Here is a 72,089-nt window from a genome sequence, read left to right as displayed (position 1 = left end):
CTATTACTTCCACTGTTCTGTTTTCACATGGACATACTGTGAAATCAATTTCACTAAGACTTTTGTTGAAGATGATCATTTGGGACAAATCATGAGGTTGGATTAAAATATTGTTTTATTGTAAAGCAAAATAACAACGAAAAAAATTCACATGTGGAAATACCATGGATTAATATAAAAAGGGTAAGAAAACTTGATTGTAAAAAAAAAAATGGAATGAAACTCCAAAATGCCTTATTTTCTACAAGGAAAAAATTCAGAAATTATTTCATAGGAATTTGGAGAGAAAAATAATGAAATGTCAACACTACCCATGAAAAAGACATACTAAAATCATCCATCTTTCCCTTGATGCAAGACAACAGAGAAGAAAGGTGTATGTTAGGGTACTGGTCTGGAATATGGGAGATTTCTATTCAAATTCCCAAATGGACAGAGATTTCTGGTTAGACTGTGGGCTTTCTGTGTCTCAGTCGCCAAAGATGTGAAACGCAGCAGTAAAACACACCAGCTATTCCCTGACACAGTTACTATGATAATAAGGTGGCATATAAATTCCTTGGATATATGCCAGTTCCTTCTAGCCGCACTCACCTGCTCCCAACAGCAAAATGTTTACTGACAATAATTACAAGCTGAGATTACAAAGATGCCTAGGGGATTTGGATGCCCAAGGGAACTAGCAGCGCTGAAGTTCTCCGCCTATGGATTTTACTGAAACACTGATTGATTGATTTCTGCCCCCACCCCGGCAGCCTTTCAGGTGCACACATGCAGAATGGCAAGAAGATTTACAGAGATAAAATCTTCATGTTGGCTAGGCAGAGAATCCCATTGTGCTGGAGACAGTGCAAGCAGACAGTAAATAAGAGCATCCACTTCAAAAAAAAACCACCCACATTATTGAGGTTCTGGTACACATCTTTAAGCAGGGACAATTCCCCACCAGCACTAAGAGGAAAATTTGCAATTTAGAAGCAATTGAAGAGTCACAGAAATCCCAACAGCCTGTTCACAGAGCCTTCCTCTGCAACTAAGAAAGTAACTTCTTCCTGCTCCTTTCCAAAAATCAAATCTCAATCAAAATTCTCCATGCAGAAAAACACCTTTCTCTATTATCACCTTCCTAGTGTAGTATCTTCTCCTCCCGCACAAACAGCATTGTTGGTGTTGGTTTTGTAGCTGGTAAATAAATCATCTGTTGTCAAACGAGATAAGGTTTTCTACCAGGTGGAGGTAGGGAGAGTTTTCCAATGAAGAGCAGCAGTGTGGGCTGGCAGTGACTCACAGCACTGTCCTTTGCTAGAATAAAGGTTTCCTTCAGGAATAACAGCATCAAACTAGTGATGCCCAGAGGTCTGGTGCAGAAAGTTTTGCTGTTTCCTTTTTTCATTCTGTATTTTCATTGTGACCCTTTAGCCCTCCTTCCCCAAAGACAATGGCTGTAGACAGAGCAGAATCTAGAAGAAAAATCCTTCCTGGCGAGAGGTGAAGGGAGGGATGCTGAGAGGGAGAGAGGGACCAGCAGCACATTCCCAGCTGAGACAGATTTTTCAGTTTTCACATGCACGGATCCTGGCTCAAATCTTCGGCAATAGCCCAGGCTTTCGCTGCCTCAGGGACTCACTTCCTACCAGTCCTAAAAGAAACGAGGGAGACAGTACCTCTCAGAGAATGAGAGGGCTCCAGGTTTATAAACCAATTTGTCTGCAGACAGCTTTCATTGCTCTTCCATCACAGACCATCCTACTCAAGATGACCTGGATGCTGCAACAGGTGTAATTAACCCTGTGCCCTTCGTATGGGCACGAGCCAGTCACACTGTTCACAAAGGTCTTTGTCAAAGGCATGAAGGCTGATGGGCATTGTGTGCTCTGTTCAGACGCACATATGCTTTCACTCTCCTTTTGCACTGTGACTATTCCAATTTAATGAAGAGGGAAAGGGCTCTCCCACAATGGGAGATACCTTTAATCCAATTTTTCTATTTCCTATTCTTTCATTATTGCTGTGGAGTTGGGAAGCTTCTTGCTGCAGTTACAGTCTTCTGATTCTGTAGGCAAGCAAGCCTTCTCCAGGATAGCAAGTGAAAAAAATAAATCAAGTGCTGCTTTGACAAAAGAATGGGGGGAGAGGGAGAGGGCTGGAAAGAGCTAGATTGCCCTCCCCCCAGTCTTGTCTCCTATTTTGCATCTCCTCCCTCCAAGCCAGACCTCAGGAAAGGCTTGTGTTAACCATCTCTCCTCTGCTTTTCTTGCAGAGCACAAAATAGCTGCTAGGAAAGAGAACAAAACCCTCCCCCTTCTATGTAGGAGCAATTTGCTTATGCTTCCCAGACTCTCAGACAGCAGGAAAGGGATGAGATCTTCTCTTTGTTCCTTATTGCTTGGGACATTTGCATAAAAAGAGACGCTTTGTTATTTAAACACTCATCTGCTCTCACTGCTTATTCTCATTTTGAAGTTAATCCTCTATTAGCTGTGTGTCAATCACTCTGCTAAAGGGATGGCCTGGAGGTTAGACTCTGCAGTACAAGAGCAGATGTTTGAGGCTCCATGTGCAACGAGGATCTGCAAGCTTGAAGTTCCCCTTTTTCAACAGGTGTGTTTGAAGCCTGGGAGCAATATTGATATCACTACTATTGTGCCAGAGCTAAGAAGGCTGGTGTGGAGGTAACCAAACCTCTCCATTTTCTCGCTGGGAGAGCATAGGGTGATTGCCCATCTCCAACAGCTACACTGAATAGCTCCAGAGCAAAGTGCACCCAAAGCACGCCAGACACACAGCGCAGGACACTGCACCCATGAGTTGGGAGCGTGTCTTTCATCACCTCAATGACCTTGTCCAGACTGGGAACAAGCAAGGAGCATTACTGGCTAGATCTAAAGAGGTCTTCTCCAGTACAGGCAAGAAACATTCTTCTCTCATGTAAACATAAAGAGGAGCAACTCCTCTGAAATCAGTGGCATGAAGTCAGTGAGTGACACAAATCAGACCCCTCGAGTGCTGATGGAAGCAGCAGAAGTTTCTAAATTACCTTTTTAAACCCTAGTAAATATTTATTCTGTATTTCATTTCACATAGGAACACTAAATAAACTTGGTTTTCAATATACAGCAGAAAGACTCAGACCTACTACAAGAAGATGAAATGGCTTTCTTATTGTATCCAGGATTCCTTTGTTCAAGTAAGGAAGGAATAGAAAACTCAATTAAATGCATTAATAATTACAGGGTAGTTAAATGTCAATTGGTCATTAAAATATGGAGTGCAATAAAAGCCTAAATAATTTCTGAATTATAAACATAAGTGTACGCATTAGAATGAATAAAGTATTTTCGGTTAAAAGGTGGCAATTTTCTTATGGGAAAGTGCCCTTATTTTATATTTTTCTGTTTTTTTCTTTTTGTTAGGATTTCTATACACTTTCATCAAAATCATTTTCAGTATCTTGGTTTCAGATCAATATTATTATACCGTGTTTGGCACATATTATTTCTGAAAACAAAAACTATTAAAGTAGCATTTGTTTTGCTCAAAATTTTGCAGAAATTTTCACTAGAATCTAATTCTGTAAATTCAGAATAAGTTTAAAGTTCTTCATAAAATTGTTGCCCTTCTTTTGACTAGTGCTACTTACACTATATTTTATGGCATCTAAAAATCCCATTCTCTAGACCACTGTCAGGATGGAGTTTCAATTATCATCCCAGAGAAGAGTGGATTGTTTTTAAAAGCAGTGCATGACATCGTGGACAATTTCATCTGACATGAAACCATCGTCCCTGTAACTTTGGAGTCATGGATAGCAAGAACCTCCAGGATGGGGCCTGCAGAAGTATAGAAAGAAGGGGATTATAATGACTGATGGTTATTCACCAATGCTTTCCTTTCCAATTCTACTATTCACAGAGGGGCTTTTGGAGAAACGGGGGGGGAAAAAAAAAAAAAAAAAAAAATCAAAAAGACCAACAACCACAGACTTGTTGGCCTTCTAGGTGATTTTTTTAGGACAGGAGAAAATTGCCAACGTGGAATTGACCTCTTCTACCTATCTGCAAGCAAGTGCAATATGGGAAATACCAATACAACACAACACCCCTATATCCACGTCTCACTTTGTAGAGGACACTTTTCCTCATAGAGGAGGTACTTGTCTGGTCTAAGTCTTCAGTTAACCTCACAGAGTACCCCATCCTTGAGCTGGATTTGAACAAGATGGAGTTGGAACAGCGTTTTAGTAGCACCAGTCCATGAAGAAATCCTGTCCATTCCCTTCCATTTTTGTATTTTATGTATAATCTTCTGCTGCATCTTAGTGAATTTGTCATTTGTGAGGCTTTATCCCCATTTTCAGGTAGGGTATACATAACATCCTATCAGAAAGGGTTAATAGAGCAAAAGAATACATAAAGGACTTGGCAAAAGCTACACAACTTGTTGTGATTTCTGTTTCACTATCAGCTGATCTAACCACTAGCATTCACTGCCTCTGAAATACCAAACAAACCATGAAATTAAAAATCCCCTGTGCCCTACCCTTAGTATACTGAAGAAATCAAAGGATCCCCACAGGGCCTTAATTCCTTACTGATAAAGGGAAATGGCTTTTATTCAAAAATTCTTTTTGAAGGAAAAATCCTGTATTTGGCATGAGGGGGGAAAAAAAGGGATAGCATAGCTGTTGTGATTTAGCTAAAAATATACCGACAAGGTACAAGCTTGGCATTGCTTCTTCAAAAGTTAAATATTTTTGTCCCAGGGAAAAAAAAAAAAAAAAAAAAGTCTAAGAACATCTTGATCTCAAGGGTAGTTCTAAATTATTTTGGAATCCAAGAGTCACATAATGGCAGTAAATTTCCAGTTCTGGGAAGTGTCTAAAATGGAAACTTGAAATATGACTAAATTTCCCATCACCTGACCCCAGGCAGTCCAGACACAGTCCTTCTTTTTGACAGCATGGCTTATCCACTTTTAGCAGCCATGCCTGCTTCCACGTTCAATCTGGTCCAGTAATAAAGAACACATTTCTGCCTTCACACAGTGTCTGTTTCCCTGCAGCAGACCCAGGTAGTGATGCTGGTAGCCAAGCCTGTCTAGATGTGGGGCTGCTTCTATTCACATTAAGTCAAACCTATGTCCTGGCTTTCACTGCACTGCAATAGGAATGTGGGCAGGATGCTCAGGGAAATAGAAATAACCTTTTAATACACAGAGAACTCTTCACTGGTAGCTTCTTGCATTAAAGGAAATGGAGAATTTTTTCATTAAAAGGATTAACACGGTAAATGATCCGAATATACTGTGGAAAGAGGCAATAAATGCACATCTCCAGCATTCATGTCCTGATGTACAAGTGAAATCAACTACCATCTGAATTTGCAAATGCCTCTGGCTGCTCTGTAAGCTCTACCTTCCACGCCACCACTAATGACTGACAGGCAGAATTTCATCTGGGTACACTATGCCTAACTTAACAGGAGCAATCTTGCTCCCGCGTCTGAATAAGAGGAGACACCTTAATTTCCTGAGCTCCGCAGCTATTCAGGGCTGCTGCACCACTTCGAGTCCTCAGTTTCATGAGTCTACATTGAAGGGGCTGGACTTGACACATCTGAATAACACACAGAAACCTGGGGTGGAAAAGGTTTCAAAAACATCAGATCAAGCTGATTTAATTGGGAGGGAAAGGGGGCACCACTAAGTTGAGAACATTTAGGTGCAGAAGCTCAGCTGTTAGCAACACAGTAAGCAAGGACAAAGCAAGCAAAATGATATAACTGATGTTTCACGGGAGTCAAGGAAAGTGGCATTATCATCATGCCCTGGGATAGCCCTTTCACAGCCCTGCTTTATGCATGTCTGTGGGATTTAGCATGTACATTTAACTGTTTTAAGAAGAGCTTTGGGATCTCCCAGGAAGGTTTTGTGCTACCAAAAGTCATTAAAAGAACTATTCAGCACATCCACACGTCATGGCATTACACAGCAAAATACCCAGCTGAACTACAGGGAAGAAATCTTAGTATGTTTTTTCATCATCATGGGTGCATACATACCACGCAAATTTGTTCTGAAGAGTAAGTTACACACAGACTTGGTCATTGTCTATTCCAACTATACTTCCTGCATCTGAGTTTAGGAGAACTATCATGTTGTCCACTTGACAAGACTCTGGTTTGCTTGGAAGTCAAGGTGTGATTGTGATGTGCTCATGACTGAAAAGCAAAAACATAAATCCCCTCCACTGACCAACTCAGCTAAGATGAAATCTGAACCAAGCCAAAATACAGGCACTCCACAGCACCACAAAGCTAAGGACAGTATTTACCTGCACACAAAGAATTAGTACTGAAACAAATAAAGAATGCTATTTTAGCTATGTAATGTTGAAATATTAATATTGTTGGCAGAGAGAATACATGAACCTATTATTTTGCAAAGTGTGGCTAAATATAGTGAAGGCAAACACTCAATAGTAACTAGAAAATCCAGTTCTTTCACTGTTAGTTCTGATGCCCATAGCCAGACACACAGACAGTTCTATAACCAAAGCAGATTTTCCATAAACAACATGTTAGGCAGTTTTTAAGTGTGGGGAAAATGTATTTTAAAAACCTAGATAATTTCATTTCCAACTATGAAGGCATATCTACTGAGCTGAGAACTAGGGGACATGTTTGGTTTCATCAGTGGAAGAGGTTTGACTCTAGGATCTACAGAGAGTACAATATGGCATAATTGTTCCGAATTAACTTCTTACCACTGTAATGTCGAGAGAGTTTGAATAGAGACCCCCAATCTAAACTAGTATAAAACAGAGTAGCTCCACATAACTGCCACCACTGGTACTATTTTCTGTGTACATCTTCCTGCCTGTATTGCTTGCACATAAAATTTTGCGTGAAGGGATCACTCTGCAGAGTATCCAAGAAATAAGACATATTTGTCACTCCATTCCCGTGTTTACTGTTACTCTAAATTCCTTTCAAGAAGGGAAAATATCAAATGCAGAATGAGGAAAAGTAGAAAGTCAAATCTCATCGTGCAGTCAATGAAGAATGCCTTGCTCAATGCAATGAAGCCTTAACAATTGCATAGAGTTTAATATTGCTCAGCATCTCCGCAAGTATAAATACTAACTTCATTGGATGCGCCCTTGAATTTAAAAAGAATTCATGAAAGAAGAGAATTAACCTAACAAGTGGACACAGCCTACCAGATTATCAGTGATTCAAGCCACATGCTTTATGCAGGCATTAAAGACTGCATAAATCAGACAATAAGATAACAACATTGTTTTCTTTCATGCCCTCGACTGCAGGCAAAGGACCAGGATTCAGTTCCCTCTTCTACCTAATGGTATTTGAATTCACATTTCTCAAGAACATGTCAAACCAACAAGCAAGCCACAAATTCCCCAGGGCTCTTGTTCACCAGATCCAGTATCCGAGCTGCCCAGATATGCAGGACTGCCCTAACACAGGGCAGAGCCACGCTCTTTCCCTTGCTGAATATTTAAGCATTGCACATGAAGTACAACTACTGAAGCAGGAGTTCATGCCTTCATTCACACACACAAACACCCTGCCTACAACCTGATCGGTAGGGAAGATTTCTGTGAATCAATTAAAGCAGGTTTGAACCATTCAGCCAGAGGAAAGGATTGAATCTAAGTCGTTCAAACCACAGGCAGGGGGCCTGTGATGAAAAACTGCGTTTTAAAGTAATCTTCCACAACCATAAATTCTTAAGTAATTGCATAATGATCAAAGATGCATTTCAGTTTTTCCTTTTTTTTTTTCTTTTCCTTTTCTTACAATGACAGTGAATAAAAGAGGATTTTGTCAAAAGTGGAATTTTGTAAATTTGCCTAAGCTTGTAAGAGTACACAGCTGTTTGGCCACAAGGATTTGGCATTTACTTCTCCAGAAGAAAGCTTGTTATGTTTATAGCCAGTTTCCTATACTTTTTTTTTTTAATTATTTACTGCTGACCACAGAGAGTACCCTGCATGGATGGACCTGCAGACTGTCTCTGTATAGTTATTTTGATCTCCTCATATCAGCAGCAAACATGATGGGTTGGGAAATACCAAGGAATTAATATTCACTTCACCTGGAAGATGGAGTTCATAGACCATGATCCTGCAACCTAATTGTAGGGTCATTTCTGCTGCTCGCCCTTAGTCAGGCTAGAGGCACATAAAGCAATGTGGGCTGGTTTTAAGTCTCAGTAAGCAACATAAAATGGCCATATGTGATTTTGAGAGGTACAAAGAGGATCGGTGGCTGCTGCTGTTTGAATGCAGGCCACCTATATCCCTCATTTTCCCCGTGACAGAGAGGTAAATGGAGTTCCTCCCTCCCTCACAGGGGGAAATAAAAAGCAGAAGATTACAGTTATTACAACCACCTCTTGTTTGAAACAAAGTTCAAAGGCTTGTCTTCTTTAATCAATCTTCCAGCAGACTAACAGGGCTGTAAATTTCACTTTCATGGAACCAAAGCACTAGGGCTAAATCAGAGTTTTTCCCTCTGTTCCCCTTCTCAAAGCAAAGCACAAGTGAAGGAGCTCGGATGAGAAAGTTAGCTGAACAGACAATATAAGACACACCACTTTCTCTGAGGAAAGCAAAAGGTAAGAGGTAATAAAACATCTTGGCTCCAATACCATATGCTGGCAAAGCACTTTCAGGAGTCAGATATAATGAATATTCAGCAATCTCTGGGTATTGTGGGATAGCAAAGTGCCTCTGTCAGGGGAGCCATTTCTGTGGCTGAGGTGAGAAAATTATAGATGTCCACTTAGCAGAGGTAGCCACAGACATGTTAACTCAGAGCACATAGATCTCCCTGGGTAGTAGCTGGCTGGAGATTATTAATGAGTCCATTAATGAGTCTGTTTCCACTGCAACAGAGTGGGGAACAAGCTTTTAGCATGTGTTGCAAGCTATTCTTGGAATTAAAAGTTCAAGCAAAAAAAAAAAAAAAGGGGGGGGGGAAAATAAAAGGAACATTCACAAACAAGAATAAGAGCAGATACTTGTCTAAATATATAGTGCTATTGAACAGCATCCACAAACTTGCATAGAAGTGTTGGGTTTGGTGGGGGTTTTTTTGTTTGTTTGGGCTTTTTCTTTTTTTTTTTTGGTCGGGGGGGGGGGTTTCCACAGAGCCAGTCACAGACAACAAAGAGCTCACAAATGCACAAACAGAAAGATAATTTCAGAAGCATTGCTAGCATGAAGCCATCTGAGATGTCTAATTTCTTTTACCATCTTTATAATAGTCCAGATATAATTTAGTCTAGGTTTCTTCCAGTCCAGATTCACTAACAATACCATGGACTTTAAATGGCCCCTCACACACCAAGAATAATGAATAGCACAAGACCTGTTCAAAGGGAACAGTTTGCAAACAATCTGGGCATCTGTGTGAAATTTAAAGGCATATTGTAACAATTTTGTATTTTCACTAAAGTTAAAAAAAGTTCTTACTTCTACAAATTTTAAGAAATAAATTCATTCTTTAGGTTGCCACGATTTAACTCTACACACCCATTTTATGCCCACTTTTGTTATGTACACAAGTGTCCCCTTCCTGCAAAAAGCGCTTATGTAGCTGTTGAATTCCCAGAAGTACAAGGTAATGGCTCATATGTGAATGACTGAAGAGAATCTGTGTTTATTAGTCTCTGATGAGCTGCAGAAGAACTTGATTAGAAAATAACAACTGTCACACAGTTTCTGGCTGAAGTTTCTAACTCAGTGTCCTGTCTCTGGCAGCCAAAGCAAACGAGACATACCTGATACCACAGAAAACCAAAACGTTCAGAACTCAACCACCTTCTCCCCCTCTACAGCATCACATCATTGCTATAAATTTCCTACCGTCCCGCTCTGTCCCTTACAGTTCCTTTGCATGGTGGCTGCATGGCAACCTTGCCTGTACTACTGCAAGGCTCCAAGTGTTGGTTCACTCTCTCCCATTTCTGGCTTGCTGTCTTGAGCTGCTGAAACCTGTGCTTTCCAGAGGGTGAACAAGCCCCTTGACTACTGCGACATGTCCTCTCTCGATGCTTGGCCTGATAGGTACAAGAGCAAAAATTACAGTTGTCTGATAGACATTCAGGTCTACAGTTCAGCACCCCATTTCTTCTGTCCTCTGCCCCGCTAGTTTGTGCAACCCTCTCATGAGGACTTTAGCCTTGTTTGTATTGCGCTGGTCCTTTTTTCTCCATCTTCCTTTCTTTTTGTGTAAATCAGCTCTTAACCCCATTTTCCCTGAAGGAGATATAAGAAAGCACAGTCATGCTCTGCTTTCCTAGAGAAGAAAGACATTCTCTGCATTACTCTCCTGTCAATTTTCAAGCATTGCACACCAACATACACCATCCTTCCATCAATTCATGCACATCCCCAGAGGCTGGGATATTTGTAGAGTTAAAGATAGCTATTATTAATAAGAAACTGGTCTCCCTTCCCCCTCACTGTATTCTCAGAGCGTCTCTGGAAACAGCTCAGTGCTGCAGAGAGACATGACTTCGGAAAGCAAAATGGATTAGGAGTTCTGTGTTAAATCAAGGATGGAGAGGAGGGACAGGGAGAGGATGGAGGCAGCTGCAGGATCCTCCTGGGACCACACAGAGGGATATCTGAGCTAGTGCTGCACCCAACCCCTGCAGCAGTGCCTCTGCAAAGCACTAGGTGAGTTCCACAATGCAGCAATCCAGCCTGCCAAGCCTCCTGCCCAACAGCTCCCTGCAGCACAGACATCTCCAAACCGAATGATGTGTCCACCATCATACAAACTAGATCTCACCAAGTCCTCTTAACATTGAATGGCTGAGAGGTAAGTACAGAAAGCTTTTCTGTGCTTATACATTTGCTGAGCTACAACACACTCTGAGAAAGAAGAGGTCTGAACTGCAGGCTCAACGTGCTGGACTGACACTAGACTTAGCCAATGCACTAGGGAAGGGTTCCCATGTCTTAAGCCTGGAAGTACCAGGGAAGTGCAAAGTGAGAGACTTTCTCCACCCCAGCACCACCTGCTTAGCACAGAGACTGTTCCACAGAAGCATCCTTGAGTGTGACATACTTCAGCATCGGCAACTGCCAGGATGCAGGTACAACCTTTTTTGTCTTACACACCAGAGGGTTAAACCCATCTGTGGAGAGTGAGGGGACAGTTTCAGTCATGTACAGGGGAACTCTGAAAGGACGCTGGTATACCTATTCATGCTGCCTGAGAGGTCTCCATTGCTACCACTACCTGGGCTAGCTATGTAGACCCACAAGATCTCAGGTAACGTCTACACAGCTTTGTTACACTGTCTTACCCACTACGAGGCTTGTGCTCTGGCAGCCAGTGAACCTTTGCTACAGTCCCATCATCTGCCATAGGGCAGAGGCACTTAGAAAGGCACCAAAACACCCAAGCTGGCACGCAGCCGTCCTGCTAGTGCAGCAGCATGGAGACTAGTACCAAACTGCTGCAAAATGTCTGACAGCTACAAAGATCCAAGCAAGTTAATTTAAAGCTGTCTGTGCTGCAGCACAGATATATCCAGAGATACAGCACCATAGGGAAATGGTGTGCAGCATTGACACCATCTAGGAGGACACTGAAGGGTGAAGTAGCTGTCCCATTTCTGTGCAGGACTGAGCCTCAAACACAAAATTCACACACTCAGTAAACAACTACATAGAGAGAAACAAAATGTGGGACTGCACGTTGCTGATTTATATGCAGCCTGCACATTAACAGCATCATCTCTGGGGCCCTTTTGGCCTACAAGATGGTTCTGGCTCAAATGCAACCTCTTTCGTCCAAACAGAGGAGGAGGGAGGAGAAAAAGAACCATCCATGGCCAAGCCAGGTTTTTACATATACAACTAAGGCAGGGAAATAAGGCCTATAAGAGCAACCAGTGCTGGCAATGTGTCAGAGGCTCCATCAAATCTTTAGTGGAAGCTCTTGTCATGGACAAAAAGGGAACATGCCAGTGAGAAGCTGTCAGGTCAACACCCTACATCCCTCTTTTAAAGTTATGAGGGATATTATGCACCCCCAAGCCCTACCAAGAGCAGGTATCCAACATGGTAACAGAAGTGAACAACAGCTCTCTCTATTCACTCGCTAAGACTCTGTTGCTTGTGAAATCAAACACTGTAGATCTAGGATGATGAAGAACAAAACAGAGCAGACAGTGTCCCAAATCCTCTACAAAGGTGTCTAGATACTCAGATGCCATGAATGTACTCTCAGTCATGGTGGAAAAACCTTCAAACATGGGAGTTTAGCAAGGTTTCCAAGGGAAATTTCACTAAACCTCTCTTCCATATGCACACCCCTATTCCTCTTCCTCAGAGCCATAATCTCAGGAGAAGACTGCAATGAGGTATACAAGAAAAATTTCTGTAAACCACTCGCTTCTTACCAGTCCTGCTGTGAGGCCATATCTACAGCAGTTTCAGTTCACACTTGAGGTTCAACTGACAGAACAACTTCCTCCAAAATCAATTCCATGAAGACAGTCCTGTGTCTCCAAACACAGTAAGCAAAAGCAGCAGCAATGGCCTGTATATGCTGTCCATAGAGTCAGGTTCAGTGGATGCGAGACCAGGAAGACAACTTCACCAGAAAAAGCAATAAGGTTTACAAACCCTTTATTCCCATTACATCTATTTCTTGGTTAAGCAGGGGGTTTGTCATCAAGTTTGAAGCTGTGCCACTCTTCAGCAGAATTTTGCTACAAATTCTAACATTTGTCAGCTACAAAAATCTGGTATTTCAGTAGCACTGAGGGAGCCCAGCTGCGTACCAACATCTCTGAAGTTGTTACCTGTAACCATAATGTTTCTTTACCTCTATGAAAAGCACCTCCATCACATGGAGCTGTCAAAAGCATTCTCCAGTTACCAGACTGGGCTTTGGGAGACCTGATGCTCCCAAAGAAGTGAAGTAGAAGACAGTATGTCTTCTATACCACAAGCATATTCCCTACCCTGGAAAAATATTGTGTGAAGAAGATAACTTCTGCCAAACTCTGCTGCATCTCTAGTCATACCAGCCGCTCTCTTAGCCATAGGCTCCAGGCCCCTATGCGGCTCCTTTAAACTATGTGAGTAATGTAAGGGGTTGTGTCAGACACTGCTGTGAAATACTGTGGAAGGCATTCAGCTGTGACAGCAACAGGAGCCGTACAAGTGGAAGACACAGAGCTAATTGAGTAGCCTTATGGGTATTTATGTTATCCATAAAGGCCCAGAAGCATTAGTGATGGTGTTAAATCAGGTCACAGCGCCAGGGAGAGCAGCATGAGGACTTTACTCCTTTCCAGGCGTCTAACACAAGTGAGCGATTGAATGAGTGCGTACGTGTGTCTGGCACTTCATGGGAAACTGAGCTTTAATGAGTTGGGAGAGAACTCTGTTCATCTTGCTGAATGGAGACATTCCCTTCCCTCCCCTCCATGCAGATCAATGTGACATCTGGATAGAAGTTATCCCTATTCCTTTTGACTACTCCATCAGGGCTGGTTACTGCCACACAGGCTCTCTGCAGCTCAGACAGCAGCTGCCTCCTAGTGAGGAAGCCCAAGAAGAGAATGAAACATAGAAGAATAAAACTCCTAGACAGCCTGTACAGCATTGTACATGCTGGCTCTGGTCAAGCCCTGTTTTCCAACGGTCTTTCTGCAATCTTACTAAGGCCTCTGCACAAGAAATACCTAATCAGCCTAGCGCTCAAGAGCAGAAGAGACAGCTGAGTGGAAGTATGAAATTTATAATATTGAGCAATGTAAAGAGGGAAATTGTTCATCATCTCTCCCAGCATACAAAGTGGCATCAAATGGACTAGTAAGTGGCATGTTCAAAGCAGACCAGAAGCTTTGCATAGCACTTTGTTAAGCTATGAAACTTCTTGCCACAGGAGTTTCAGGATGCCAAATGCTTACCAGGATTCAGAAAGCAGCTGGACAAGTTCAGGGGAAAAAATTCCCATCAAGACAAAGATATTATGTCTGATTTAAGCAACTGCTGAGCTGCAAACTGTTGGAAACCCTTGCCCTGTTCTTCCAGATCTCCCACAAGCATCCATTTCTGATACGGTTGGAGACCGGCATTTCATAGCTGGACCTTTCTCTGGCTCAGAACAACTACTGTAGGATCAGCCAAGGAACAGAAAGCACTAGAGCTCTGCAGGGGATGTGTCTCAGGACAGCTGCTGACGTTGTTCAAACAGGCCGGGAGAGCTTGCAGAGCTTTCAAACTGCGGTACCCATGGCTGGCCATTGGGCTGAGGCTCCATGGAGAACTAAACGTGTTAGAATTAAATGTGTAAGGGATGGTTAGAAATTTCCACGGAAGAAGAGTGTGAGCTAGATTTGCAAGATGAAGAGTACAGCTACATACTGATGGGAAGCATAGGAGGAACGATACCAGTTTAAGTTTTATTACCTTATTTGCTTTAAATACATTTTAAAACAGACACTGCTAAACTCAAGAATGTTTAAACAAAACTAAGTCGATTATGCTGTGATCAATAACTTACATTCCAAAAAAAAGAGTCACTTTTACAGCCAGCTGTGGCTCTTCCCAGAAAGGCTTACACTTCTTTGACAAAAGCAGTTTAAATTTGCACTGTGGTTTCAAAGGAGCCACATCCTGGCACAGATAAGCCTTAAATGTCTCTGATGTTTCCTCTCTACTCAGGGAGTTTCATATTGCCCAGCCCCTTCAAACACCCTCGGCTCACACTCCAGACGTGCCACCTGCAGCTCCAACACACAACTCTTGCCACTTGAAAGAAACACACCAAAAAGCCTCTTTCAAAGAAAACCCTCCAGGCGGCTGTGTTTGAAGAGGCAAAGACAAAAGCTTTAGCAACTAGCGCAGTCTTCAGAGGCTCTCCTGGGCACACAACTAAACGGCAGTTTTCCCCAGGGAACCCGTTTTTTCTCCCTTCTGCATCAGTTTCTGCAAAGGATGACTTTGTTGGCAGCTCAGCCAGGGTTCCTCAGCTCTGGCAAATGAAGCCCAAATGCACGTTCCCAGCTATGGGAGGTTCTGCTCCTCCTTGCTGCTCCGTAACAGGGCAGTGACCACAGGGCACTAAGCACTCGACTGAAGTCCAAGAGGGAAGACCCTCCCCTGAAAGCAATGTGATATCCAACAGTAGCTGTGGCTGAGGCTTGGGATCACTTCCACATAAGTTTATCTTTTTTTTCACTGAGTATGTCCAATCCTGACCTCTGCCAGCCTATAAATGGTTCCCAGAGCTAGTGTTGCTGCTGGATCCACATGACTCAATGAAGATGCTTATGCACCTGACCAGTGTCGGTCCAGGTGCAGTTTGTCAGTGTACAAACCATCCAGGTGTCCTACCTCTCATCTGTCATGCTTAAATCCCTTTAAACCTTCTCCCTCCCAGTGTTTCTGATCTACAGACAGCCTGCAAGCAAAGCACAGGCTCTTTAGGTGAGGTAACAGCATTGTGATGTTATTCCCTCTTTGGTGCAAATACCACTTCTTAATTTGAGTAATTAGGCTTTGAACAGACCACTTTTTCTCTCACAACCCCTGCTTGTACCACATTCCATCCTGTTTTGGCCCTAATTACAGAGAATAATAAATCCACCTAGATAGTGCTTTTCTGAAGAGCAATTTGGTTTGACTTTTCCCTGCACTAACGAGTTTGTTAATAGAGAGATTTTCCCTTTCCCTCCCCTCTTCTAATCTGTGTTTCCTTAAATAGCATCACACACATCGCTATCTTTCCCATGCCGCAGCAAGAGATGCCTCTCCCTGACCCATCTTCTCCCCTCCTCTGAGGGAGAGGCAGAGCACTGAACCTCCCAACCTTTTCCTTCTGTCAGAGATGGAAAGCAAGCATGATTAATAACTGTTTGTTAACTAGCACCAGGAGGATTACTCATCAGTTCACAAGTGTGGCAGACAGAAATGCTGGGCTACTACGAGCCTACCCACTCAGAACCAGTACTGGGGCTTGGAAAGCAGTCGAGTGCTGGGGAACTGGTTTAGCTGCTAGCCCAAAGAGGAAAAAACAGCACACGAATCATATCAAAATTTAGCTTTTTTGTTCACAAAAACAAAACTAAAGCTTCTTATTTATCTGCCAAATGAAATCTTTCACATAGCCTACAGTAAAAATGTTCCACCTCAGTCTCTCCTGAGAGAAGCAAAGGAGTTGAAGGGGTAGATGTTCTCAAAAGATTAACAGCTGCTGCCTGTCCTTTGTTCAATAAAACCCTTGCCAGAAAAGGGGAAATGCAGATTCATCTTTTTCCCCTCCATGTGGGGAAATAAGAACTGTATATTCACATATAAGCAAAATTTCTTAAAAACAAGGACTTTGTCAGTGGCTTTGTGAAAATCTCACCCCCAATTTTTGTCCCCAGCAAAATTAATCAGCATTTGCAGGGACAGACATTAAACTTGACAAGTTACTATTAACTTGTTAACAAGCTACTTGGCAGTGCTGGGTTAACAGTTGGACTTGATGATCTTAAAGGTCCTTTCCAACCAAAAACTATTCTACCATTCTGTGATTCTATTAACCTGAGTCTAAGAATCCCACTTCAAGGCACTGGAGGGAAATCACTACATAGGTGACTTTGCCTGCACTGTCTATACGAAATGGATACCAGACCCTGAAATTCCAGATTCCATTTTCTATATGAAAAATTAAGTATTTTGTATTTTTCAACTTAGAGTTGGAAGCTTTGTCAGAAACAATTCCATAAATGCAACCCAAATTCATAGATGGTTTCAGTTCCCCTCAGTCATAATATTTTCATGCCTGTTCTGGATCTGAAAACACGTCCACTGACCATGAGTGCACAGGGAGTCCCTAGGTATTTCTCTTAGTGGATCATTTACAGTATAAGTCTAACCTGAAGTAGCAACTTTGAGACAAGGAGAGAAGGTCCTTGTAGTGATGTGCGGGGTACAGAGAGATAATGATTCTTAGACTTCAGTTCCAACTTCACAATCTGCCTTTTTTCCCCCCTAAGCCCCTTATTTGACAAAACTATTTTCTCATATCTTTCTGCAGCCCATTTATTATCCTCTCTATTAATAAACCCTCCTTCCCTGATGAATCACTGCAATTTATCATTAAATTAGAAGATGAAATGGGTCTATTTTTTTTTTTTAAACAAGGAGATTAGCTACTATCAACAGGATATTTCTCCATTATAAAACTCCATCTTCCTCATCAAACACAGGAGTAGCATTGTTTAAAGCAGCCCTGAGGTGATCCAAGGTGGGAGGGACAACCAGAGAGATGACATGCTGCTATATAAATATATGGATCAATCTAAAAATGACTGTGAAAGAAAACACATGGCATTGTGAGCATGATTCACTCTGGAGTTTTCTAATAGTACAATTAAAAAAAAGTTTAACTTTTACACAGATGAAACTGCCAAGAACTGACACTACAAATCACAGTCTAGATAACAAAAAACACCTCTCCACACAAACATCAGAGATTAATCACACAACAAAAGGCCAGTCAGGAAAAGCATTCAACTAAATACAAAGCAACTTTCTGCTGGAAACCCATGTCAGCCTCTCATAACCTTTTTGTATCATACAGGTCCCAAGAGCTGTCCCTTATGAGACCACTTAAATTTAACATCGACACAAGCACAGAACGTATCCTCAGCTCCACTGTGTCCAGGCAAGCAGGTTTGGTCCTTGCAAGCTCCTCTGCATCCTTTCATCCCCCGGACACAATCTCTCTGTGAAATTAAGATTGCATCTGCCACCATGGTTTGGACCTGAACTGCTATATGAGGGCAGTGGCAAAGTCTCAATGTTTCCTGGGGGCTGCTTATGCTCCCGAAATGGTGCCAACAAGGGCCAGATCAAAGCTTGATAGGAAGAGAGCCCCTGCACCTCTCACACTCCTCTCCAGGAAACCACTTCACTGCAAGGGCTACACTTGACTGCTTGCCTTTCATCCCATACCCCATCACCTCTGCTGCAGAAGTCAGCCTTGGTAGCGTGTAACAGAAGTCAGTCAGCACTAAGCACTGCAGAAAAAAAACCCTCCAGTATCATTCCCTACCAATCCCCAGATCCAACCTCTTCACACACCTAGTTATTTGATTTCTATCTCCAGAATTTAGGAAGTTATTTTCTTTCATTCTTGGATGCTAAGGATAGTCCTTCTTCTGCCCCCACAGACCTGCAGTACAGAGAGAAGAAAGAATTAGCATTTTATGCCTCTGTCACCATTTGCATGTCATGAACTTTCTTCTACATGGAATACAGGCAAAATCAGGTCAAAACCAACTCTGCTAAGCAGCCTTCCTACATGCCAGTGTACTCCTCTGCTCCAGATGTGATCTCTTCTGGAAAAAATACATCCTGGCTGGGCTATTCACAGGCCTACACCAGATTCCGGCAATGAAGGACTCTATTAATTCCAAGTAAGGGCTCATTCTCTAAAGAGCTGCTGATAAAATGGAACTGATAAAATGGAGGTAATTTAAAGGTCAGATGAAATCCAGCTCATGTTCATCCTGCTTATAATGGAACATCACCAAGATACTTCATCAGCAAAGGCACATTTATATGTTGGTTTGGGGTTTTGGTTTTGTTTCTGTGTTGTTTTATTTTGGTTTGGTTTTTTTTTGAGAAAAATTGCTTATCTGTAACAGAGACTAAATGTCTGATAGGAAACCTTCCCACATTAATCTACCTAACAGCTGGCATCCCGCTGCCTGCCTGATGTCCCTTTCTGGAAATTAAATCTCCTATCATCTTTTTATCAGACTTTGGAGAAAAGAAATTGGAACCTAATGCAGTGTTCACACGAGCAGCAGAATCAAGAGCTGAAACTGATAGGGCTGCATTAATTCAAGTGTGCAAGAGATGAGCACGAGACAAGTTACTGCTGCACTCAGACAAATTCCTCCCGCTTTGCTCTGTGCCAGTGATACTCTTTGCTAGCCTGGTTCAGCTGCCCACACCATCCTTTTGCTTGACCTTGTGCCCACAAGCCACACAGATTGTCCTTGGAACCAAATATCGTGTCTCTTTTACACCTGTGCTGTATTAGGTTACTAAATAAAAAAATTCTTCTCCCTTTTCACAACGGGATAAGCTATGTCAAAGAAGAGCATGTTTGCACTGCAGCAGAAAGAAGCTTTTCTTGGTAAGCATAAGCTGATGCCATGAAGGGATCCAAACTCAAAGGAGAAACTCCAGGGTATTGAATATGTTGGACCAGAGTGTTTCCCCCTGCCCAGTGCCCCATTTTCAGATCAGAATCGAAAGACACAACTGTTGGAAGGCAGCCACTTCCAGGGTATTTGGCTAACATTATCAAACAGCCCATTGAAACCCTGAGGTAGTAATGTGCTGAAGAAGGCTGTTTCCACTGAGAAGGACGTGGCAATGTAGCCACATCTAGGTCACCTAAACTCCACCTGCACTGTTAAACCTAGTTTTGTTCCCATCATTTACACTTTATTGAACATCTAGAGGCAGTCAATGTGCAATGTCAGGTTCCCTGGGTGTTTGGTCACCTGGACAAGCCAGCTGACCCCCTTCATTCCACCTTTCCTTTTCTCATCTAGAGGTCAGTGAGGTTCTGTGTGCTCATCTTGCCCCAGGGCATAGTAATTGAATGTCAGTTGTTGACCATAACCTGAGAAAATCCTCAACTGTCATGCAAATGTTTAAATGGCTGAGAGTAATTAAATCCACCTGGGTGTGTTTGTATGGGAATTGGGCCTAAATGCACTTCGGATTTTTGGAAGCATTCAAACAAAGGGCTCGGACAAAGAGGACAAAGAATAAACATGACCACAAAGAGAAACAATAGTAGCTGCAAATTGATGCCTCTCAATTCAGAGTGTCCCAATCCAAATGAAAAGCAGCAGTGGGAAGCAGCACAACAAAAGGAGCCAATGGACAACAGCAGGTATCCCTCTGAGCACTGGGATCACTAGGATTTCTGCCTTCCACCCTTTGGCTTGTCACACATGTTTCTCCAGAAATCCTGGGGAAGATTTCAGGCAGAACCTTGAATTTCTTGCCCTCTTCATACTCCCCTGCCTCAGCATCCACTATTGGCACCTGATTGACAGAAGCCTAGGCTAAAGCTGGACTCACTACAGTGCTTCCAATGTGCTAAGATTATTTGTGTTGAGATACTCTAGAGCCAAATAAACAGGGACTTCCATGCCATGAAATCCAATCCACATACTTTTCCTCATCTTTTACACACCCTAGTATTTACTGACTGAACTCTGCAATCTCCGACATTCCCATCAGGAATACATAGAGAAATTGGGTCTGTCTACAATACATGAAGCTTCTCTGCTGCCAGAATTCAAGTGGTATGAGGTCCCCTTGCTGACCGAAGAGACAGGGCTCATCTGGCTGCTCTATTTCCTACTGCAGCAAGGGACTGTTGCAGTCAGAATCTCTCCTTCCCTCCAGTCTATTCTCTGCCTCCATCCTTCACATGCTCCTCCCCAAATCCCTATAATTAATATTAAATGTTACAGTTTTCTCCTATTAACACAAATTGCCCTTTCCAGAGACAGACTAAAGAGTTTCCACTGGGGATTTCTTCTCTCCATTACAATTTTTCTTATGTGATCAGTGCTGTGTCTCCCAATAGCTCCTAGGGGAAAGGAGTGGGAGGGAAAGAAGACAAACACTTATTAGCAACTCTTTGAAGAGTTGGAGATTGTAAATTAAACTGATTATTAACTCCCATCCTGCCAACAAGGCAAGTTCCCCTTTTCTCCCTCCTTCTGCACCTCCTATGGGAATGCTAAAGTTTCACCTAGGTAATTTACTTGGCAGAATAAATCAACAGACTTACTTTCTCTCCGTTTCTTTGGCAGGGGCAATGTTGTTGCTCAGTGAAAAATACATGCACATAACATACTAGAGCATATAGACAGGCAAGTGTGGGGGTGCACGTGCATTCCAATTTGCACGACTCTTCCAGTTTGGTTCTTGGAACTGGAAAGAAACACACATGTTGGCCCTGAGGCAGCTCTAGTTCCCTTCCCAGCTAGGTTCTCTGTGATGTTTTAGCCCTGAATTATTAAAGGCCATTTAGGGACTGACCTGACACATCAGACATATGTCACCTGCATTCAGCATCACAAGGGCTGGCAAGAAAGTACCCATACTGCCATCACCAGCACACATACCACCACGCAAAAACCCATGCACCACCACAGCCAAACTTCTCCAAGTCCCCACTCTGACTCCTTGTTAACAGTAGTGTCCAGGGGTACCACAAGCCCAAAAGAGCAAGAAGTGTTGGTCTCTATTAAAAACCCCATTCACCACCAAAACCTTTGGCCACCTGCAAATTTGGTACTCTCTCACATATACTCCACACCCACATCACTTGTGCTTTCCCAGAGACAAATGGGAGACAGCTGAGATTCTCCTTCCTAAAAGTACCAGCCCCAGGGGAGACTCTGACCAGCTGGTGTCACTGAGGGCTTTGGACAGAAAGCAAAATAGTTTTGAGACTGTCAAGCCAAGTGAAAAGGAGCATGTACATTTTCTGGTTTATTAAAACATTCCATAAGTAAATGACTGTTTCTGGGGTTGTGATGGTAAATGGATAACTGAATTTAAACACTCATATCAAGAAAATCTGGCCAATGAAAATTCACTATGACAGCTCATCATACTAATTAAAAAACTATTACAATAAGATTTTAAGATTTTAAAATCTATGAAATAAAATGCATGTTTACAGTGAATAAGCTCTTTACAGTCAAGATACATTTATTTAGTGTACAGCAAGCCTCTTAATCTGAGTTAAATGCAGAACTACCTGTAGACACATGGCATTTATTTAAAATGTTTCAGGATGCAGCAGCTTTTTCAGCAGAGAGAACTTAATCAGTCCCTTGAGCTTTCCCTTCTTCTACTAGGACAAGGAAAGTGCAGCTGTATTGATTTCTAATATACAGCACTGCCACGTGAGCCATTTTATTGGGCCAACAAACTGTTTAACAGACAAGGTCCCAGAGGTCTCAGATTTTGTACAAGAGCATAGACACACCCTCTATACACAGCTGATGTTCTGTTAACTGGAATTTACAAGACAATATTTACAATCATATATACCCAGTGCCAAGACCAGAGCCTGTACTTCAGACTGCCTGAAGTCCATTGTAACATCCCGTTTCATTTGTTTATTACTTTGTCTACCTTCTGCTGTGATGGCATTTCTCTATACTAGATTTCTCCTTAGCTTTCCACCAAAATACTGTAGACTTTTTGAGGAAAGTATGTTGTTTTACCAATACTAAAAAAGCATCCCTCTGTATAATTTATATAGACACTAACCTGTTCCCAGTAATTCTGAGTGAAGACTTAGATTCAGTAGGGCTGGGAGATGTGCCTCTTACACTTCCTAGGAAGACCTGTCCAGCTTCAGCCAAGTTATACGAGTCCTTGGAAAGCCTCAGTTCCCATAAGCTCATAGAAGTTCTCACAGATTTCTGCTCAAGTGGAATTAGGCAGCTCCTTGGGCACATTCTTAGGACAGCAAAACCACATCCAGATGTAGTCATTCCTGCACAGTCTTCAGGTTCTCATATCTGAGAATTTTGTGGCTTTCTACAATGCTGAGACTCGCAAGAGACTTTTCTAGGATTCCCCGGATTTGCCAGGAATGTCAGTTAAATGAGAAGCTGCCTGTCTCTCAGATTTGCAAGCGCTTTCCCTGCGAGAGACTCCAGTGGATAGCTTGGAGGTACAACAAAATACCTTCCTGGAAAGGAAGAAATGTCCACCTGTTTTTTATGGAGGGTTAGAAAGAGGAAACTTCTACCAGGCTTAGCAGGGAAGTTTCTACATAAAGAACTGCCCTCTGGGTTACATATCACACTACATGTAGTGTGATGATAAATACGGATTACAAACCATGCTACCAAGGGTTTGGGAGTTATGATGTTATGTCAAGTTTTCACAACACATCAGAAAGAAAAAAGATGTTATGGTTTCAGCTTATATTTTCTATCCAGAAAGCCCATGCAGGTGTTATTGGTTATTATATATATATATACACACATGCATTCTCTCTCTCAAATATATTAATTATATTATTTTTGCGTGTGTATATATATAAAAAATATTTTGGTTATTCCTTCACTGACAGTTCAGCTAGCTCTCAAATACCAAGAAAAGTGTATTAGAATAGTTACTGTCTGCACAATAAAGCTCTTAAAAATTGAATTCAGTACCTAAGCTCTGGCCCTTTGCCACGGTTCTTCCACTTCAAATAATATGAATACAAGGAGTACAATATCAGAAACATCTCCAATGTTTTTTTCCCCACACACAAGTCAGATGATAGTCACCACAGCTCTGTTTCTCCCCAACAGTGAATTAGAATGCTTCAAAGCAGCACTACTCCCTGCTCTACTCTTCTTATCACAGCCTAAGATGCTTTAAGAAAAAAAAAAAAAACAAAACAGTCACACCACACAAAACAATGGATGCTGTAAAATAGAATTCTCCACCAGTTGAAGGGGTTGATTTTCCTGTGGATAAGTAGTCTTGGAGGAGACGAGTCTCTCCTAGACCATGACACATTATATGAAGAGTTAAAAAGTTGAGTTATACTTGCACTTCCATTTGCAAGCAAAAATGTGCATGGACAGGTTTTAGCATCTGCTACATTCAGACAAGGAGCCAAAGGAGAACACAACATCACAAGCTTCTTCGGTTCTGTTGAAAGATGCTCAATGATTTGATTTACTGCTTTTTGTTTCAGGACGACAGCTTCATAGAGTTGGTAATCAAGCAGCAAATGCAAAGTGAGGCCACGTCTGGTGATAGGCATGGAGATCTAATGAGAGGATTGTGATTCCTCATGTCTCAGCCAAGCTGTTACTCACCCTCAGCGTTCCATGTCTTCCCTGAAACCTAACAAAGCCTTTTCTCTCTGCACAGCCTACATAAATCACTTTTGTCCAATCCAATCGCCTTGGTAGAGAACTATTTTCATGGGGAGGGAAAGCTATATAAAAGAAAAATGCTGGCATGGTGCAACATCACGAATGGACTGCAATTTCTTTTCTCTGACTTGTCCAAAGGAAATGCATAATGCTCCAATTTTTTACCATAAAGAATTGTATTGATGCTTGGGGGAAAAAAAAAAAAAAAATAAATCAGAACTAGCATTTTTACCAAAAAAAAAAAAAAATCCATTCTGTTTACATGCTAGGTTTTACACTTCCATTCCTTTTAATAAATACAGGCCACTGATGCCTAGCAGGAATTTGCAAAGCCTTTGCAACTTTCATCTTTGCGCAGCAGGCAAAGGCAGCAATAGAACGATACTGCAAAACATGTGAGCAGTAGCACTTTAGTGCCTTCGTGTTAGGTTCTGTGTCTACAGTTCAGCTATCTGCCTTGAGAATCATTAGAACTCACCATTATTTAAATATTTTGAGGAGGGAAGAGAATTTTGATTCTGGTAGAAAAAGCAATCTTACAGTTAAGGTAAAAAAGAACTGTGATCTAGGAGATTCAGTGTCCTTCTCCAACATCTGCCTTTAGGAATACTCACTGTGCAAGAGAAAGGTCATTAATCATTAGTATCTCAGGCAAGTCAAGAAATTCCATTCATTAATGGAAGCAGTGACTTAGAGAAGGAGCCTTATCAAGTACTATGATCAAGTAGATCATGTACAAGCTTGCGTCAAAGAGGAATGTTCCCTCCATTCAGATTTGGCAGAGGACAGGTCAGCAAAGATGACTATGCCAAACTCCCTTTGCGGAATCCAGTCAGTAGTTCACACTAACACCCTTCTCCAACTGGTGAATCGATAGGATCACATTAAATGTGGAAAATAGGGTACAACGAACAAACTTCACCACCTCTCTTCGGGAGAAATTTTGCCCAAGCCCTGGGTAGCAGTAGGCTAAGAGGTGGCATGAAAGAGGGCTTCTACCTGTCATAGGGTTTAACTCAGCAAGCTGCAAAGAAATATATAGCCCAAGGCAATAACAAGCTGCTTAGCAAATGTGTTAAAATCCCTGTTCTCTCTCTTTCACCTGAGGCATGAGATATTGCACCTGAGGCAAGGATTTTAGGTGAAGTAAGCATCTCAACTTGCACACACCCCAGCTGAGATTTTCAAATGGCACCATTCACCATTCTAGTAGGATTTCCAGAAACAGTTATCAGTAAACCTAGTGCAGAAGTTCCCTTAGTAACCCAACCCTATATCAGCTTTCTGTCTGAAAGAGATGTAAAAGCAAGATGCTTTTATGATGCTCAAGTAAATTTCTGCAAATTTACTGTGGCCACAGTTTTGAACAATAAAATAAAATACAGCTGGGTAATAAGTCTTTTGCCCAATGACCTCTCAAAATGACTGCTTACCTGACTAGGGAATGACTGCTTTGGATGGCAATGAAGCAGCCAGGGCTGCCACTCCTCATGAGTAAAATAACCTCAAAGCACATCCACTAACTTGGACAATTCGAGAGGACAGTGGCACTGAAGCAAGAAATATGTTCTACCAGAGAGAGGCTCCTACCAATATATTGCACCTCAACAGTGCTATCAAACCTGAAGGCATCTCAGACAGGTGAAAAGCCCTTTCTTCTGCTAACGCAATTTGAAAACCTACCCTGTTATCAGCACTTTCTAGGGCATTGGAAACTAATCTAATTAGCAAGAGCAGTTCCATACCTCCCTTCAGAGTCAAAAAGCTTCATTAAAGTGGATGGAGGATCAGACCTTTTTTATTCATTAAAAGATGAGAGATCCTACAGGGCTTCTTTTTATCCTTTAGATGTCTGACATGCAAATATTTCCATTGCCAAAAGCCTTACAAAAAAAGAAAGCGCTATAACTTGTTTCTTTCACTCCAGAAGACAAAATTATGCTACTTGGTCCTATGAGTCATTTGGGGCATGTAAGAGGATGTCTAAACACATGGACACTGAGGGACCACTTCAGCATCACTGGCTGTCCTCTCCTGATTTGCTTTCTGAGTTCTCTGCTTGTGGTCAAAATTTTCCTCTAAGGGGTTCCACTTCTTAATGTCTCCCGCACACACACTATTGAATTCACAAGACAAATGAAGCAATGAAAGTATGCAACATATTTGTTTCCCTCTTTCTCTTCTTATTTTTTTTTAATTTGTTTTTTAATCCACGGCAACAGGAATGAAAAGGGTGATGTGAATAGCTGCTTAGGCAGGAGCAGTGGGCTTCACAAAACCAAAAGCTAAGATAATATTTCCAACAAATGCATGATGTTCAGCACCTGAAAAGTTCCAGCAAGACCAGCTGTAAAAGGAACTTTGGTTTATTTTTTCATTTACATGGTAGCGTAACCTAAAAAGTTTTATTGGCCAAGATCTTTGGAAGAAATAATAGTTCTGGGTTCTCTGGGATTGCCTGGTAATTATTCTGTACAGGTCAGAAAATAATTACCTTATGACCTGCAAATCAAGCTTCTACTGGAAGTAGCAATGTATTTTCTTTAGGTCTAAAAGGTTCATGCTTCTTTCTTACTACATAACACTACATAAATTATAACCGTGACAAGCCTATGATATGCGGCAAAGACTACTCACAGCTCAAGTCAAGTGTCATTATATGACATATGAGACATGGAAATTTATTAATAAATCAGCTCTGCTAGGGGAAAAACGACCATCTGTTCTCCTTTATTTCCTCTTCTTCAGGGATTACTGCCTTAAGCTGATTCATGCACCTGACACAGGAGGCAAATGCACATTCAGGTCAGGAAGACCTGAACACTGCACTCAGCAAGCACTTCACTTGGCCTTCTGCAAACATATAGTCTGTCATGATGTCATGCTAGCACAGGGCTTCACACCACTTCGAAAGAGTCTATGATCACAGGTTGGATATCACTAGACTCATGGAGGCTGTGTTTCCACTGATGAGAAATCAATACAGCCCCTAATCTACTTGTCAAGAAATATATTGCCCAGGAGTGTGAAGGTCAAGGACAACCTATATAACTGTTCTTTTTGCAGAGAACAATGTAGGGCAGGTATCTTCATGTTTAAGACATTCAGCATACACTGTATATATGCCCTTACACAAAGGGAAATCTTATGTGCACTGGTAGAAACAGGACAGTAAACGTAGATGCACTGTGTGTGCACTTCAAATGAGTACCTGTACAGCCTGTAGGGAAGGAGGAGGATATGGAGACCTCAACAGTTCTGTACAGGACACTTCTACCTGACTATTACACACAACACACCTTGTTTGGGCGGATGGATGTACATGGCTGTAAAAACCTCCCCTGGCTCAAAGTATCAAGGTAAGTTTTCCTTCAGCTTAAAAAAAAAAAAAAAAAAAAAAAAAGTAGTTGATAGATAGTTGTCTGGCCCCTGATTCCAGCAAGCTCTTTTTCCGCTGCTCTGTATCTTCAGCTTTGGGTCATCCCATCAAGAGCTCAGATCACCATTAATGTACATCAGAGTTGTGTGCCTCTCAGCACTTCTCGTCCTGGATGCAGCTCCTAAGAAAGGGTCCTTATGAAACTAGGAGATAAATTTATAAGGATACACCATACATGATGGAGTATTTCATAACCAATAAGCTCTAGTGTATCGACTGAAGCCAGCTTTGTTACTTTAACTAAAACAAGCTCTATTTCTATCATTAGATTGATAATTTTTTTAAACAAATGTGGCAAAAGACTGTCAAGAGTGATGTTTGGTCTGAATTTCAGCCAAAAATATCAATCACCTCCCCACAAATCCCTCATCTCCTTCCCTAGTGGCCTTCTAACCTTAGTCTGCAATTTCTGCTGAATTTCCTATGCAAAACTCTCCAGTCATTGTTTTCCACAGATCCACTGCATATCAAAACAGAATTTATCAAACTTTTCACTAAAGTTCAATTTTAAACATGTTTTTGGAAATATGGGTAAGACAAACCTTTACATTAGTTCCAGTGAATTCCGTTTCATCGGTATAATTTTCAGTAAAAAATCTTGACTAAACACTTAACTTTACAGAACATTTCAAGAACATTTTATGGTGTTGTTTTACTAGTGATTACTTTAAAAAGTGTCCCAGGTTCTCAAGTTTCTAAGAAAATTGTATTTAGTTGAGCCATCTTGCACAGAAATAGCTTAGTACACGTGGAAATTAACTGAATAAGAATTTACTTTATAGAAACCTTTGTAAAAATCCCTGAACTGAATTTTAATCTAAAATTTATTTTTCATTTGTTCTGTTCAGTGTCAAAAGGCAAGTAGTGCTGCTGTAGCAACTTGAATCTCTGTCTTGGGAAGCATAATCCAAGTTCTTGGGGCACTGTTTCCTCATTAGCTATTCTCCAAAGAACAAACTGACAATAATGGATTTAGTATTCCTAAGACGCACCAAGTGTACTTTACTGCTATACTAGCCACTTCTTCACTAAAATCCTGTAATTTATTTGGGGAAGGAAGGCAGTGTGTGTGCATGTTCAGCTGAAAGGAGTTTACCCCCCTATGTGAATTTATTATCAGAATTTTCATTTTTAAAAGGCAAAAGAAACTAAAACTGGTTCTACCTGCTATAAAATCCAGAGATGAAAAACAGGTCAAGAAGGAAATCAACTTGCAATTGCGAATGAGACTTTAGGTTAATTCTCAACACAAGGTGCATGTTCATCTAGTCACAGAGCAATTTGCAAGGCCTTCTGGGTTCCCCTTGTCTTTAAGCAATACTATCAACTATCAAAAAGAAAATGAACTCACAGACTACCAGGAAGATTGAAAGATTCATTTTCTTCACATAGAAGAGAAGAAATTCACTTGCATTCTTCAAAGGAAAAGGATCAGGCAGGAACCACATGAAGGAAACTGGAAGAGCAGATATTCCCTGACTCTTATAGCTAGAAAAAGAATGAAGAAAGATAAGGTCATAGTTAGAAAGTAGATATTTTTTCAGCCACAAAAAACTTGTACCTACTGACAGACATATCATCAGAGTATATATTACTCATCATGCACACCCTTTTCTACAAGTGTCCCCAAATTTTAGTTGAGTGCTAAACAGAAATTAAAAGCATTATGTTTTTTTTTCTTTTAAGCATTATGTCTCCCATGGCTCCTGTTGCATTCCCTGAGAAGTCCAATTTGATCCTTCTTACCAAAAGGCTCCTACTGTACAAGGAATCAACAGAAGACATGTTGAAACAGAGACTAATGGTTAAAGGTGCATTTCAGTAACTCTGTTCTGGATCAGACCCAGCCTTTGACTGGTAATTAATAAACAAACATCACTAAATTATTATTTGCTATTTATTACCCACCACTCTATGAAGAATAAAATTTGGAAAGCCTCAGACATGGTGACTGAGCTTTTTGGAGAGGAGATAGGCCAGGACATGATATCTTGTACAATTGCCTTATATAATTAACCATGACTTCAACTCATTCCTTTGTTTAGTCTATATGTCTTCGACTTTCAGGGGGTGTTGTGGCAGTTCCACATTTCAGCACTGGGGGTACAATGTTCACCCAGCAACATGTAACATCAGCTGCTTCTTCTTGAACAGTCACAGTTTGCAGGTACCCTTCAAGGTCATAATCCTCACTGTCTTGGCAAAACTCACTTCTAACTTTGTTAACCCTCATGCCCAGAAAGCCCAAGGCAAAAGTGTTATTTCACAGATTCTTTGTCATATCCCCATCTTCATCTCCCTCCACAGCTGCATCTCATCCCTCCAGCCACCTAATGGTCCATTCTTGATTACAGTCATATCCTGTTTCTGGTAATCAGCATTTGTAGAACAGCCAACCGCAATCTCACTGAAGATTAAGATCTCATATAGAAAACATCAGAAGACAGTGATGCCTGAAAAAACTGAAAACCAGTTGTCCATTTATCTAAAACACTAAACATGTGGAGAGAAACAGGAAAACCATCAGCCGCACTGACTAGACTGAGTCATTACAGAGTCCTCGGCCATCAGCACAAACTGAAAAGTTGGAATAACCGTAAGGAAGGATAAAAATCAAATTCACCTGCAACAAAGACAGTAATGAGATTATTACAAAAAGACAGAGTCAAGATTAGCCCTCTATCATACAACAAGTGTCCTCAGCCCAAATCCTGCAGCCCCAGCAACTTCCTTTCCAACAATATAAGCCTAGAACTGCAGAGAATTCAGTCCCATTTGTTGGTTGTTGCACCAGTGATGTTCTACTGTCAGATAGAACTTTTAAAATATTGATCTGCTCCTGAAAGTTTAAATATAAATATTGACCTCTTAAATGAGAGGACATTTTATCCTACTCCAGCAGCTATCCTGTAATAACCATCTTTGCAGTGTCTTACGTTGAACAGAATCCATCACTCACAGCCCAGAAAGATGATGACACAGAAGCTTCCCAGACAACTTCACCTACACCGGGTTTTACAAGACTCATCCACTTTGAGACAAACTAATATAAGAAAACAAGGTGAACATACAGCAGGTAAATCTCGTTTTAAGAGCCTCATTTGACATCATGATAAGTTATCTTCAACTCTGTCATTTGTACAAATGCTACCAGAGAAGGACAAATGCCTTTCAAAAACCATTTGGATTCTGCTTGAAAAATAAAAGACCCAGCAAGTAAACCCTCCCCCCCAAAAAAACACAAAACACTGCAGCAAAACCAAGCAGAGAGCTAAAACCCAATCTAAGAACAGGTTCAGGAAGAAGAGTCCTGCCAGCCTGTATCTGATGACAAGGGTTACTTACAGTAATGGTGATAAAATTGACTTCCAGCTATTATTAGATGTCCAGACCCGATTTCCAGTTTATCTGCCCTTAGCTTCTCAGAGAGCAAAAGGAAACTAAAAATCAGACATTGCACATAACCAACATGGGTAACTTCACTGTGGATATCCCTATAGATGGATTTCAGTGGGGGTTGGTTGGCAGTTTCTTGAATCACTTGGGTTAAATCAGAGGATGGGAACTCCAAGGATCTAGATCCCCGCTGGCCAAGGCCTGACACATACAAGCAGCACATACTGTACCAAGCACTAGTACCAAGACAAGCAAGCAACAACTGCTTTGGCACCAGGAGGAGATACAAGAGCATCTTGATGCCTAGACTTGTTCTGAACATCTGTTGCAACCTGGATTTGCCTGTTTCCCTAAATGCTAAAGCAAATAATGCTCCTGTTTCTCTCCAGTAAATAGAGATGCTTGAAGACCAGCAGAAGAGTCCCCAAGCCCACACAAATCACTCAGTCACCATCACCACCAGGACAGATGACAGCAAAGTAGGTAAGTTCTTTCCCTAGGAAAAAAAAAAAAGTTTTGAGACCCTTCTACAGGAATAGCTGTGAAGCTGCTTTGTGTTATATACACACAGATTAATCTGCTTTCTTGATCTCATGCACAGCCACCCTGGTGACCAGACCCAAGGTAGTACAAGGAGAGCAAGTGGGGACAAAAGGATACAAGTCCAGATTCCTTTGGTATAAAGAAGATCAAAAAAGAAGATCAAACTTGCAACCAAGGGAGAAATCACATGAGACAGTCATATCTCTTACAGATCCCATTTCTAAGGGAACTGAAAGGCTGACTAGCCTGTAGATTTAACCCACAGAAGCCAAAAGATTATTCTGCCTACTGCTCTTTGTCCTACTTCCCAGTAAAAACGCAGGGAAACACCGTTTCTCTCCTACTATGCAGGTCCTGTTAACACTTCCAGTGTGGAGCTCCTCCTCTGGTCTGTCAGCACACTGGGGGCTGGAAAAACGCAGTGACAGAGGCTCGTCCATGTGGGGATCGATATCAGGAGAGAAAGTACAGCGAGGAGCCAGCAAGAAGCAGGCAGGAAACGCTGCATGGAATTGCATCCACAGGAATCTCCGTGAGTTGAAATCAGAGCCTGTTATTAAACTAGCTAGACATTAAGATGCAGTGGCTGGAGTAAATTAGATTAAATTCCTTCTGTATCGATGGCTAGAAGCCAAGCAGGTATTTCTTCCCTTTTCTTTTGAATGAAAACCCAAAGGATATTTCTGTCTGCTTAGCTAAGTAAACATACTGCTTTAAAACAAATAAAAACAGGAGATCAAAAACATCAGGTGGCTACCGTAGTGGTGGAGCAAGCAGTCCGTTTCACCTCCACCATCCCAAGGTGGGATGGGATGAGTCTTTGAAAAGATTAAAAACAGCTAAAAAGGGATTTAAAAGCGACTTTTTCTTTGCCGTGGAGAGTTTTGCAAAGCACGGGAGAAGTAAACAAAGCAGAACTTAAAGAAGAAAAATCCCATTACACCAGGACAAGAGAGAAAAAAGAAATCCTAGATTATTTAGGAGGGCTAAACTTTAATTTCAATTATCAGAAGTTGATTAGAAGCCGAGCCGAGTGACATACTGACAAAGCGACTAAGCAGCCCACTCCTCCCCACCCCGATCACCACACTCAGCACTCTGCGAGCACAGCCGGAGCCCAGGGTGCTGGAGCTGCGATAAGAAACTGTTAAATGCTCCTTACCTGCCCTGGCCTTGATGGATCTGGTGTTTGCCACATCTCTTAGCAAAACCAAATGCAAAAGCGAAAAAAAATAATAAAATAAAACAAAGAGAAAAGTAAAAAAAACCCACAAACAAAAAACCCAACACAGAGATGCTCCTTAAAAGCCATCAGCAACACATAACTGCTAGCCAAGCAGATCTTCCACGAGATGGAGACTCAAGGCACGTAACGCTTACCCTGTCAGGGGAGACGATTTCATAGACTTCTTAAAAAGACAGGAATTCGGGTTAAAAAAAATTGCTGTCAGCCAAAACTTATCAGCGCTTCAGAGGTTAACTGCTTCTGCTGAACAACATGCGTTTGTCCAACCACGTTCTAGAGTAGTATTTTCAGCGCCGAGACCAATGAGCACAGCTAAGAGGAGGGCCTTGGGATGGTGGGGAGGCTGAGTTACCCCCTCCCCTCTGCCTTCCCTCTTCTCCGCCTTCCCCCTTCTCCCCCTCCCGCTTCTCTCTCTTTTTTTTTTTTTTTTTTTTTTTTTTTTTTATTTTAGTAAATTAATGCAGCAAGAAACTCCCAAGATCTGGCGAGTCCTAGCAGGGGAGAGAGGGCAGAGGGGAAATGAGATGCATTAGGAGGACACTGAGGCACTTTCTTTCTGAGCACAATGGGAGTGCTTCCCAAGAAACTTCCCCTTCGCTCCCCTCCGCTCTAGCCCTGAGCAATGGGACACCTTCCCTACAGCAGCAATAACTTATTCGGGAGGAAAATAGCCCAGGAAGCAGGAATCAACAGCAGCCAGACGGCGGGCAGGAAAGCGACACAACCGGGACTGCAGCACGGCTCCACACTGACAAATTCCTGTGGATGTAATTAGGAAGACACTCCGGCTAGCAGCGGAAATTAAAGCCCTGGGTTGTTGAAGGTGTCCCCCCCTCCCATCCTACCCCCACCACCCAGATGGCAAACCTACACCCCCTGCGTCTCCCCCTCTCGCCAGCCTGATGTCCGAAGCGAGATCCCGCTGAAGGGAAGATTTCAGTGCGGGAAGCCTGGTCCTCCGGCCCCGAGCACCACTGCAGTGGCGGTGGCGAGGGCACAGGCGGAGAAGAGGGACGAGCCAAGGCAGCGCCGGAGCGGAGCCGCCGGCCAGCGCCCGCGGAGCGCCGCGCACCGCCGCTGTCCAGGGTGCTGATCGGAGCGCCCGCCAGACGCTGCCAGGGTGCTGACCGGGGCCGCCCTCCCTGCTACTGTCCAGGGTGCTGACCGGAGCCCCCCCGCCCCCCGGCCTGCCTCGGGAGGGGTGGCTCGCTTCCCCTTCTAATTCTCCCCAAGTGCCGGGTTACTTTATTGGCTAACCCCACCAGCCCACCCCTCACGGAGTACAAAACAAAAGCAGCGAGAGCTGAAAAAATGTGCAACGTTAACGCGCTCGGAGTCTACGTGTGGGAGACGATCGTTTTCTTCAGGTAAGGCTTGGCTTTACGGGATGAGTGTGTGAGCACCGGGCGCTGCCGGGCTGGACTGCTGTGCCCACCCCAAGCTCAGGGACGAGCCCCTAGGCACATCCTCAGCCTTAGGACAGCAGCGTTCCGCCTTTCTCGAATTGCCTTTTCGCCTCCTCTCTGTTCCCCGAGACTGGCTATCGCACAGCCCCGGGCTCGGGACTTTCCGCGGCTTTGGGAGTTACTCCGTTTAATTAGCACCGCAATCTCGCTAACCGCAGTGCTGAAAACACGGACCCCGTCTGGTTACAAAGTGACAACTAGTGGCGGCTGGGAATGCTGCACTTGAATTTGCCCGGGTAAATATTCCCACCTTGCCCCCTCCCCATTCTCAGATTGCAGGTTAAGCTAAATTCCGTGGGGTGCTTTCACTGCTTAGCTATGTCATCTTGAGAAATCGTGGGATTCCTTTTCAAGTAGGGGTCACTTTATCTCCTCAGCTTGCTACATCTAAAGTCACTGAAAACAAAGAAATAATCACGTTCCTTCACAACTTTTGCTGTCATGTTGTTTTCAACATCCTTCCCTTGCAGAATCTAAATGAAAGTCGAAGGGGATGTGGGGAGCTTTTTGCAATTATATCCATTATCGACTAGCTGTATTTTGACTCAGTTTAGATGCGCTCAGTTTCTCATTAAGGCTAAGGTAGGAGAAGGAATGGATTTAATCTTAAAGAATTGTTTCTGGTCCATCTCTCCTTGCAGTACTTTTATTAAATGAACAAAAAAAGTATTGTAAGGTAGTAAGATAGCAGCTGTTCTGTATTTGCATGAATAATGCAGCCTGCTGTAGCAACTGATAGATGCCACATATATGCAATTGAAAAAAAGACCATCTTTCATGACCTGAACTTGTTTATCAGTCTTAGACTTCATTTCAGTTGCATGGCTCTTACTTCTGCATTTCTGTAGTTTACCAAAGTCTCATCTCATAGTGCAACACGAAAGAACAGACATTATTTACATATACATCACTGATGTAATACTTCTTATTTTATGAATCACAGTAGCAGACCTGCTGATACTGGCCAGACTTTTCTAGCTAGCAGTCTCTTTCCTTTTTAACATTAAAGTCTTTCCAGGCATAAAAATTGGGATATTCCCCCCTTTTTCTGTAATTCCACAGAAAATGAAAAGACAGCAAGATTGTAACATGAACTTAAAGCATTTAATGTTTATCTGTTAAGCAAACCAAAAAAAGTTCTAGAAATAACTAAAATCACCAATATCTGAAAAACAATGCACAATACCCAATAATTCAGAGACATCCTTTCTCATCTTTTTTAGTCACAAGTGTATAGCAGCACTGCACAATATAGTGGCATGAACTAAAAGAAAGCATATGTATGGGCAATAAACTCTTTAGTTAAACAATGTTGAAGCATAGAGATAAAAACAACAAGATTAAACAACACATAAATGCTCTGGAATGCCGTCCATAAATAAGCTAGAAGGCAAAAGGAAAATAAAAGAGAGCATTTCCAGGCTTGAGTTTCCTATGGCCCTGGCATTAAAGCATCTGACCAGCTCACCTCTGAACTGCCTGAACAAGTGAAATTGATACACACTTGTCTCGCTGATCCTGTTCTATGATGCTCACTTATGCATCACACAACACATCTGAGTGCTTACAGATTCTCAGCACATCAGTTAGAGTCCTAGGCACTGAAAAACCTTGGTAAACCAGTCCAGGTTCTAATGTAAATGTTTGTACTGTTATAAATGATATATGTATGCATATACATATATGGACTATATATGATTATGTCATATTGCATACAAAAGGTATTTGTGGAAGCCTAGTTTACCTGAAACTAATGTTTAAGAAAATTTGAAAATGCTTTAATTCAATTAGAGATGTTGAAACCAAATTGTTTTATGTAATGCAATAATTTTCCAAACACGAAAAATTCAGCAATTCCTGCTCAGAACTGACTCTAAGCAGTGTTTTTCCTTCCCCCCGCCCCCACTTTGTGCTATGAGTTCAATTTATTACAGGCCAAAAATCTACCAGCCTTTCTGGTTCAGGAATAGCTTTGCTATTTTAGTTTCAGTAAGCAAAGTTTATTCATTAACAGTCATTCATAAATTTAATGTGCCAATTACTCCAGCACTCAGTCATACATAATGTTTAAAACACTCACAAGCTGAAAAACCAATAATCTGTAATAGAAGTATGTGTTGCTTTAAATTACAGGGTGTACCACACTATTGTCAGCCTGTCAGAAATATTCTGGAAAGAGAATCCCTTATACGTTAGCACATACACCACAAAAATAAAGAAAAACCCGAAGTCCCAAAGGAAAATTAGATATAGCCAGTATAGGAAATAAGACTACATCTGTTACTTAACAAAAATGTCCTTCACCAGTCTTTTAAAAAAGAAGACTTTGTGGGAAAGAGTAACAGCTGGTGTGTGAATGTAAACATTATGGTATTGTCAATACGATATTTGTTTGTTACAGTTGGGGTGTTTTAGAAGGAGTTTGTGATAAGTGGCTTATTCTGACATGCCTTTCTTCATGGAAGAGCATTTCCCATTTTGCTACTTGCCTTCTCGGACTGCAGCCACTTAGCTGTGACTAAGACATTTACTGAGAACCTGGGTAGAGACAGGGATGAAAACTGGGTTGGGATGGGAAATTAAGAGGGTCTTCTGACAGACAGGCTGCTTGACCAACATTTCCTTACACATATCTCTGTAAGGCAAAATGCTATTTCTTGAAAATAAAAAGAGATTGGACAATATTTACACAGGGACTTCAGGATGTCCTGCTTAATATCTGTGAGACATACACAAACATTCTCCCAAAGTCCAGCTACATACACTGCATGTTTGTACCCTGGTTCAGTTGTGAGTTCTTTCACGCACAACAAAGAGCTGCCCCCACACTGGGGTGATCTCGACTAGACTTTATGTTGTACCATCACATTTTAATAGCTGTAGCAGTCCAGAAACACCACTGCATAAGCCTAGGGGTAGGAATGCAGCTTGTACAAGTTCAGAGATAAAAGACAGCCTAGAACTGGCACCTTACCCAACTGGACGCTGTCCTGGGAGGCTCCGAAATTGTTTGGGTCTGATTCTTGCCCTAATTGCACTTCTGTATATCAGGAATCACCAGCATGACCTTCACTGATTCAAGAGGAGAGTTGGCCCCTTCTGAGCAGCAATCTCTTAGCTAGCAGGAGTGATTCAATGCTACCTCCCCAAGTGATTCACAGGCTAAAAGTTGCTGCCAGCCTCAGACCCTACTGAATTGCTCTAACTGGCATTTTTGTATTCCCTCCTGTCAGTAACCAAGCTCTTCAATTCCAGTTTTTAAAACAATAAAGTGCCATGTGAATATGATGCCTCTTTGTGGAAAGAAAGATACTTTTTCCTAAAACAGACTTGACAAGTAAAGTAGGTAATTGGAGAGCTGCTAATTTCAGCCCCTTGAAAATTCAACAAAAGAAAAGGCAGGGGAAGGAAAAGGAGAGTAATGTGCATGTTATCCCTAAACCTTCTGCTGTAGCTCTGCAGTGCTAGATAGCATTACAGAGGTACCTGTGAACAAAGCACTAACCAGAGATTTCCAGAGCCACAAGCTAAGCAACGTAGCAGATATTCTCAGTAGTTAAAGATTATTTTCCTCAAGCTAACTAAAATCTAGTAGAAGTTGTGCCTTATGACCTGTTGTGCCTCTGCGGAATCTGTCTGCTTCTCTACGAAATAAAAATGATTTAGCAAAGTCTTGGACTAGATGTCTCTAAGGACACTCTTTAGCTTCTTTGGTCTGCAACCTATAATAGCCCCATTAGAAACCCTGCTAAAAGGGTTATGTATTCAAGGTTTGAAAATGTGATGAGGTGGACAATTCTACCCAGAAACCTTTGTAAGTCATTCCACAAAGAAATAATTAATTTGGTGTCATGTCAGTAGAAGCACAAAACGTTTGGGATCCTACCTTCTGCACTTCATACACACTTCCATCCATCTATAATAATTCATTTGTATTTTATGCAATTAAGACAAATCAATGTAAAATACACAAAACTTTTTCTAACACAGCCTAATCTTAACCTTCCTCTCTAAATAGCTGCCTTAAACAACTTCAGACCTGCTCTCTGGATACATCAGAACAAAAGCAAGGCTCTACAAATGTCTGGGCAAAACACATTTCCCCTCATGTTGGGTGCAAGAAGCAGGAAAGCCATAGATAATCACCTTGCATAATAAAAACGTTACAGAAAATGTTGCGATTTCTCACATGCACTAATAAAATATCCTTTGTCTCTGAGGCACTGGTGCTGTGCAGATTTCAGGTGATATACACTGGCTGTCCACCGTGACTCCCACTGAACATTACCCTATACTGCAGCAAGTCCCACTGGCAGAACACTTATTTACTGTTCAAATAGCTGAAGGGAGCTGCTTCTGGAGAGAGATCAATATGAGGAGGGAATGGTAGGATCCTGCTCTTAATTAGAAGAGCATTTCATCATATGAATTTTCTACAGAGACTTCCTTCAAGAACAAGAATTTAGGCATAGGAATTTGGTACTCCCTTATTCCTCTTCTCTCACAAAACAGGTGTTGAAGACCCTTATGTATGAAGCAAGTCAGCAGCAAAGGGCCCTCTAACTCTACATGTCTCAGATTTAATAGCACAGACTAAAGGCTAAGCAGTTCATTCTGCTACTGACCAAGTGATTCAAGTCAAAAACGAAAGCACTTGTAAGCAACAGCACACTGCAATTCCCCCGTTCTTGGGCAAACACTTTCCTTGTTGGCTTATGAAATTCATCTCACCAAATCCTCATGAGCTGACATGCATAGAAAAGGATCCCAGCATCTGAATTAAGAAGTTAATCAACATCCAAAATTAAATTACTTTATTGCCCCAGCACTGACCAGTGACCATTCATCTGTGATAGAAAACCAGAAGAGAAGTCTGTTCCATTTCATCCTAGCATGCAGGTTAAAAGGGCTCTCCAAATTTCAGCATTGAGAACAAGATGTCAGACCACCTAACGAATGTAATTGTTATTTAGGTACTGATGAAAGACAAGGGTTTTTTAAAGCACAGCTTCTTTTTTAAAATCACAACATTCAAATCAAAACCACAACATTTAAATACATCAAATCATTTAAATCTATTCACTGAGTTTCACTTGCTCATTTTCTATAACCTGGAGCTTTTCTGAGAATCCCAAAGTGACTAGTATTAAGACAACAGACAGGCTGATAATGCATTTTGACTTCAGTTTTATTTGCCTGTATCAGCTCTCGCTGTTGTGGCACATTAAATCAGGGTTTCACTGTTTCCAGTAAATTACCCTTTTGATTTGCTATCATTACCTTGCATACTTTCTGTTGACCTTTGTCAATCAGCAAGAGCACAATAGTTTCTATTCTTATGAAGCGTGGTTGCAGTTGTGCACCTCACACCTTTCAAGAAAAATAGCTCATCATATTCTTTCACATGCTAAAAAATGTCATTCCAGCATACCCTCCCCACTATGGTTCAATTCAATTTTCCAATTGACAAAAAAAAAATCATTCCAAGCGCTTTTGATAATTTCAGTTTGATAAAAAAAAAAAAAACAACAAACTTGGGATAAGTGAAGCAAAAAGGAAGGAGTAAGAGAAGCAGGAATTCCTCCTGCTGCTCCAGTGCAAGGATCATTAGCAGCCATGATGACACAACTCAACACCAGGCTGTCTGGCTGCTGACTTCTAAGACCTACTTGCACAGCCCAGAAAAGAGCAGCTTTTGCATTGCACTCAGCATAATAAAATATCACTAGTTCAACAGGTCAGTTCCCCTTAAAGAAGCAAATAAAAACAAATTTCACCTCTTCTTTGTTTCTTTCACCCTTTCCCCAAATTATCCAAACAATTTACATCTGTGTTTACACAGCCAGAGACCACCTCCCCTCGATGGAAATGGTTTACATTGGTATTTCTTAGCCAAGATGATTGGTTGGTGTAAAATGATGTAGTCCCCTTAATCTCTTGGGAAACTACTGATATGCTCTAGCTGATCTGGTCCTGGAGGTCTGCATGCTTTGATCATACTGGTGCTGTAGATCAGATAAACACCTCCAAACTGCTCCTAAATCTCTACTGATACTTCAAAAGACTATGCACAGTAACTGAAAAAAAAAACCACCAGAAATACAGCTTTTGTCCCCTCAGTAAGGCTGAAGCACAGAGAGGGCCTGCAGAGAACAGAAACAGATAGAGACAGATGCACCCATCATTTACACACGCTGAGCACTCCCCATTACACAGACAATTATTTCATCCGTATAATGCACCATGGTAAGCTGTTGATTCAGGGACTGCACCACATCTGGCTGGTATATAGACACAGTTGGCATCCTGTAAATACATCGCTGCTGGATCTAAGTGCCAGCTGAGAAAAGCAGGAGAAATCTTAATTTACCAATTTTACCAATGGATTTTTAGAGGGAGGGGTAAACAAAAGAACACACTTTCGCACCTGCTTTCCCTTTGATTTCTCCCTCTTCATCTTTCCGCTGTGGCTCACAGCCTGCTAGGAAAAAAAAAAAAAAAAAAGACAAAAAAAGACAAAAAATTCAAACACCTTAGCAGACAGCCAGGGAACTCTCTTGTTTTTATCAATGCCTCATTGCAGAGTGGGTGAAGAGGGGAAAAACTACCAAGAGGTTGCCAAGACAAGGAGTGTCGCATGCATGGAACAGCAGGGCTTGCAGTGCGATCAATCATCGCGCACGCTGCCTTCAGACGAATGTTGCCGACAGCAGCTCCCCCCACGCGTCTGCCCTGCAAGACATTCCTGCCCCTACGACCACTCGCCCAGAATGCAGATCCTGTCCCCCAGCCCCAGTCAGGCTGGAGCAAACACACAAATCAATAGATAGTGACAGAAGTGGGATCAATGGTGGGTCGGACCACTATCGCACACGTCTGGTTCAGCAGCAAAACGCAGCTGGACCAGGAATCATGCAGAAAACAAAATTAATCTCTTCTCACCTTTACCCAATTTCCTTTCCATTTTTTTTCTTCTTTTATTTCAGATGATGCAAATAAGAGATGCTTTGTACAAAGCCCCAAGCACAGGCCCCTCCTCCCCTCTCTTATGGAGGAGGTATAAAAGCTGAAAGCATACGGGGGTCAGCTGCTGTCAGCACCCCTTAAAAAAATCTTTCGCTCCGAATGTCCTTTTTAGTGCCGAGAGCCCCTGCACAAAATGAGTTGAGTCCTCCACTACAGCAGGATCTGTGCACCACATGTATTACCACGGCTGGGAGTAAGGAAATGAGCTGCTCTGAATTCCTGGGTGAGGCAGTCTTTTCTTATCTTGTAAGAACTGCAAAGGCAGGCTGAGAACAAAACCGCGACTTTTCATGGGGTATCTTTACAATCTTGTCTCTTCGTTCACTCCCAGGGCTTTCACCCTCTGGAAGCACTGCTGAGCAGGGCAACAGTTCCCAGCATATCCACACACAGACCTTTTTCCTGCACCTGAGCTCACAATATCTGATTTACAAACCAAAATGCATGCGTTCCAACTCTCCTGCTGCCCCACATGCCTGAGAATCACAAGCATCCTTCAGCTTCCAGCCCCATCCATCACACCCTGACACAGAGCTATGGGCTTAGAAAAATCATCTCCCAGCAGCGTGGCTGACAAAGTACAAGCCTCATCAAACATAACTTGCTCTTCTGCACCAACACAGACCCTGCAGCACTGCCAGGGTTGAAAAGATGGGGTTTTTTTTTGTCAGGGAACTGAAGAGACTAAAGTCAGAAGGCAGTTGGGGTGGGGAGGAGAAGAGCTGGGCAGGGGACCCAGAGCTTAGCCATTCGTTCTAGAAGTTACATTTCATTATAGTTCATGAATAAACTGATAAATTACCCCAGGAATCACAGACAGCATAGAGGGAACATTCATCTCCTGCAGGGTATTTGCATTGCAATGATAACAACAAATTCTATCAGAGAACATCAAAATGAGCTCTCTTATCGCACAACTCATTTTACACAGTACAAGATACACACATCAGAGAGCCCCGGTTTTACTGTGGGACCCAACATTTTGTAGGTAGGTTGTGTGTGTTAGCTCAGGAGGCCTTTTCAAAGAATCTGCAAAGTAAAAAGTTTCAGAAGATAAAACCCACCACCACCCTGTTATATCTCCTTTAAAATAATTCTATTCATGCCATCTCTGATTTATCAAAAAAGAAAAAAGCAGTTAGTGTATTCTTATCCTATCTTAACAAGCAGCATCAATCCTTAAACTAAAACTAATTTTTAAAAAGCTGCTGTGGCAAGCTATTTGAACTGATGAAAACACGACTGATAGTGTGACTGCAGAGCTATAGATAGAAGAGCATCTGCGATTTCTCGTAATTCTTTGACACTTATCTGGTCTGTGATCTAAAACCTTCTGACGTCAATTGAGGTTCCCACCACAGCTCTTCATCCAAACAGTAAATCAAGAGCGCATCAGTGAAGAATACTGTTACCTGGAATGTGAAGCCTCGTCTTGTAAAGACACTTTTCCCCTTTATTTACTGCATTCAGGAGGGCTGTTTATGCATAACTTTAAAAATCTGACTAGTCCCCCAACTTTAAAGGGAATATTCAGCATGCAAGAAGCTAGAGACATGCTTTTGTCTTTGCAGGGACTTTTTTTTTCCCCTTTGTTTTTCTATGAAAAAATGCAACTTCGTGACTTTTTTTAAAAAAAACCTTTCAGTATATGCACACGTAAGAGTCAATGCTGGTGTTTGCTGGATTTATTTCACAAGCGATCAAAACCTGAGCATTGGCTTGTGATTCTCCATTGTTTGAGTTTTTTCAAACCTGTCTCAGTGGCTTAGGCTCATACATCTCCAGAAAGTCACTATTTGTGCTCCAAGAGCTGTAGACCCTTCTGGAAGGGAGATTAATTGAGAATGTCACCGAATAGAATGTCTGTGGCCTTAAAACTGAATTTAAACACACACTTTTTTATAACACGAGATAAGCAAGAGTGACCATGAAACAGATGAGAGTTTGAACAACAGTCCTTGTAAGAGGAGGGATCTTGCATGCAGCTGAGCACTATTCCCGTGCAATTTATTGATCTCCCTGTGCTTTTCCCATTTCAACTATACACAACATGCAGATTTCCTCCCCCCTGCCCCACCCCAGCTGATTGTCTAGTCATTTATTATTTTCTTATTGCTCTGTCCAGGCAGCATCAGCAATTGTTCCAAGTGCTGGTGTCTTTCTATAATCAGTATAATTGGGATGTTCTATAGTTCTAAACAGGGTGTTTTGCCATATGGGGTGTAGGTCACAGGCTGCAGGAACATGGCAGTGGAACACAGAGACGTTGGAAAGCTGCAGTCTGAAGGAGAGATTTTTTTCACTCCAGTGAAGTTGTTGCAGCTTTCCCTGGATAGGAATGATCACAGAGGGTTAATTCCCTGAGGCCCATGGAAAAGTGACTCACAGCTCTTCTTCTGTACAGCCACAGAGACCAGTGGTAACAGGTTGTCCAGGACTTTCGAGAGCATTTTGGGATTCTTTGGGTTAAAACTTTAACTGATTACACCCTGCGACTACTGCAATGCAGCTACTTCTGGTGCAAAAGCCAGAATTGGTTTAAACAGCTCACAGCAACAGAGCACAGCGATCCAGGACAGAGACAGCAACATTTTAAAAGCCTACTTTTTCTCTCCCTTCTGCCTCCTCCCCCATGAATAGGGATAAATAAAAGCTTATTGCCCATGTCTTTCTCAGAGTAAAGTCTCCTTTCTCACATGTTCTCGAATTCCACATTTCGCCAGTCTCACTGTACACAACTATTTTCCTATCCTGGTCCAACTTCGAGGTCTGCTCCATGCTTCTGTCACATAAGCTCTCAGCTGAATTAAGAAAACAACCAAGTCCAAATTTCCTCCTCACCTCTGAAAATCAGCTTTGCAAATTCACCCCTGCAGCACACCCCACCACCTCCATGCTGCCTGGGCTGTAATCACCAGCAGCTGAGCACGACCACATGGATTGCAATCAGTACATCTGTAACAGAGCTCCTTCTACTCTGCACCATGCCATGCCAAAAACATAGCATCGGGGTCATCTTCTCCCCACACACCTCCACTCTGCTTTTATCCTGTCCACCTCTACTGCTGTAGACCAGGAATTCAGAAAACGTAACAGAGAAAAACATGCAGACAATGACTTTCATCCTTCTTAATTGAATTGCATATCAATATTGATTGTGCTATTCATTTTGATGGTAAATCTAATCATTAAAAAAAAAAGTCTGCTTGCAGTCTCTGCCAAGCCTTCCCAGGCCAGCGTCTGGCAGCATTTCCCTCAAGATAACATGTTGATGCACAGTCAGAAATAACAGTCTGGGTACAGAGTTTAGGGCTGCCCCTTTTCCTTGTCACCAGGAAATCTCTCATCTGTCCTTCCTCCCTCCAGCTGCCCAGGACAAGACAGAGACAGGCAGCCCCAGCATCAGCTGAGTACAGGCTGGGCTCTGCTGAGCTCCAGTCTCTGCTCAGGGACCTCTGTGCCCAAGAGGCACCATCTCAGGGACCAGGGAGGTGGTTCAGGAAACCCAGGTGAGCAGAGCAGGGGGAGACTCGCTGCGGTTAACACTAGTTAATCATGGATGACACAACACATATCTGTGCCCGTCTGATATTCTCTTTGTGACTATGCCTCCCAGAGCCTGCTGCAGTCAATAAAACTCAGCTGATGAATTCTCCCATGTCCCCAAGACCCCACGCTGATCTAGAAAGGCCCACTTTGAAGGTAACTGGGGAAACAGTTACACTGCTCACCTCAGCCTGCCTCAAAGGTCTGATGGCTATTCCTCTCCCCTGGGATACCTACTTATAAAAAAACATCACATTTGAAGGACAAATGTGTGAGCCAGCTCACCTGAACACTACTCCCAACACTACATCCCTGCCAAGCCTTCTGGCTTGCATTGTGCTTCAAAAATAAACAAACCAACCACTTCAGAAACCTTTGTTCAGCAGCAATGAACTGGGGTAGATGATCAGGTATGTTCTATTTCCCCAACCTGCATAGAGCTCAGCTGGAGGAATAAACCCAGTGCTGTTGTCTTGAGCCACTGGTGTTGCACCAGTTTACCTTCACAGGGACCTGAGCCTCCCACACTTGGCAGAGATATATTTCCTCTTCAAACGCTTGTTTTGCAACAGTGTGCTCCTGCTGCCAGACATTATTTTTTTACCCTCAGAATTAATGATTAACAATTAAATTATTTGACAGGGGAAAAGAGGCCCACTGCTAATTAAATTCCTTCGTCTCTCCTCTTCGCAAAGAAAAAAAGAAAAGATATTTCTCAGTATCAGCATTCAACCAGAACAGGGCAGTTTGTCATGCTGGACTTAATTAGATGGACAACCATAGGCACAGCCAAAAAAAAAAGCATGAAAATATTGCACAAGGGCCATACAAATGGGAGGAGCAGGAGGAAACAGCCAGCTGGGGAGCTGGGAACCAAGCAAACTGACACGTCCAGATTGCAGAAGAGCCACTTTCTAGACCAAATAACTGTTTATAAGAATATACCATCTGTTTAGCTGAAACAAACTAATGCAGACAGAGCAAACGGTGCCTGTATAGGCTGGGAGAAACCAGTAATAGGTGTCCTGCAAAGCTTGACTGCTCCATTTAAGGAATTCTTAGGTATCCTGAGCAGTCGGCTGTTCATCTCCACCAGCTTTCCCCTTCCCATGCCTGCTGTTGGGCTGGACCTCCCAGGGGCTTGGCAGTGTCTGCTTACATGCCAGAGCTAATATCACAAAAGATTATGCTAGTTCATCGACCCTTTGAAGAGATCCTTTCCATTGCTTTTTCTCTGATGTTGATGGCACTTTCTCAGCCAGATACACTGGGGATTACACCAGCGTAAATAAGATAAGCTGCTGTCTGGCTGCTATTAAAACGCACCAAGATGCTCTGGGCTCAGATAACACTCTTGCACTGATGCAAACTATATCCTCAGTGTTTGTTACATGTTTTGCCTTTTTTTGTTTATTTGGAGAATAAATTTTCTCTCTGAACAACACAGGCACCCACCTTAAATTTCCAATTATCTTCTATCATTAATAATTTTCAAAACACTTGGCAATTTCCTTCTCCTTGTTTCTGCTGGGCCAGGAGATAAACAGTCCTATGGGACTTTCAAGGACGCTTCTGTAAGAACTAAGGGATGGAGAAAATCCCAGAAATCTCCCAAGGCAGCACACAGCACTGACCAAGACAGACCTGGAAGAGAGCAGAAGCTGATAGCTTTTTTGGGTGCTACCTGAGCTAAACTGCAATGGCAAAGCTCAATTGCCACAGCCAGAGCGAGCATTTCAGGGTTGTGTTACATGCAACCCATCCTTCCAAAGCATGGTGAGGTGGGCCAGCCTCTCTATACCTCCCAGTGCTGTTTTCTACTATTACTTCTGAGCTAGAGAGTAGACACATCTGCCTGCTGCTGGAAAGGCTTTGCTATTCCCCCATCCCCTGCTTGCTTGCCTTTTCTTGTTAAGTCTAGAGGGGAAGTTGTCACCAGCTAGCTCTAGGAAAGCATTTAGTAACCAAATAGAAACGGTAAGAAACACAGAACTCCTCATTCCTAGGTCACCTGGGTAACAGCAGCCTAACAGAGCTTCTAAAACACACACCAGGAGGCACACAACCACATTTGACCGTTTCAGCACATCCCCAAAGGTGCTCACAGAAACTCACAGGGATGGGCATAAAGTTACAAAAAGCAGTGGGGCTCCGAGAGATGTCTTCTCCCAGATAGTTCTGGGAATAATATGTCTTAGATATACACTTCCATGTAGGAACTGAGCCCATGAAGTTCATGCACTTGCAACTTTGAAGAAGAAAGAATAAAAAAATGGCACCCAAGACATACCAGCAGACTCACTCATTGGAATGGGGTGAACATATTCAGCGTGGACTTTCGCACTGAATTTACAGGAAAGCTGAAAGCCGATTTCTGTGCTTTTTCACCTCATTTTTTAAAACGAATGCCAGGGGAATTGCAGTTTCTAATTATCTTTTTGCACTTAAAGCTTATTAGATTTGCCTCTAATTGCCTCTTCCCCTCCTAGCCCCCCACTTTTCCACTTCCGTATACTTCCTCCAGCCTACAGTTAATGAGAAGAAATCAGTCTATTGCACTATCTGGCATCTTGCTGCTGAAGTGGCAGGAGTCTTTGGTTACCAAGTCATTTGCTGCTTAATTGAAATCTTTTCTCTAGACTCATTGCCATGCAGACACTCTATTGGAATGCAGTAGTCGAGCCCAGTATTGACTGTCCTCCCACTCCCAGCTTTCTTCCTTTGAGTTTGCAAATCAATTGCACCCTGTTGTTTTCCTTCCAAAAAAAAAAATTAAAACCCATCACCCATTCCACAACACCATTTACCCCTGAAACACTGGTTTGGCTTTGCAGAGTTTCTTAGAGCAGAGATGGGGACAAAACAAGAAGTGGCAGGCAGCTATAGTAAAATCTAGAGCCACATCTTGTTAGATCACCTCCAAGCATGAGTGTGCATCAGCCAGGTCAGATAAGGTCCTGTGTGGGAGAAAATTGTGAACATACAAAGGGTGAATGAAATCCTAGTTTTAGACATCTCACTGGAATTGATCTGGAATTTATCTCCCCTTCTTATTGCAGAAATTAAACAATTTTTACCAGTTAAATATCTAGCAGAGAACCCTAACACAGTTGCAGCTTGCAAAAGAAGCCAGACTGCAGTCGTGAGTTTGCAGGATTGAAAACCAAGACTTGGCAAGCCATCACTGCTAAGACCAGAGAAGAGAGTCAATGCAATACAGGTTACTACAGACTCCTGATCTTGAAATTATGGCACCCAAGCCTTTTGAATCCCATCCATTTTTAAAGTCCTGGGGAACTTGGTGGTTTAAAATGCTCTTGTCAAGGCCTTGTCTAGATAAGGTTTGTGTCATCAGAGCCTCATCTCAAACTTGCATTATATGAACAGGTCTTTGAGGGCAGAGTCAGATTAATGCCTTGCATAGTAACAGTTCCTAAATTCTTCCTGATAGATCTTGTCAGTACTTAGCACTACTCTTCTGAAAGACAGCAGGTTTGACTCCTGCAGACTCTGTTGAGACAAGAAATGCAAAACTTCCCAAGGTGAGGTCCTTATGCTGTAAGAGGACTCCATGGTGTCATTTGTGAGGACATAGGTAGCTAAATATCTTGTGCCTGTCGTAAATGTGCTTAGGCCTTTCAGCTGCTCAGTCACAGTGGCTTCCCACAGTTCCCACACAGCCTTTGTTCTTTAAAAAGATTCAGGAGTTTCACAAAGGGTGAAGCAATGAGCCTAACTTCCTCCTGAGCAGCTTTCTTTGGCTTATTATACTTTTGCACTGCAATACTGCCTGTAGGCTTTAACCAACCTCAGGCATTTGAAGCCACAGGCAGACAGCTCTTGCCCTAAGCACATTGCATGTCACCTGTGAGGTTTTTAATTTAGGTTTTTTTTGGTTGTTGTTTTTTTTTTTTCCTGATCTAGGCAATTTTACACCACATTTTCAGCCTGGGAACAGATCTGTGTTTGAGCAGAAGTCATATAACCATAGGGAAGGACCTGAATAGTGTCTATTCCTGTCTTGGAAATCAAACCTTCCTGCAAAGTTGAGAATGAGCACCTGGTACCAGGGGTCACTTGTTCCTGCATAGATGGCAACAACAGAGACTTCCCAAGCCAAAGTCATCACCCTGCAGATCTCACATAGGGTCAGAAGGCACATTGCCAGCCTTAGATTTTCATCTTCTACAGCTAAACTAGTAATTTTACTCTTTCTGCCCCATAGGCCATACAGGTTTCAAAAATATTTTATTTTTTTTCATCCTCAGACCAACATGAGTATCACTTCAGGATCATACTCCAGACGCCTCCCAGCCCAGAGACCATATGGCTATATAGAATTCAGACCCCACCTGCATTGGAGGTACCAATAGCAAATTCTGGACTGACCAGCAAGCAGAAAGCAAAAATACATCTATCCCCTAGAGTCCCAAAGGCTCTGCAGGAGCTATGTGATCACATGGCACTCATTTAAGCCTCAAATTCCAGAGTGCTCTGATCCTATCTGTCTTTTGGAAAATTAGACTGTCAGAATACCAAATATGCTCCTTGCTATTTGCCATGTAATTAAGCAGTAATTGCTGCCCAAGGCTAATCTCAGGGTGTATTTTTCCTGTGGACTCAGTGCCAGAGTTCACATTTGTAATTTAGTGGCATGCCAAGGAGCCATACCTAAACTCACAAAAGGATTTTCTCCACTCATCGTCTCTCTTCCACTTTTGTGGCAGCTGGGATTCTGTATTCAGAGATGTTTGGGCTGAGCAAACAAATTAGCAGAGACCAGCTTCATTAGGAATTCACATGGGTACCCATCCTGCCTCACAGTGGGAATGAGATGGTGACTGCTCAGTTTCTGGACACCAAACACTTCCCAGTATGGGATGTACACTAAAGCCTCCTCTTTCTTTCTACTCAAACAGCCTGGCAGCCTCCAAAGAAGCTGAAGCAGCAGCACGATCTGCCCCCAAACCCATGTCTCCTTCTGATTTCTTGGATAAGTTGATGGGCCGAACTTCAGGATACGATGCCAGGATCAGGCCAAATTTTAAAGGTACGCAAAACCCCTGCTTTCATGGCTTTGTTTCATTTTGGGACTGAAAACTGCATGCAATCCTCATGAATGCCTCCCTAACTGTGTATGGAATATGAGCAATGTTTATGTTAATATGAAATATGTATTATAAGAGAGATTTGGCACATGGATGTCTTGTAGACGTCTGGACAGGCATCTGATTTCCACTCAGAATGGAAACAATCTTATAACAACTTTACATGCAGGAAACACTTCAATATAGGGATCAAGGATCCTGCCAAACCAAACAGTGACCAGCAGGAGCTGAACTTCTCATAGATTAGGGGAAAAAAAATGAGGTTTTCTTCCTAAGTCACTGCCCATAGCACCTTCTAATAGTGGGTAATTCGCCCCCCTGACACCTACTGAAGCCAAGAGGAGTCTCTCCCATAAGCTCCAGAGGAATTCAGCGAGATGCCAGGGGCAGCTCTGACCCATCACTGTCCCCCATAGCGGAGGGGCTCTCCAGCTAGTGCCCAGCACAGCTCCATCGCAACAGCTGCGTTTCATACCCGATTTCCCCAGTTCACCCTATACCCACTGGCAGCCAAGCAGCACTGAAGCAGGCCTTGGAAGAGGCAACAGAACCTCTTTCTTTGCTCCTTGAAACACCTCTAGCAAGGGTAGGATTTGTGGGTTTTGTTTTGTTTTCTTTTTAACTGAGCTCACTTTCCCAGAGCTGTTTGCCCTTGACTCACACCCAGAGATGAAGTGGGACCTGCCCCCTCTCAGCCACTGTCCAGCCTTCTTCAATGCTCATTTCATTCACTTCTTTTGTTTCTTACCACCAATTCCTCTGTGCCCCAAGAGTCACTGACAATGCTAACATAGGGCTCCCAGGACCCATTAATCATGGTGACAGCACCTGCCATCCAGCTTCAAGCAATAAGCTCTATTCTGGGCTTTTAAACCCAAAGGTAGGTGGGAAGCTTATGCCCTAGTAATCAATTAGGCAACAGAAAACACTGCTGTTTTTATCCAAACCACAAAGAGTTAAAAAAGCACCCTGTAAACCTGCCTACCACTAAATTATGCACATGCACAAAAGAAATTAAAATTTAATATTTCATGAAATGTATACATTATCTTCCTGCTGAAGGCAGCTGTATTGCATTTTTATTTGAGATAATTTAATTTCAGTTTTGTTTCAATGAACTACACCTTCCCCACAGGGCAGTTTTGCTGGCTTAGCCTCCCACACATAAATCAGGCTCCAATTTATATGGGAGGCATAGGAGGTGTTTTACAGAGCTTGGGGTTGTAGCTCTCAAAGCACGTCATTTAAATTAACTGCGGTAACTCATAAGGGCATTTTAATGGCTTAGATCTAAATGAAAATAATACCAAAGATCTGTATCAGATTGATTTTTGGGGAGGGGAAGATTAACCAAGAGAAGATTGCAGCTTCTCCATAAGCGCTGTAAAGTCTGGACTTCACCAGGGATTCACGTTCTGAGAACAAGGAATAAGCATTTGGGTTTTGCTTTAAGTTGGAGAATGAAGTCAGTAACCCAGGCAGGGACAGAGCTGGACCCAGCAGGTGTGGGACAAGGGACTTCTCACCCAGGCTGTACCCTTAACCCTGCTGCTGGAAGATGATATTCCCTCACAACTGCATCCCACTGAAGAGGTGGCACTTTTCAGTGGCAGGCAGGAAAGTTTCTAGAGCCTCACACAAGCTAAAAAAAACCACAACAAACAAAAAAACCCCACACCTGCAAAGCGCTCACAGCTTCCCTTGACAGTGGGAAGAGTGCAGTGCCTCAACAAGAGCTGGGCTGCCCCATGGGGACAGTCTTCCTCATGTGCACATGGACCTTCTGTGTGGTTCATTAGATGGATCCAGAGAAGTAAACTATTACTCCTGAGCTCAACAGGAACATCACGGAAGGGATAAAACAAGAGCTAAAGCCTGATCAAATGTGCTTTCAGCTGCTGGATAAACTTCTCAAGCCTGTTGGATAAGAGGGGTTGGTGAAGGGAAGACAACATTTTGTACCTGATACTTTAGCCCGTGCCTATGTTTGACAGTCTGGAACAAGATCTGCACAGATAGAACAGCGTGTGAGCTGCTGCTGTGCTGGCAAAGGGCTCTCTGGGAGCTGGTTATACAGAAGCCTGCTTGGATTGCCTGGGACCCATACCGAGAAGATCGCAGCCATAGAGAGCATTGCTGTTATGTGGCTGCAGTCCTGCTCCCACAGAGGACATGCACAAAGTTTCAGAAGAGGCCGAAGCAGGAGAGGAGGAAAGGAAAATGAGAGGAGCAAACCAATCTCCAAGTGTTACTTAGTAATCAGGAAATTCCATTAACTTCCACACGGGAGGAAGTTTGCACTGATTAGAGGCACAAGCCTCTAGTTAAAGCCATTTTCCCCACCTCCCACCCCAAGTATTTCATCTTGGAGCAGCTGCCAGACTGCAGATGTGGCCTTAATGAGCAAGCGTCACTCCCCAAGTGAGGCTGAGGCAGTGTTTGAAATGCAGACACCATCCTCATCTCCATAAAGGATGGGAGAATAATCTAAAAATCCACACTCACCACTTCCACAGATCTTATCTTCCCAGAAGCATCTGTCACAGGAATGATAGGAGATTAATTCCCCCAGTGTTAAAGGGGCACCTTGGTTCCTGGGGAGGTTCCTCTGCTCTCTGCCTGGGCTGCATTTCCCCACCACACACAGGGCAGCATCTGCAGCAGGTCCTGCGGGAGCCCCAAGAGCAGAGGCCCCTTTTGCTTCCCCCCTCCCCTTGTTAAGGCTCTACAGAAAACCTCTCATTATATCTGGGCAAGCCACTGGTTTGCCAGGCACCAGATATGGCTCTGGTTCCAAAATGTTCTCCAGCTTTTTGCATTGTGCTGAACTGCAGCTCTTGGCATCTCCCTCAGTGCAAATGCAAATTTCCTCATCAGATTTGCCAGGCAATATGGTGATCCACTTCCAGTCATAGTGATATCTTTGGGCACCAGTACCACACAAACAGACTGAGCCCCCATGCCCTCTAACCATGAACTTCTCATCCCTTAATCCTCGCTCCCCTCCTTTGATGGCTCCTTAACTTTTCTAATAAGCAGGCTAAGCAAAGTCTCCATCTGAAAGAAGATAAAGCCCAGGAGAGACGTGGCCCAAAGTTTGGGACCACCCTCTCCCAAAACAGGACAGTCAGAGAATTTCTGCTGGCAGAGCCCTCAAGTCTCCTATCCAGCCGTGAGCCTTAGCAGACACCACCATTATCACATGGGGTACTTGCTCCTGTACCCAGCCTGATGCCTACAGCCCACACTGCTGCACTGGCTCAATAGGGAGGATATGGTCCTAGTTCAGAAACATTTAGACACTTTAAATGAGTATTTTAAAAGTAGAGAGCTCTAAACAAGAGGGCCTGTCAGTAGTGTCTCAGCTCTTTTCTGGGATGCATCGCTATCACATTCAAGGTGAGCTTAGCACCCATACAGCAATGCCAAGATAGCTAGAAAGCTGTTCTGCCTGGCTGTGATCTATTCTTTTTCATCAAAACAGTTCGCAGAACATATAAACACTCTCCCAAACAGGGGAACAGAGGCAAAGCAAGAGCATTGTCTGATGTCAAACTGGCATCAGAACCAAGACTAGACCAAGCCGGGTCTTCCAGACTTTATTCCCATACTCACCCCTCGGTCACCCTGTTCCCACAATAGGTTTTAATACTTCAGATCAGAAATACTTTGTCTTATAAGCACATGGTAAACTGCTGTTCCAATCTGTATTTGTCATGCAGGCCCACCAGTGAATGTCAGCTGCAACATTTTCATCAACAGCTTTGGTTCGATTGCAGAAACAACTATGGTAAGTAAAAATCACAGCACAGCTGCTCAGCTACTGGCTCAGCCTCATTGCACTCCCAGCAAACGCAGCATCACCCTCCTCTGTAGTGTGAGCAAAGGAAAATATTGTCTCTGTGTTCCCAAGGTTTACCTCAGGTTTGAGTAAATTGGTGGTCAACATACAAGACTCACACTGCACATAGCCAAAGATCACACAGTCTCTATCTGCATCTCTACAAAAACACTCTACAGGCAAAATATAGGAGTCGGAAAAGGAAATAAATAGTCTTCTCTGAAGACTTTCCTAAGGCTCCAAGCTCAGAGACAGTTGCAGATACTTTGTGTTTAAGTGCATATAAATCCAGAAGTTTGAATCAACACTTTAAGTGAGGGGAAATCAGCTGAACTCAGATTCAACGTGCACCAGATTTCAGATGCCTAAATATTAAGAGAATCACTAGATGATTATTTTCTTGGAGACATATTTCTGTTAGACAATGATTTTTAATTAAAAAAAAAAAATCAAAACCAATAGTTGCAAGTTAAGGCTCACTTCAGACAAAATTAGTGAACATGGCTAAAGGCTGTATCTAATTGGCAGGACACTAGGAGCAGAGAATCACAAGAACAGGAGATAATGGCTCCATCTGAAAACTATTAAAGATTGGTTGTGACATAATCAGTGAACAGCAAAAGAAAACTCTGCAGGTACAGTGCCTTACCTCTGTGCTAATTAAAGCTAATCCAGAAATATGGTGTTTAATTACTCTTTAGTAATTATTTTTCTAGAAAGATGTTAAATGAAGAATGCATGACTACAGCCTTCAGGTGTTCAGTGCATTCATGCAGGATGTTACAGGCTTTACATACAGATCATAGCCCTTGACTTGAACAAGTTACTTGTCATGTACACCACTGTCAGAGGAGATCAACAGCTACATACTGGGGTTATAAGTCTCTTCTGACACTATACCATTCTTCTGGAAGCGTTTGGGCTTGGGGGCAGTTTGGTTCCAGCAGTAGAAAGAAAACTTTTTACTCTGTCCAAGCACAAAGAAACATATCTCAGAGTTGGACTGCAGAATTAGTTAGAGTTCGTAGATCAAAAGTGTATTCATGGATTCATTTGTACATAAAGCAAAAGAGAAAAAACTAGAACCAAAATACGCATCTGTTCCTAATGTACTATTTCATTGGATACCTCCTTTGGTGTTACAGGCAATAAATACTCTGTTCCTGCACAATCTAGCAGAGATAATCCACAGACTGCAGCGAGAGGGGCAGGCCCACAAGGGATGCCTGTGCAATGTACAGAGCACATTACAATGACACGTTTGTCAATATACCTGTCCTATGTTGCAAGATGCATTGGAGCAGGCGTACAAAGACACCACAGGATCCCAGTAAGCAGGATGCTCCATAAAATTAGCATAGACTAGCATGAGAGAGATGCATGCAGTTCACCTCCAAGACATGCTGCAGGGACTTGCTATCCTCTCCAGATGCCACTCATTTCATAGTCTATCTTCCATAGAAAAAATTCCCATGGGAACCCAAGAACACCCTCTGGGCGCATTACTTTGTCTAGAAATACCCAAGCCAGCTCTGACAAGCTAGTCCAGATGTCAGGCTGACGCAGCATTGCACACAACCTAATATAATGTGCTGCTTTGGGGACAGTGATTCTGCGTGTAAATGCTGACAAGAACACAAGCAGCAGAGGTACTGAAACACCTAAAAATGAGAGCCCAGCGAGTTAGAGCAGTCTCTGGGATTTGCTAAAGTGGGATTTACTCTACAGAGAAGCCAATCCCTCCTCACTGTTTGAGGAGGCAGCGGGTCAAACAGGCAGTGCCAGCTCCCCACCACAGTTTCTGGGAAGGGCAGAAGGTCCTGTCATGAAGTGATTTTGAGACAGACCAGACTACTTTGAATTTAAACCAGTGATCAAATATCTGTGGGGGGAAAAAAGTTTGGGTGGCAGAGAGGCAATTCAATGTTTTACCATAAAGAAAGCAGTACTGTCATTGACCCTTGGGACTGATGATGGTAACACTCCCCCAGCTGCTTCACTGGCCAAAAGAGAAAGAACAACATTATGGTTTAAACCTCAATCATGAGGCACTCTAAGCCTGGCCAGGTTCAGGTTTCAAGTACTACATCATCTTATATTGGTTACTATTGCACTCCTACTTGCAGGAGAAGAGGCACAGGTTTTTATGGATACCACACATGCAATTAGAGAAGCCTTTAAAATATCTCCATAGTGGGGCTGTTAACTCCTACAGGAAATACCACTGCTACCATTGAAGTTCACACTGCCTGAATCTCACAAATCAGCATAAAACATGAGGTCACCATGCAGAGGATTAAAGAGATTGGAGGTGAACACTCACAGTTTGAGGCACCATGGAAAGTAGAGGAGAAAATACAGGAAAACAGAACAAACCAGGCATTTGATGCAGCCACAAGGGTCTACAAACCTCAGAAGGAAGGATAATGAATTGGGGCCGAGAGAAGGCACATACTTCCCAGAGTGGACAGAAAGCTGATATCTGTCCCACAAAGGTCCAAAATGAACAAGGCAAGAAACAGAGACCTGAAAACTGTTGCAAGGATAGAAGGAAGGGTCAGGGGGGCAGAGACAAAGCCATCCAACAAACTGAATTCCCCAAAGCAGAGCTGACTTAGAGCAAGGGAGGTAAACACCTTTAAGCATCCCACAGAACTGGAGATCCAATACATAAAAGCCTCCAGTGGTGCACATAATTGATTGGACATTTATGTTAGATTGTGGCTCATCGCTTATATTCATTAGCCTCTCTTGCTATCAGCTCTAAGGACCAGGGAACCTGCGATTGGGAGCACATCCCTGCGAAGCCAGCAAGTGCTTCAAGGGGGAAGATACTACCAGCTACAACAGCCAGACAAGTGCAGACAGCCTCTTTCTGTCCCAAAGCATTACTACAATAGGGCATCCAACAGCAAGGGATTCCAGAGGACAAATGCAAGATGCCCCCACTCTATCTGCTTATTTTTATTAAGAACACCAGACAACCCCTAACCACAAGCTGTTAAATCCCATTTTGCTCTTCAAAAGCATAAACACTTTCCCCCCAGCCATACCAGAGTAGAAAACCTATAGCAAAGCTACAAATTCTTCATTTGAAATGAAACAAAAGTCAAGCACCTAAGGAACAGGGTCTTGGCTTTAAGCAAACAAACTGCATCAGATTTGGTTTTTCTTTGTAGCATGAGACAACTGGTAGGATTATCTGAGCACTTCATCTAACAAATTCCCTACTACAACAGCAAATTTGGATTAAGTGATGCCCTTGATCTCTCTTCCAATGAAATGTGCAGTTTTATGGCTCTGTCGACGACTTAGGCAGTTGGGAGCATTTTGTATACGGTGAAGGCACACAGAGAAGGAGACTTTTTTTTTTTTTAACATCATAACCTGAAGTTGCTAGGAACTGGGCTCAATGCTCAAGATGACATCTCCCAGTCCCATGTTTTCAAGAGGACCCACATGCAGCAAACAAGAAAGTGTAAAAGAAAAAGCCACAAACCAGCCAGCACAGGTTCCCCTAGACACAGTCTATGTATGCAAATTTCTTTCTGCGGATTTCATGCCATAGTTTTGCCCTCTGAAAAGAGCAAACCAAATGTAACCTTCCTGCCAGCTGCAACACAGCCCCAGTTGGTCTCCCAGAATCTCCTAAGGACAGAAGAAGCCAGAGGCTGCAACTGTCCAAATGTTAAATACTGGTTCAGAGACATCTGTACACGAGCTTTCCAATGAGATAACAAACCATCCTGCAAAACAGACTAAGAATTCACTCCAGCCTCACAAGCCACAGTGCATCAGAAAGCAAATATGACTGATTAAGTGTATGGGTCACATTTAATACTAGATCCCCTCACCCCCAAGGTCAGCAAAAGATGTAAGTATCAACACACAAAGCCTGTAGCAAAGGCTAGGTTTTGAGCTCAATTTTCTACAGTCAGTCATTCTTAAAACCAACCATCAGTCCCACAGAGATGATGAGCATGTAACAAGTCACACAATGCAAAATGAAAAGGTTTCCACAACATCTCACAGTCTGCTGCAGTTTCAATGTTAGATCTGCAGTGTTTTGGCCATCTTTGTGGTGGGAGTTTGTCTTTGTACTGACTACAGGAGGGAATTGAAAAAAAAAGAAACGTGAAATAGAACTATGAAACTCAAATACACGAATACAAAAAAAAACACCCACCAGGCATAAGAGAAAGACCTCACTACTAATTTCCTAAGCTTGAAATTCAGGCTGCTAGCTACAGCCCGCCCCAACAGCTCCATTCATAGTCCAGAGGAATACACTTTCCCCTCCTTTTATAGGAATGCCTTGAAAAACTTTCTGTTTGGGCTTCCAGCACAAAAAATCCACACATATTAAGCACCAGGGCACTGCTCCCACCCCTCACCGCATGCCTACCTTCCTGAAGCAACAACCTTCCTCCTCAGCAGCACCTCCAACGCTACTACCAGCCATACCACCTCCTTCCCTTGCCTCAGCTGTGGCTTTCACACCAGGCTTCAAATTGGCTACTTGGCTACAGCTGTGGCAAGGTAACGAGGTGTCTTATTAACCCTTCCAAGGTCTGCTCCTGGTGTATTTATTTTTGTTGTAGTTAGTCAGTTGCAGTGCTCCTTTGCAAGTCTTAAAAATATTTGTTCATTCTCTTTCTAGAGAATGAACCCAATGTCAATAAAGCCCCTTGTGCTCTGCTGTCCCGGTGGGATAACAGAAACCCCTTCTGAGGGAGTTTGGTCTCTACCCTGTTTTTTTCCATCAGCAAAAGTTAAGTCTATCAAAGTGAAGTCTCTCATCAAAACTTTTCAGCGCAGAGGCTGGTCTGACAGAACCCCTGAGTCAGGGGCTGAAACCTATTGAGTTTCCTGACAGCTTCCATCCCTTCTCCACAGCACTACCCCCAGCCTGCCACTGCTTTCGTCAGCTCACCCGTCATCAGGTGCCAAGACTGTGGTATCTTGGGAAGGAAAGGTCTGAAATGATCTTCCATTTCCTTGGCTCCTTGCTAGGCCACTAAGCAGAATTTCATTTCAACATTACCAAATTGAACTACTTTGATCACTTCAGTTATTTTCTTCCTGCCCTGTGTCATTTACCCCCTGGGAGGAAAGCACCATTGTGTTAAATTGCAGAGCTCCTGAATGCCTTCACAACACAGAGCTGCTGCTCTCCTCTCCCAAGCCAGCCAGAGGAGCAGGCTGCACAAGACAATCAATGCCTGGATGTGATTGGCACACAAATGAGGAGCTCAAGTGATAAGAAGGATATGGAGAAAGAGGTTTTTTTTTTTGCTGAGTTTGCAGCCCCAGTAAAACTTTTTTTTTTTGCTTGAAAGTTCCTATCAGAAATTGGTCCGTTCTGTCCATCATTTAGGAATAACTGTGGACTTCTAAGTCTAAAAGGCTGCTCAGCACCTTCAATACTACAGTGCAATGCAACTGTCTGTCATAAGGGAAAAAGCACCTGGGAGGAAACAACCTTTCTCAGTGGCCAGGCCAGGATTGTGGAGTAAACCCACTGAGGAGGAAGATCTTAAACACACATATAGAGATAGGTAAAAGCCTAATGCCATAAAATAGCAAAGCCAGAGAATTGCATTTAGTGCATGAATTACATTTCTTTGTCCTTGCCTTTTTTATGGCACAACACAAATGCTCAGGTGTCTATATTCCAAAACAAAAAATATCCACTGCAAACCCTTGTCTCCAAAGGAGGAACACAAAGTATAGCATGCACCAGAGTTACCTGCCACACTGCTGAACATCCTCTGGAAGGAGGTAGTGCAGTCTCTCACACCACATTACACATCCATGACATGCCCCTGCACTGTTCCTATGTAGGACATGATTAGAGGACACTTGATCTCTGGAGATGATTTAGGAGGAGCCTTCTCACAGCCATCTACTGTGAGAAGTTAATTTTTCATTTGTCCCACAAGCATGTGATTAAGATCCTTCATCATGGTGGTGAAGACTATGGCAATCATTCTGTCTGTGGCCTCTTATGCCTGCTGTGGTGGCAACATAAACCACACTACACTTCTCACCCTTTCCTTTCCTTTTGGCAAGTTTTGGAGCTGAAATTGTGAATTTACTGCAGCAACAAAGCTTATCCACAGCAACACAGGCTTTTGGAGAGAGATTGGCTCCATTTCCTCTCCCTTCCAACACTCCGTCAGGCTGAGAACACTTCTGGGCAGCTACCACTGAAGTTTCTTCCAAACATGAGCTTAATTTATGTTGTACATGACATAAACCCCCAACTGGAGCTGACCTGCTAGCATCCAGCTTATTTGTAGCTGAATAAGCAAAACAACCTTTTGCTTTCTACCTATTAGGTCAGTGACATTGATTTCCCCTGACTGCAGTGGCTGCAGATCTTTACATGTAGAAAAGGGAGAATTAAAAGTATACAAGCTGTTCAGGGAGTTGCTGTGTGCCATGGGAAGTGGAGATTCAGGGTTGCTTTCCCTTTTCAGGTTTGTGTGATTGGCTAGTCCTGCACTAAGACCCTGGTTCCTGGCTGTCCATAGCTATTCACATTTTTTCAAGACACATTATCCAGGATGGACAGAGATGAATAATTAAATCAGAGGGATGCACTAGGACTTGTGAAGGTGACATTTGGAATATCAGCAGAAGGAGACAGTGTTGCAACTCTGTCATGTTCAGATGTCTGCTCCTTTTAGCATCAAGTTCTCAGTCCATTTGCTGTTGTCACAATCATTAATGTCATTAGCAGCTTCTGTGCTCCGAGGATGCAGGTGGCACTAAGTGGCCTGAAACAGATTCTAGACCATGGCTTGGCTGTAAACTGCCCCATCCAAAAACACAAGGCACTCAAGACACAATCCTGTCCCAACCCTCCAGTGTGACTGGACTCCACAAGAGTCATGTCCTCCTAGACAAGAGGCTGTAGGGTCACAGTCAAGCGAACATTTGAGGCGGTAACATCAGAAAGACTCTCCTCCACATGCACTCTTCAACACCAGAGCTTTGTGTTCTCCAGATGGAAAGAACAGACCTGAGCAGAGTCAGAGAGATCTCCTCAGAGATGACAAATACTCTCACTGAAAGAAAGATCCTAGTGCCTGCAGCAGGCACTAGATACCTGTAAGCATGTCAGACACCCTCCATTAACTGCCTCTTCATAAAAGTCTCTATGAAGTACATTAGTATTAGAAAGGCACCAAAGAAACCCTTAATCATAATAGCAACTCTTAGTTTGAGCCAGGGCAGTGAAATCGGTTTATTATATGCTGCTCTTCAGGTGCAGTCTGCCTCTAAACTTAGAAAAAGTCAATTAATTTATGGACATGGAGCTTTTATCCCTCTCCCAATAGCTGGCACGTCCTCTCACCATTTCAATTTGTTGGCTCACTTTCTTATGTGAAATTCAGCAGAAAAGGGGCACGCAGGTCAGCCTGGGAAGTTATTGGTCAGACAGGGAGAACAGAAACTGCCTTTAATTGTCCAGGAGAGCGTCTGAGCTCGACCTCAGCAGCCAGCCTTGGCCTGGGAACTCAGGGGAGCTGTAAGACGCACAGTTACAAGGCAGATATCGTTTTGCATAGTGCTGGGGGACTAGCTTCAATTAAACAAGACGGCTGATCTATAAAATCTGTAGCATTTATGGCATTTTGACATTAGAGAGGGGAACCCAGAACCCTCACTTAGGATTAGGAGAGCAGACTTCATTCACATCCCTCCCATGTTCACATACTCTTGTCAAGGGCAACTGGACCCGTCAGTTCATCTGAGTTACCCTTATATTAGTGGACACACAGGGAATAACCCTTCCATGGACTGCCTATCTCACTGTGCCTTTTCACAAGTCTGGAGGAACCATATATAGTCACAACGTGGGATGGTTCCACACTGAAAGGACAGTGTTGTCAATGTCCTTTCCCCCTTAATCCTCTGCAACAGTCATCTTTTTAACACCAGCCCTTACGACCTCCACAACTGAAAATTGCTTCTCCAGCCCCAGGGTTCAGACTAGAGGTCTTGACTCTTCACACACAGCTGCAATAGAGGGATGCAAGGATAGGCAGCTGCTCATGCTATGAGATAGCTGTAAGCTACAGAGCTAAAAATAATGACAGCTCCTTGAGAAATAATGCCAAGAGGGCTTGCCACAGCTTGGGAATGTAGGCCTAGACATGGTTTGTTTTTGAGAATGATATTAGTACATGTTCCCCAGTTCTCAGGATTTTCAGCCTACTCTGAGCACTAAGTGCATTTCTCTGCTCCCTGCTTGCACCGTGCAGGATTACAGAGTGAACATCTTCCTGCGACAGCAGTGGAACGACCCACGGCTGGCGTACAACGAATACCCTGATGACTCCCTGGACCTGGACCCCTCTATGCTGGACTCCATCTGGAAGCCTGACTTGTTCTTCGCTAATGAGAAAGGGGCCCATTTCCATGAGATCACCACAGACAACAAGCTTCTGAGGATCTCCAGAAATGGCAATGTCCTCTATAGCATCAGGTGAGGTGACTCAATGGGGAGAGCTCCACCAAGGTGGGCGAGGGCAGAGCTAAACTCCCACTATTCAAGCCTGAAATGAGAAAGTGAAGACTTTGAGCATGTCATTGGATAAAAGAAATTGAGGTTTTTTTTAAGCGGGAGATCACACAATTAACAGTGTCATAGCAATGTGGTGGGAAGGGACCTCTGGAGGTCTCCCATGCAACCTCCTCCTGACGATTGACAACAACAGATCAGATCAGCTGTGGCTTTGTCTGGCCAAATTGAAATATCCCATGGATGGAAATCCTTGAGGATTTCACTCTCTGATGTCTTCTCAGCATACACTTGTCCAGCATGTGCTCAGCACCTCATGACCTAGTCACAGCTACAGTCACCCCTCTTTCACATCTGGCAGATATTTACAGTGAATTCTTCTCAAGGGACTTGTTTGAAGGTGTAATTGAAGGCTTATCTCTCTGATTGATCAGAGATGGAGTCCCCTGCCAGAGATGCAATGAGAAAAACAAAAAGTGGGCAAAGGTTAGTGGTGACTCTTCTACTCAGGTGTTTGTTTAAATACAGAAAATGCAGTTGTTTGTTTTCATGAAAAGTAAGCTTGAGCAGGTCAATCCTTTCTAGTGTCACAACATCTTCTGTCCCAACATGTCTCTAAACTCAAGCAGATAATTTCTTCCAACATAAGGATTTAAGTTAAAATATCTTTCCCTCCTTCTAAGTTTCTTGAAGGTCTGATGATAGAAAAATTCAATTCCTGTTCCCCAGGAAATTCTGCAATTTCTACATCAAAGCAAAAAGCTGAAAAATCTAAACACTTCAGGGACCAGCATTTTTAGCATTATCAAACCAAATAACACAAGTCTAGCTAAATGAATCAAACCATTTAGTATCAGCTTGTTGAACCAAGCAAACATTTTGAGCATAGATCATGGTATAGGCCAGCACAGCAATACCACAGAAAATGAAGCCTGCACTTAGTGGAAAATGAAGCTCAAGAGAAAAAACTAGAGGTCTCAAGAGGCACAGCAGGAATTCAGGAAGATACAGAGATTCATACTGACTTACCATAGGGCATTTTCCCTGCAGAAAATACCACCAAAGTCTCTCTTTTCCCCCATAGCAATGTGTGATCTTGACCAAATGTAATTTTTTTTTCTGGCATAAAAATGTTCTGTTCAAAGGTTTCCAGTGCCAGTCTCTAGAAATGTATCTGTGGGGTCTAGAGGATGGGTTTGGGCTTGCTGTTAATCCAGACTCTTGTGAACCTGAGGCAAGAAATGAAGACAGAAGCAGCAAAACTGTGGGAACTCTTTGTTCTGCACAGTCCAAAACAACATTGCAATGAAATGCCATCTGCAGCAGGTGACTGTGCCAGGAATTATATTGCAGACCCAAATGCCCAGCATTTCTGATGCTTTCCAACACCATGTGTGAAAATATAGGCAGGGAAGAGGTGAATGATCAGTCATTCCCCCTAGCACACCAGCATGTCTCAGGCAAGGTAGCAGCCTGTTCGCAACGTTGGGTGTCCGAGAGAGTTCACCCCCTCATCAGTACCACAAAGTGTTCGGCATTCCCCTGTACTGTCTTCTCTCCTCAGGATCACGCTGACTCTGGCCTGCCCCATGGACCTGAAGAACTTCCCCATGGACGTACAGACGTGCATCATGCAGTTAGAAAGCTGTGAGTCCTGCGCACATCTCCATTTTGGAGAGAGGATGTGTTTTCCCTCTCCCTCTCCACTGCCATCTCCCTCCCCAGCTGCAACCCATTCCCAGTTCAGCCTTCACTGGAGTCTTGCTTAAGAACCACTTGCTCAGGATTTTCCATTCATTCAGCATGTGACATTTCCTAGAGAAGCCAAACCTTAAAAGATCCCACAAGAGGAGCCCTGGCTTGCTTGTATTTACATTGGCCTTTCACTTTGGAGGAGAAAGGTGAAAGTGCTTTCAGCTGCAAATGGGATTTTTTCTCTCTGGATGAACATTTGCCCCTTGTACATGTTGCTTATCCCAAAGGAGGGAAAGACGATGAACAACTTCATTCAGAGACAGAGGTCAAGTCCGAAAAAAATAGCTAACAGCTCAACAAGCCAAATTCAAGAAAAAATGTGATTTATTGCAGACAATTCATTGCACTCCGTCACAGCCCCAGTGCAGGTCATTACCCTAGTTTTACCACATGCACAAGCAGTTCTGCCTCAACCCAAATCCCACTCATTACAGCATTGCCAAGGAAGGCCAGGATAAGCCCCTGTCTCCAAGCATAGCTCTCTTCTACAAGTCTGTGCCATTCCAGATCAGTATTTAATATGTGTTTCACATGGTATTTGTTCCCTCCTCTCAACAGTTGGCTACACAATGAATGATCTCATATTTGAGTGGCAAGAAAAAGGAGCCGTGCAAGTTGCTGACGGGCTGACATTGCCTCAGTTTATCCTCAAAGAAGAAAAAGACTTGAGATACTGCACAAAGCACTACAACACAGGTCAGTGCTGTTTACCCTTAGCTGCTGGGTTCATTAGAGAGAAATTCAGGACTATGCATTTGCCAGAGTCTCTTGCTATGTCTGATGGCACTCTGGTGATACAAGCCTTGTCCTATACAGCTAGGGACAACACATAAACAAATACACATAGACATGTTGCCAGTAAACAGACACACATATAAGCAATAAAAAGCTAATAGACACAAGTGTGTGGAACCCTCTTGTCCCCAGTAACATCTGCATCAGTTCAAGGGTGTTTGGTCTGGACCTTCTCTCCCCATGTCTTTTATCTTTGATGCAAGGGAGCAGGTGAAATTTAAGTGACAAAGGATATACTGCCAAGAGCTTTCTTTGCTATGTTGGTGTTGTACATACATATTTCAGAACCAGACAACAGCTGTTAATTTCCTCCTTTAACAAGACTCTGGTTCTAGGCAATGCAAGGAAAGTCCCCAGATGAATAGCTGAAAACAGGAGGCTCACCGTGCCTTATCAGTTATCTTCCATGTATCTCCCGTCATTCTCAGGCAAGTTCACCTGTATAGAAGCTCGTTTCCACCTGGAGCGGCAGATGGGCTATTATTTGATCCAGATGTACATCCCCAGCCTCCTTATTGTCATTCTGTCCTGGATCTCCTTCTGGATCAATATGGATGCTGCACCTGCTCGTGTTGGCCTGGGGATCACCACAGTGCTCACTATGACCACGCAGAGCTCTGGTTCCCGAGCATCACTGCCCAAGGTAGGGAACATACCTTCTCGGGGCAGGGGGAAATGTGCGCTCTCTGGACACAGCACATAAGTAAGTCACCACGCAGATCCTCCTGCTCAACATAAGAGACATTCTGCTGCTATTGCACTATTCCAATTTAAAGGTAAGGAGAACAAATTCCAGACCCCTCCTGCAAAAATTTTAGCAGAGTTCCTATGACTAGCAGCAAAACTTCCCCTAAGATTCAGCACTCACCCCAAGATCCACCACAGCTCCCAGTAGCCAGGAACTCCCTACCTTACAAACCCCTGCAACAACCACACATGGATATACACTCTACATTCCAGCTTTTACTCACTTGACCATCATACTTTTATAATAGTACTGAATTTCCCTCTTATGAAAGACTTCTGGTGTGGTCAGATTGGATTACTATTTTCCTTGCATACAAACCACCACAACCAAGACCTGGATAAATTAAAAACTGTAGAATTATTGCTACCTAAGAGCCCAGGAGCAGTTTCAGTGCCCTGATAATACATTCATATTAAATGAGTTAGATTTTGGTATCCAAAAGCAGATGTGAACCATATCATGGCTTGATCCAACTCCTTCCAAAGACCTTGGGAGTAACATGTAATTTGGCAAGCAAAAAGGCTTTTGGGTGAACAAGCCACCCCATCTCAGTCTCTCTTTCTGATTCCTAGGTGTCCTATGTGAAGGCCATAGACATCTGGATGGCCGTGTGCTTGCTGTTTGTGTTCTCCGCACTTCTAGAGTATGCTGCTGTCAACTTCGTGTCGCGGCAGCACAAAGAGCTGCTCAGGTTCAGAAGGAAGAGGAGGCACCATAAGGTAATACATAAAGCATGAAGGACACGGCTGGAATCTGTCCCAGCAGAACATCATTACATGGTCAACTGAACCAAGCCACTAGCTCCCAGGGAAGTCCTCAGTATACAGTCAGATGTTAAGGAGGGTCACACATCAAAAAGCAGGGCTACCTCAATGAATTGTGTCTCTTCTAACAGTCTGCTGTCCCCAGGAGTCTAGCAAGCTGGGTTTTGTCAGCTAGCCAAGTGGTCTAAGACAAAAGGGTTGTTCTCAACAGAATAATTTTCACACAGCAATGTTCTGGTCTGAGTTCTCTTCAGAAGACTCAGCAAGGGCTGGGGGGAGGCAGGCAGGGAGGTGTGAGGGATGTCTGTCAGAGAACAGCATCCCCCAACAAGACAGACTACATTAGCCCAGAGGTAAGTGACACCTCTTTTGTCTCTGTCATTTCTGTATTCAAAAGCATCTGCTTCTCACACTGGCTGCAAATTCCTCTTGGAAGGAAAGAGAATTATTCTCAGTCTTAGCCTTGCGCCATGCTTACTCGCCATGACTGACGCCAGCCCAAGCATGCATGTGTCAGATATGCATCTCCCGCAGCCTGGACTCTACTAGCTTTTAGGCTGAGGTACCACAGCAAAGATTTCACTTCACTGCATGCACTAGAAAGAAATTAAAGGTGATCATAAGACGAAAGGCACTTAAAAATTGTCCTTAATTAACTAGTAGAATGAGGTAGGTGGTATCAAATTGTCAGCACCAGGCCTGTAGGCTGCCCTCAAGCTGGAATTAAAAAAACAGTAAATTTGCTAGAAAAAAAAACCATAGAAAATTTTGCTGATGGGAATCTCAAGAGAGCCTCCAGGAAACCACCAAGGTCTGCCTAGAATATTCCTCATAGGTATTTGTCTGCCCTCTATTTTAAAGAGCCCTCCATGATCCGTCCCATTCAGAGACCTCTCATTCCATTGCTTCACTGTCCCAGCCATTAAAAGTCTTTCCCAGGGTCTAACCTGTCCTACAGCAGTTCACAGTGTGTGCTTGGAGAACTGCCACCATTCCAGGAGGCAGTGGTGGCTAAGGAGCAGGAATCCCAGTCTTTATGTAGATTTGCCTCTCTCTGTTTCGGTTGTCCTATCTGCAAAACAGGAGATCATTGTTCAGTTGTCCCCAACCCAGTCAGGACCAGAGATGAAAAGTGTTGGACAAATGCAAGGGAAAAGAAGTAACAGATGAGACCATCAGCACCCATTGATTTTTGTCTGGCCAGAGCAAGACCCTGCCATCTCAAAAACAGCTGAGGCAGCTTTGGTTCAGAAGATGCAGCCTGCTTAATAGAGCCAAAGCTAAAGCCACCCAACATGGGTGCCTTGTAAGTGCTTTTATCCCTTCATCTAGATTCAGGCATCCTGTCTCTGGATCCGTGCAGTTGCATGCAGATCGTTCTGTTGACAAAACAATGAGGAGAAAAAAGCCACTAATACACAGATGAGTTTAAAAGATATTTGCCAGAGATGTTCCATTGAACACAAGGCTGCTATTACAACCCCTGCCCAATCTCACAGCAATTTAATTGGAACAAAGCATAAACAAGAACACTTGCAAAAGCAAAATGAACAAGGTTTGCAGGCTCAGCAGAAAACTAGTAGCTGACTGCAAAGAAGCAAATGGATTAGTGCAGCTGCCAAAGAACCTAATTGCTCTGTCCTGATGTCCTGACTTGTCTGGATAGCTCTGCCTGGTTTAGGTATGACATTGCAGTCTGAAAACAAGTGAGATGTTGCAGTGGTCCATGCTGGTGGAGGCAGCTGGGGAGAGGACCAGCCCATGCCCACATTTATTAGGTCTGCCCAAATCAAAACCTACTCGCCATTCTTCACAGCTCAATGCGCCAGACAATGAGCCACCATCTGGCATTAATACAAGTGAATCCAGACGAATATGTTTCTTACTTTCCTTAGTGTTAGATGCAAGGTTCTAGATTGTTCTCATCATTAACAGTCTTTCTTCCTCTCTAAAAAATAAAAGTCAAATCAATATATCCATTGCCAGGTTTTAATTGGCTCTTTCCTTTTCTGAGCCACCTCTTATTTCCTTCCCTCTGGAAGAAGGGGGAGGACTAGACTAGAAAGATCGACTAGACTCACCAGCTTGCCACACTCCCCCCCCCCCCGCCAAAAAAAACCCAACAAAAAAAGAAGGCTTGATTTTATTTGGGTTGTTTTGCTTTGCTCAGATATGCCAGCGTGGTCTCCCTCCTGCTCCTCCATCCCACGCAGCTACCTGCTCGATACGGGGCCATCCAGAAAAGACACTCTGCAAAGGAGAGAGGAAGGGGCAGCAGGGCACATCGGGCAGGCAGGCTATGAGGGAGGGGGCCAGTAGGTCAGTGTTGGGGGACACAGCATGGATCAGCCTCCATGACAGATCATTAGCACCATTGGTGTAACAATTAGCCTTGGTGACCTGTAGTCAAGAGACTTGGGTTTCTGACCCTGCCTCTGCAACTGCCTGGTTGTATTACTTTGGCCAAACTTGGGTTTTCCTGTGATTACATCCCCGTGTTCAATAAAAGAGGGCTAAATTGTTCTGAGAAGCCTGCAAGGCCTCCACCAAAAAACAGCAATAGCATTTGCCTTTAGACCAGAAAATAAGTTATTTTTCTTGCTCAATAATTGGAATTAACAAAAGCAGCCACGTCTTACCGTTGACCCGCAGAGGAGCTCTTCTATTCCTCACCTACAAGATGGCTTGTGGGGAGGGGCTGTGAGGCTCGGGGGGTTCCGTGGGCAGGTGAGCTGAGGGCTGGTTGCACGCTGCCTGCAGAGGTCTTTTCCTGGACAGGTCTCACCACCAGCACATCCATGTAACTCTGTAGGAAGTCTCACGCTGTGGCTTCAACTGCCTGAGTTACATGGAGCCCACTCCTTCTGGGCACGCTGATGCGGCACAGGCAAAGCAAAGAAGGTGCTGATAGGAGTGGGGGGGGGAGGGAGAGGCAGAAGCAAAACAGGGGATGCAATTGGGAAAATGAACACAGCACCACAAACCGTTCAAGTATGTCAAAGACACCAGTGCGGTGGAAGTCAGTCCTGTTTTCCATGGGGTGCCTGGATCCCCTGATTTGCATCTGTGCATCACACAGCTGGCACCCCTCTATAAGGCTAATCTCCCAAGAGCAGAGGGTTTGTCCAAGGGCACCGAGGTAGGGGCATGATGGAGGTATCTTTCCCTTGCAGAGCAGGAAGCTGTCAGTGGAGAGCCTTATAGCGAGGGTGCACTCTCTATATCTCATTTTAAGTAGAGTCCCATGCTGAATCTGTTTCAGGAGGACGAAGCTGGTGAAGGCAGGTTCAACTTCACTGCCTACGGGATGGGACCAGCTTGCCTACAAGCCAAGGATGGCATCTCCGTCAAGGGCGCCAACAACAACAACACAGCCAACCCGGTCCCCCCGCCGTCCCGCTCCCCCGAGGAGATGCGAAAGCTCTTCATTCAGCGAGCCAAGAAGATCGACAAGATCTCACGCATTGGCTTCCCTATGGCGTTCCTCATCTTCAACATTTTCTACTGGATCATCTACAAGATCGTCCGCAGAGAGGATGTGCACAACCAGTGAGGGAAGGGGAGCAGCTGGGAGGGTTTGAGCGATCCTTTATATATGTGCAATAGCAATGCAGCAATGCATGAATTTAAGAATGTGGCAATATCTACTAAAACAAAAGGGGAGGGGGGCTGGGAGGGACTTTTAATCATGTGAACTGAGAATAACCGGCACAGGGAGGAGGAAAAATGCTCTCCATCTGAGGAGTGCAGGGTGGGCATTAGTTTTACGGCATAGGAAGGTTTGGATTGCTCCAGCTGCAATCCAAGCAGTGTAATATATTAATATATATTCATGCTTAATTATAACGCAAAAAGAAAACAAACAGAAAAAGATAAAAAAAATCCTTTTTTTAGCCTATTAATAGCTTCGATTCTCAAGTCACTGGAATGATTCATAATTCCATGTGCAGAAACGACCGCAATTACGCTTTATCTGACTTTTGCTATAGAAAGGCCATACCAGTCAAGCACGTGGGGGTGAAAAAGCCCTAACAAAAGGAAAAAAAAAACACACCAAGAAAACCATTCTATGCTTCTCTAGGTTTTGCACTTTGAAAATTGGATAGACAGGGAAACTTAAGAAAGAGGCTGTGCGTTGTTGTTTATTTTATATATTTTTTTAGTCACGGGTTTGCCGATCAAACACTTTGTGACTTTTGGATAGAGGAAAGCAAATACATTATCTCGCTCATCCCCATCAGAGCGCGCCCAGTGGGAAACCCGAGAAGGACATCAGGGCCTTCATCAGAAATCACAGGTACCTTCTGTCCTTCTAAATGACCTGGCAGGATTCGAGTCCCAGGAGTCAGAAATACTATTCAGAACACTAGAAATGATGAAGGATTTTTTTTTTTCCAAACCTCTTTCTGCCATGTTTGTTTACAATGTGGGGATGGAAGCATTGGATGAGTTAAAGCAGAAATTATATTTAAAATATAGAGAAAACAGGCATATTCATGCCTTGTTGCAATAGGACCGGGTGAATGGCAATATTGTCAGTAAGGGGCGGGGGGGAAGGTGTGTACAGAGAGAATGGCTTTTATTTTCAGACATTTCATAGCAGTAATATTAATAGCGAAGCTGGGCCAGTGGGCCCAAAACTCTATTTTTGTATCTATTTTGGTGCTGCATTTAGCTTTAACACGGACGGGAAAATGGAGAGGCTGGCACAGTATGGTGGGGATGGGGAAGGGGGGAGGGAGGTGGGAATGGGTGTGCAAAGGGGTAGCCCTTTGGCCAAGTGGTAGCACAGGTTGGTGATTGGGTTGGGGGGGGACACACCAAATGCCTCCAGGGTGTTATTTGAAAGGCTGGCTCGGGGCTGGCATGGGCAAGTCAAGGGCTTGATGCCCCAGTTGCCTCGCTGGGACCCTGAGCCAGGCTGCAGCACCCGGGGTTCGTTTGCACTTTAGCAAGGCGGGTAAAAGAGAGTATGAAGGAAGAGACAATCAGTCTGCACTGAAGCACTTGGAGTCAGGTCTGGATAGGCACTGAATGAAGGCAGAGAGACAAGTGGTAGCCAAGGGCTGCTTCCACTCTCCCTCCTCCCCCCTCACCCCTATCTCCTGCTCAGGACTGGCCCACAGCTGACCTGGGCTGCAGATAGGATGCTTGCTCTGGGAACAGAAGCTGCATCCCCCACAGCAGCCAGATGTGCCCTGCAGCACTGTCAGGTCCAGTCTGGCCCAGGTCAGCAGCATCCAAGCCTGGGACGGGAGGTGGGAGCCCATGCTCAGCCATGGAGGTCCCAACCAGTGCAGCAAGAGGCAGCTATGGGAGAGGGCAGGGGAGCGCAGGGACCTGTGAGCTGTCCTAGCACAGGGTCAGTACCAAGAGGAGAAAGCCCAGAGAAAGAACTAGAGCTCTCCTGGGCTGGGCAGAGCAACACGCATCTCCAAGGTTGCCAATTCAGCACCTTTCATTAGCACTAAATACACTTTATTTTTAAAAGAGAAAAAAAAATAGGAAACTATGGATGAGAACAAGTGGAAAAAAAAGGGAGAACAAAGAAAAAAACATGATGGTCACTGTGTGGACTATAGCAAACGGCAATATTTCCTAATGTTTTGGCAAAGGCCACCTAACTTTCTGACTCCCCTTGCACTGCTGAGACAGGGAAAGGCCATGCGATACCAGCGTGAACCCGTACATCAATCCCTTCCCCCTTCCCTCTGTTGGAGCAGCAGAAAACCTGTGGGCTGAGGATTTCTCCTTCCCCTGACAGACAGTGCTTTCCCAAGGAGGCAGATCTCAAGCTGTCGAGCAGAGCCGTTACTCGGTGCTAGGACAACTCTCCGAGCCTTGGCTAGAGCCCAGATCTGCTGCTGGCTCTGGTTTTGCTTGCTGAATTAT

General features: G+C 43.3%; 1 protein-coding gene across 2 annotated transcripts; it reads left to right on the top strand.

Annotated features, from left to right (window-relative positions):
* Positions 1-33,926: 33,926 nt before the first annotated feature.
* GLRA1 (glycine receptor alpha 1) lies at positions 33,927-69,750 on the top strand. 2 transcript variants are annotated; one of them, XM_068408963.1, is made up of 9 exons: positions 33,927-33,982; positions 49,573-49,703; positions 53,484-53,551; positions 61,876-62,099; positions 63,700-63,782; positions 64,449-64,586; positions 65,114-65,328; positions 66,006-66,152; positions 69,436-69,750. In XM_068408963.1, exons 1-9 carry the CDS (start codon positions 33,927-33,929, stop codon positions 69,748-69,750), a joined length of 1,377 nt encoding a protein of 458 aa, XP_068265064.1. The 2 variants fall into 2 exon arrangements, with proteins under 2 accessions (XP_068265064.1, XP_068265065.1); XM_068408964.1 differs by lacking the exon at positions 33,927-33,982 and having other exon boundaries at positions 49,625-49,703; positions 69,460-69,750.
* The last annotated feature ends 2,339 nt before the right edge of the window (positions 69,751-72,089 follow it).

The sequence above is a fragment of the Nyctibius grandis genome, chromosome 10 (genome assembly GCF_013368605.1).
Source record: "Nyctibius grandis isolate bNycGra1 chromosome 10, bNycGra1.pri, whole genome shotgun sequence".
Classification (NCBI taxonomy): Eukaryota; Metazoa; Chordata; class Aves; order Nyctibiiformes; family Nyctibiidae; genus Nyctibius; species Nyctibius grandis.
Note: the sequence above shows the minus strand (reverse complement) of the source record. Positions and strands in the feature narration are given on the sequence as shown.

Coding starts and splice junctions, on each gene's coding strand:
- GLRA1 (XM_068408963.1), top strand. CDS start 33,927: ATGTGCAACGTTAACGCGCTCGGAGTCTACGTGTGGGAGACGATCGTT. Junction 33,983..49,572: donor GAGACGATCGTTTTCTTCAG/GTAAGGCTTGGC, acceptor CTACTCAAACAG/CCTGGCAGCCTCCAAAGAAG. Junction 64,587..65,113: donor CACAAAGCACTACAACACAG/GTCAGTGCTGTT, acceptor CGTCATTCTCAG/GCAAGTTCACCTGTATAGAA.